General features: G+C 46.0%; 2 protein-coding genes and 1 long non-coding RNA gene across 3 annotated transcripts in view; 2 read left to right on the forward strand and 1 right to left on the reverse strand.

Moving 5' to 3' along the window:
* Positions 1 to 18,262: 18,262 nt before the first annotated feature.
* Positions 18,263 to 43,140, forward strand: TMEM86A (transmembrane protein 86A). The gene is made up of 3 exons (XM_074841917.1): positions 18,263 to 18,466; positions 36,583 to 36,847; positions 41,090 to 43,140. The coding sequence occupies exons 1-3, from the start codon at positions 18,446 to 18,448 to the stop codon at positions 41,515 to 41,517; spliced, it is 714 nt and encodes a 237-aa protein (XP_074698018.1). The 5' UTR covers positions 18,263 to 18,445; the 3' UTR covers positions 41,518 to 43,140.
* LOC141930708 (uncharacterized) lies at positions 20,501 to 21,679 on the forward strand. Its single transcript, XR_012625386.1, has 2 exons — positions 20,501 to 20,543; positions 21,000 to 21,679. It is a non-coding gene; the product is annotated as an uncharacterized LOC141930708 (long non-coding RNA).
* A 9,108-nt stretch (positions 43,141 to 52,248) lies between the features above and the next one.
* IGSF22 (immunoglobulin superfamily member 22) overlaps positions 52,249 to 70,962 on the reverse strand; it is a 20,741-nt gene continuing 2,027 nt past the window's right edge. The window contains 23 exon segments of the mRNA XM_074841871.1: positions 52,249 to 52,310; positions 53,190 to 53,341; positions 53,535 to 53,602; positions 54,915 to 54,973; positions 55,529 to 55,752; positions 55,754 to 55,817; positions 56,714 to 56,815; positions 57,862 to 57,977; positions 59,438 to 59,524; positions 59,526 to 59,718; positions 61,613 to 61,632; positions 61,634 to 61,696; positions 61,698 to 61,737; positions 62,839 to 63,017; positions 63,959 to 64,212; positions 64,214 to 64,269; positions 64,569 to 64,748; positions 65,950 to 66,183; positions 66,730 to 66,767; positions 66,769 to 66,847; positions 68,622 to 68,834; positions 68,837 to 68,896; positions 69,230 to 69,478. Of these exon segments, the coding sequence (XP_074697972.1) occupies positions 52,249 to 52,310; positions 53,190 to 53,341; positions 53,535 to 53,602; positions 54,915 to 54,973; positions 55,529 to 55,752; positions 55,754 to 55,817; positions 56,714 to 56,815; positions 57,862 to 57,977; positions 59,438 to 59,524; positions 59,526 to 59,718; positions 61,613 to 61,632; positions 61,634 to 61,696; positions 61,698 to 61,737; positions 62,839 to 63,017; positions 63,959 to 64,212; positions 64,214 to 64,269; positions 64,569 to 64,748; positions 65,950 to 66,183; positions 66,730 to 66,767; positions 66,769 to 66,847; positions 68,622 to 68,834; positions 68,837 to 68,896; positions 69,230 to 69,478 (2,792 nt within the window).

Here is a 70,962-nt window from a genome sequence, read left to right on the forward strand (position 1 = left end):
GAACAATGCTAAGCAACCAGATGTAAAAAGACTGGAGCAATAAGAAAGTATATTTGTTTTTTGCTGTTTAAACACGATTTACCAGCTGGGAAATTGTCTTGCAGGTTATATTGCAGTTCCATTAAACTAATCCAGAGCACAAACACATCACACGATGTGGTCTTACAAACACACCTCACGCAAATACCCCTGCGTGCAGGAAGTGATATGGCAGGAATGGCTTAGGCGACAGTTGCTGGAGACACAGATGGGAATGAAGGGCTGTCTAGGAGGAATAGGATATTATGTCAAATATGTCACATCTAGATAAGGTTACATTTTCCCCATATGTGAAGGATCTCCATCTACCTGTTAGCAGCTTCTCTTAGATCTTGTGGGATCACTGGTGCACTGGCAGAGCCAGGGTCAGAGCTGGGATGAAGAGAGATATGAGAAAAGTGCCAGGAAAGAGGGGCTGAAGAGAGGACTTCAGCCAGTCACTTGGAGTATTGCATGAATGCCAAATTTGTGCCATAAGCAAAAAATTAAGACCCTAAATACAGGCAGCTAAAAAACTAAAGCCCTGCTGTGGTGGATCATGACAGATACTGCATTGCTCACTTCTGGAGTTGCAGAGCCTGGCAATTCTCACAATATTTGTCCTGCCATATGTCGGACTGTCAGACAATGTTGCCCCGTTGGCCTTCCCTCCATCAGCCAAGAAATTTCAGCCTCTCCCCCAGTGATGAGGAAGATGGGGACTGTCAGAGAGCAAGGAAGCACAGGCTACCTTCTGCACTGCTGTTGATTTTACTGCTGAATTTACTTGGATAAGTAATTTAGATAGGCACCACTTGAAAAAACTGAGAGAAGACCATTAATGGCAGAGATCTCCATTGCATTCCTACCCAACTGGCTGGCATCCTTCCAGCTTATAAATGCTGCCTTTCCTTGCACAAACCCAAACCCTTTATGCTTTTCCTACGAAAGCCTCTTCTTTTCCTGGTCTGAGAAAGAGAACATACCAAGCAGAGCAGTATAAATTGCTTCATTAGGTGGGATAATGTCACCCAGACCTTCACTTCCACCTCAGGGTGGGGGGAACTCCTGGCGTTCCTCCCCTGCTCCAGCACGGTCCCCCTCTCACAGGACAGTCCTCCACGAGTCACTCCCACAGGCATGTGGGTCACCCCCACATGTTCCAGTCCTCCCAGCACCGAGCTACAACAGCGGGGCCTTCTTCCCACAGGGTCCCGGCCTCCTTTGGGCACAGTCACCTGTCCTGGCTTGGGGCCCCTCACGGGCCGTGAATCGGCCTCTGCTCCCCCGGTGACCCCCGTGGTGGCAGGGGGGCCGCCCTGCCCTCTCACCACGGGGTACAGGGGGGTCTGCTTTGGCACACCTCCCCCCCACCTCCTCCTTCCTTCCACTGACCTCGGTGTTCGCACAGATGTTCTCCTCACAACTTCTCCTCACGATTCCCACCACTCCTCCCAGGTTCTCCTTCTTAAATAAGGTATCACAGAGGCGCAGCTAATTGGCCCAGCCTTGGTGCAAAGGCGAGTCTGACTTGGAGCCGGGGGAACTTGGAGAAGCTTCTTACAGGGGACCATCGCTGTAGCCCCCTCCCCTGGTACCAAAAACCCCCGCCACTCACTCAAGCCAGGACATCTGTCTTGATTTTAGAGGCTGCTATTTTAATAACTTTGTAGTTGAAATCAATGCCATGCAACACTGAAAAAGCTGAAATCCTAGCTTTCCCAAAAGAAAACATTTCCTCACCCATCCCTATGGGACAGGGCACCATTCAGCCCTGTGTCTGTTCAGCAGCTCAGGATGCCTCTTGGACATGCTATTTTCATCTTATCTCCTTCCCCATGTTACTCTGGCCATGGTAATTCACAACTACAGCAGGTTTACATGCCTCCAAATACACGAATCTGCCTAAGTATAGGGACTTCAAAGAGCTGAGGTATAGGGGAATGTGATGGTTAAACACTGTTGTATGTATTACGTTATTGCGGTCTATTTTTAGCAGCTGTGGTTGCTGTGTATTGCAACCCTAAGTCACAAAAATGAAACTGAAAAACTAATTAGTTGGATCTGCAGACTGGCCAGAAAGGAATTCTGTCTCAATATTTATAGAACAAATAAACATAAACAACTGTAAAAATGTTTTTTTCTTCTCTTTAGTTAAACATAAACCTCCTCTGCTGCTGATCTTTTGGCTGTATAGTAAACATCCTGGCATCTGTGCTGTGAATACTTGTTGCTGGGATTCTGTGTTTTTTTAGGTCAGCACCACAAAAATTTCATGGCTATTACCAAGTGCAAGGGCTGACTGCCAGGTTTTGCACCTATTCTTTTAGGCCTGAACCTTTTTTTTCACTTAAATAAGTTTTACTGTAGTGTACCTGTGCTGAAATGGGTTGCTTGAGCATAGTTGTTCCTGATTTGCATCAGTGGAAGTCAGAAGAGCATCAGCCCATTCATGCTCTGTTTTCTTGGTCAGTTTGAAGGAAAAATCAACCTAAATTGACATATTTCTCTAGTTGGTGGAGTGATGTGGTTCCTTGTATCACGCAGGTTGCTTCGTTAGCTTTGTTCTCTGCTGTCTGTGAAGGCAGAGGGGCTTTTCCACGTTTGCTGTTTGATTTTATGTTTTCTCACGCCCAATCTGACTGCCTTTGCTTTTCAGTTATTGTTTCTCAAAATGGCTCCAACAACCCTCTTCTGCTCTCTCAGAGGAAAGGCACAATTGCATTATTGTACTGAGTGAATGCATTTTCTCATACATGTAGCTGAATGGGAGATTATTTAAATATCTTAAACACTCTCCTAATTGGAGTAATGACATGCTAGGAATGAGAGTGCGAGGAGAATTTATATTCAGACTCCTGAATTTCAGTGAATGAGTAATCAACACTCCACCACTTCCTACAAGGTTAAACAATTTTTTAAGCAAATGGTTACTGTAAAAACACCATTTGATTGCATTAAAACAAACAAACAAATGGAAACCCAGGAATGGGTGTTTCTGGTGATCTTTAGATCATGTGAAAGCTTTGTGGACCCCTCAGCAAAGGAGAAACTGACTTGAAATGCTGATGGCTGGCTGGTGCCTCGGCTGCCCCACCAGCCTCTGCCTCATGCCTGTCCCAGCTGTCCTGTCTCTCCTCACCTTGTGCTATCCTGAAAGCCCATGCTCGGAGCCAGATTGGGGGGGGTGGGGTGTGTGTGTGATTTGAGTTAAAAAATAACCCAGCAAAATATGTTTGCTTGTTTCTGCGTGTGCATGTTAGAAAGCGGGCTCAGTTCCCCCGTGTGATTCATGGAAAGGCTGTACCAAGGTCTGAGCTGGCACGAGGGCAGGCAGGAGCAAGGGGGGAAATGGAGCAACCCCAGGAGCTGGCAAGGAAAATATCACACACTGATATTACTGCCAAATATTGTATTTTCTGAAGCCACTGCCTGAGACCAGAGCAGTCGAATTAGTGCCTATAGTCTGTACCTTGGCAAGGCTGTCCCGTCTTTACTTACAGCCTTATTCTTATGAAAAAGGTTGGGCATTCTCTTGGTCAGTTTATTGCTATAAAGTCAATTATATGCAGTTAGTCAAAAGTCAGTGTGTAGTGGTCTAATCTAATCTAATAATTTTTACATACAAAATCTCATTTTCCTGTCATCATACTCACAATAATTGCATCAACACTTCTGATCATTTAGCTAAAAAAGCCTTTAAGCAGTTCTGAGTGATTAAGCTTTGTTGCCACTATTCTCTTTTGCATCCTCCAGTACTATGTTTTTCTTTTTATTGTTTCTTCCCTGCAGATTGTTTCTGTGAATAATTTCATTGGGCTTGATCTGAAGCCCATGGAGGTGAATGCATAGACTTCATTAACTTGAATAGGCTGCAGATCAGACCTCCTGTAAATGCTTTACTAGGCACAGGTCAAGGACCTGAAATGAAGAACACCTGTTTTACTGCATGTTTCTATTGTTATTTCAGCTAGCTTCATCAAACTAGTGATACTGGTGCAGAAATGCAAACTCTTGTAGGCACAGCACCGGAAGGTAAAAGTCTATACTACATTGATTACAGCAGCGCTTAGAAATGCCAACCACAGCACAGGTTGCACTGTGCCTCACTCATGCACCCAACAAGAGACAGATGGTAGAGACAGAGCTGGTTTAAATCCAGACAATGTAAGTGCAAGTTTAGTGTCTGTCCCCCTCCCCGCTCCCAGCAATGCCTCTCGTTCTGCTGAGGTGCAACAGCACATGTACCTGTACAAGTGAAATATTCTCTAGTCATTTCCTTGTCTGATAATGTTAGAGGAGGCAGAACATTAATCCAAAAGGAAGGGCTGACTTTTGGGTAGTTCTGTCAACCCCAGTGCTGTTTGCCTGCACAGCAGCAATTATGGACTCTGCCATTGACAGCAATGAGTAAGTCTCTCCAGTATTTCCCTGGTAAGAAGACTCTTTGCAAGAGATCATGTGTACATGTCTCAGGGCTCAAAGTTTCCTAATCCTTTTGCCATTCCACTTTTCAGCATTATTAGATGCACTGTGATATCCAGCAGGATATCCAGGAGACGCTTGAGCTGAAAGGACTTTTGCTGCCCAGTTTATATGGTCCTGCTAGAAAGCAGCCATCTGTGACTAAGTGTAGTAAAAACATAAAAATTCCAGCTCAAGCTGAAGTAAATCCTTGTTACCATTGATTACTCAAACCAAAACATTAGTGTTAGTGCACCTTCCCTGCTGGAAAGTATACCATGCTCTCATGTAACTACAAAGTTAGCTTTAACTGCTAAAAGAGCGGTATTTTTTCACAGCAGCAGCATGAACACACATGAGTTATCATGAGATAAAAAGCAGGCACTTATCAATGTACCCTGAAGTCAGCAGTTCTGGACAGACATACAAGCTGATCTCAGCATGTTTACTTCACAGAAAAACCACATTGTCATCTTCTGACTGTTTCCACCTCAGGAAAACAAATGAACATTAACCATCCAGAAGTTTTAAAAACTAAAAAAGCTTTAAAAAAATTTAAAACCTATTTTTAACAATGAAGATAAGTTTCCAATCTCTTCTTTAAGCTTCTCAAACGTTTGTAATTTGCTTCTTGATCTAAATCCAGATTCAGTTATTTATGCTGGATTTATTGTCCAAGTGGCTTTGGCCACTTGCTGACCCTGTCTCAGAGGCTACATGAACTCTGGTGACAAGCAGAGCTTCCTCTGTGCCAAACAGGAAAAGTTTGAAACTATTTATCTGATGTGACAATACTGATAATAGTGCAGAGAAGCACTTTGGACTTCTCCTAAAGGGTATGCTGATCTTCATTATCTTCTATTTGCATTTCTTTTTGCCCTGTGGAAGAAAGATTAGGTGAAAGCCAACTTAGCTCTGTGCTTAACTGCAAGGACACATTCTTTACTTGATCAATAAGAGTGACTCTGGAGTGCAGTCTAACATGCTTTCTGAATAACTGTCTCAGACTTCAGTTTCTAAATGCTGCCTAACTCTCAGCTGCCAAAGTGGGGATTTTTGAATGACTTGCCTCCTACAGCTGGTTAGTAATAGGGACAGGAATTTGTAGGCACCATCCAGATCTTCCCTGGTAAAATAATTTTTCTTCTTTAGCTAAAAATCTTCAATAGTCTAAATAAAAATTCTAGTTTAACCATCTCAGTCTTGCAGAAGGTGAGGCACAGGATAAACAAAAGGGCAGCTGAGATCACACAGATTGGCTATGGTCCAGTGAGCAAGGTACAACTGTTGTATTCTTTCCTAAAATAAAAAGTGCTTGTTAAAAAGCAATCTTTTGGTGAGGCAGTCAGAGGCAGCCACTCCAAGAAGGGAACCACCTGTAACCAGATTTTTGTTTCTCAGGGCCTGAAATTGTTTTCCAAAAATGTCAGTTAACATCAGCTTTACCTACTTCTGATCTTATTTCTCATGTTCCTCTGTATTTCACCCACAGGCAAGTGTCTGAAGCTTGGACATTTTTAAGGGATACCTCTGGAGAAGCTGAAAAAATTCCCAAATAAGCTTAAAATATTTCCATACTTGAACAACAAAAAATAATGATTGAATTACCCCACATCCCCGTGTTCCCAGGACAGAGCCTTTATGGGGGCAAATGGGAGCTTGCTGTCCTTCCTCTACCTGATGCCCCAGGACCGTGAGGTGGGTCGGGAGGCAGCTTAGCAGCTGTGTGCTGGCCTGGTGCTACTGAACTGCTGCTTAACCTAAAATCTCCTCTTGCCTTCACTCTCTGCTCTTGGCAGCTGTGGTAAAGCCTCAGTGCACCAGGTGGAAAGGACTGGCACCAGTGCCAGTGTCTCCTCTTCCCATCAGGAGACTCATGCCCTCTATTTGCAGCATTTGTCCTTCCTGTGCAGATGTGGGAACCGCAAACGCTAAAGGACTTTGAAGTCTAATGGCTTGGTAGCATACTGAAATGTTAAAAAACCCACTAAGGGTGGCAGGGGAAAATCATTGTCTTCGAGGCTATCACAGATATTTATGGTAAAGAAATGCTGGCCCAAATTCAAGGCTATGCCTTCCAGCTTAGCAACTTAAAGCAGGTGAAGCACAGGGGCAGTGTGGCTGAAAAAGGAGCCCCTCCTGAGTATGTGTACTGCAGCATCTAGGACATTCATAGACAAAAAGGTGTTATTCCAGGTAAGAGGGCAATGCTAGTAGCTATCCTAAGCTACTCTCCCGTCTCTCCTTTCCTGAAATGTTGGCACACTGGTAGTTTCTGAGAGGAGCTGGACATGGATCCTGCTTTGCTTCTCTTTTCTGAACATGCTTCTGATTAGAATGAGCAACGAGTGTCATCATGAATGGCTGCATGGGTCCATGTCTGTCTGCATTTGCTTGTTGAAAACTGCCATCATGCTGTTCTGGCTGGAGGAGACTGGAGCAACCATGCTGGGAGCAGAAGTTCCCAGGCTGAGGCATGGCGTGACCAGCAATGCTGAACTGCACTTCTGGCAAAGTGCCCACAGCCTGAGAGCATGCCCAGGAAAAGAGAAAACCCTAGGGGAGAGAAAGCAAAATAGACCAAAAATAAATGCGAGCAGAAGGGGCCTGCAAAGGCTCCCTTACATGGGCTGGTAGCTGCTGGATCATGCCTTTGGTCTAAGGGTTTCTGGGGGCACCTGGGGCTCAGAAGGCCCTTTCCACCACTGACTTTGTCCTCTCCAGCAGTCCCTGACCATGTCAGACAGGTTCCCGCCTGCCCTGGAGAGTGCATTGGCCTTGGACAAGGGGCAGCCTCCAACATTCGGGCTGGGAATCGCCTCTGTGCTCTGGAGCAGGGTCTGCACCATAACGCTGCACGAGCGGGCACCTCGTTGCAATGGCACCTCCCACGTGGACTTGCTCACAGTTCTCCCTGGGCTTCTTGCAGGTTCTTTGCAGACCTGGGGGCTCCATGGCAAGATGCTGACACAGCAAGTGGGAAGGGATGGTGAAAAGGCTTGAGATGTCCAAGCAATTCAGCATGGCCACATGATAACAGAGCAGCATTAAGTTTGTTGGAAAAAGCAAGCCCAGCTGCTTACTTCTACTGTTTTTACTGGATCAGTACTGTATGGGGCTGTAATGTTTCTGTTCCTCCATTTCTTTGTCCTAAACATGAATTTATTGTTTCAGGACATGATGAGGGAGTGGGGTTTGGGTGCTGAGATTTCAGAGAGAGAAGGAAACACGGTGCCTTGTCTTTCCAGCTCTTTATAATTACTTGGCTTTCTGGGTCTTCCCTGGGGGAGTCTTCACTTCCTTCTGCCAATTGTATATGGAAATTAATTACTCTGATTCACATCCTGGACCCTGGCACCTGCTAATTAGGTGTCTGTAAGGGCTGCAAGTGGGGTATACCCTATGTAGGGCTTCCTGAACTCATCCCAGAAAGATAGTTAAGTGAGGATTTCCTCTAGTGCCAAAGTTCACTCAAAAACCTCCCTCTCCTCTCCACCTTAGGCTGCTCACTGCCCCCCTCTTGGACTTCTCCAGCCCTCAGTGCTTTCTTAGTAATTCAGCAGAGCCCCACAGAGAGTTAGATGGGCACAATGATGAAATCAAGGAAAGGTGCAGGAATGGCAGGGACAGAAGTGCCGGTCCTCACTGAGCCACTGCAAAGGGTTTTTAGGTTCCAGTGATCCTAGAGAGCTGAAAATACAGGTTGCAAGTGCTTTGCAATTCCTGGGAGATGGTGTTAGTATCAAGATTCAGGTGTGATTCTCTAATGCTGGGCAGTGATGCATAAATACTGACCATTAAAATGAGGGCTGTGCCACTAGATCCAGTCTGGGACTAGCATCCACATGCAGGTGTGATTTTTGCAGTGAGAGGCCTAAAACACCTTTTTTTTATTTTTCTCATGGCTGGCTCACTGAAGCCAAGTATGTCCTATCCAGAGCACTATAAACACAGCTAAGTCTGAACTCTAGGCTCCGAGACAAAGTAATTTTCAATAAGGACCTTTTTATAGCACACACATGGATAGAAAAATGCTTTTGGTTACCCTCATCTCTGCTGGGTTTGAATTAGACTGTGAAAGGCCCGACAGTCAGGTGTGCCAAGCACATACACAGGGAAGCCCCCCCCCACTGTTATCCTGTTCCTTCCATAACCGCACAGTAGTGCTTGTTCTCATATCTAAGCTTTGGCAAGACTGTAGAGAACAATTTAAAGAAATGTCTCCTGAAGTTGTTTAACACTCTGTTACAGAGGCTCTCAAATAAACAACCAACCACCAAAAATAAAAAAATTATTATTAATACAACTAGCTCTCTGTAAATTACAGGTTAAAATGTCTGTGAGAGGAGAACAGAACAACTTTCTAGGGTTTAACAGCAACCCAAAACACATAACAAGGAACTCTATAGGGTTTAACGGCAACCTAAAACACAGAACAAAGCACCACTCCCTAGGGTTTAACAGCAACCCAAAACACTTTATCACTCACCTGATAAGTGAGGGCTCTCAACCTCGAGGACCTGCTCAGGGCAGCGTCCCAACACAAGGCCCCTCGAGGAGTTTCCTTGGACAGCATCCTGACCCAAGGGGAGAGTCCTTACCCGCAGCATGCTGCTCCAGGGGATGAGCTCAAAATGGCTGCCTAAAGGGAGGAGCTCAAAATGGCTGCCTAAAGGGAGGAGCTCAAAATGGCTGCCTGAGGGGAGGAGCTCAAAATGGCTCCCCAGGGGACTCCATTTATACCTAGGCCGAATCTGACCTGTGCTCAGTGGCGCCTCCCATTGTCCAAAGGCCCCAATTACTGTGAGGCCCTGAGAACAAAGGCAGCCAGGAGCTGCCACACCTCAGCAGCCAAGAAGCTCTGTTTTCATGGGGCAGATGCACCTGCCACACACTCTCAGATGAACCTGTCTGAGCTGTAGGCAATTTTATTGCATACCCTGCGGCTGTCCCTGGTGGGCCACGTAAGGGCAGGAGGGACAGACCACACTGTGTTACTTTGACACTGGTTTTGGTTCCTCTCGAGCTATTTTGGGGGTCTTTCCTGCTGACTTTACAGCTCTTATGGTTTCTGCCCATATCTGTGGAAAAATCAGCTGCTGATTCAGATGTGGCTCTCTCACGAAGGGGAACCTGAGTTTGGGTTTTGAGGAGGCAGGCCAGCCTCCAGGAGCCTTCCCCTGTTCCCAGAGGAGCCCTAGAGCCAGGGATGAAGACAAAGCACAAGTTTTGGTTTCAATTCACTTTTTTAAACTAGTGCCTTTTCAAAAACTAGTTTCCATAGTGACAGGGAACTGTGGCACCATTGTGAAGGTCCAAAAAGCCCCGGCCGGGTATTAGCCAGAAATTCAGCAGTGCGGCCAGCTCCAGAGCAGCCTGCCCCCAGCCCCTGCGGCGTTCACAGCAGGGTTCTGCTTCTGATGCCTTCCCTGCCCACCAGCCACACTTTTAGCTGCCTGTGGGCTGTACTACCCCAAGCACTACAGCTTTGTTCAATTGCAGGTAAAAGGACGTATTTCCAATAAAGGAATATGCTTTGGTTGGGTTTAGCTGTCTTCAAGCTTACTTTGCTATAAAGGGAAAAGCCAGATTTGAAGACAGCTTTCATCCATTGTTTCCTGATGCAGACTGGTGTGAAAAATATGAAATGTGCTCATGGTCATCCAGCAAATCAGCAGAGGAGCCTGGCTAAAAGCTCAGGTCCCATCTAATTCTTATTTACTAGAATGCGCTGCCTCCCACCTTCCCTCTTGCTGTCTCTCATATGGGGTACTTCCACCCATGCGTATAATCCAGACCTCCCAAAAGGACCTAGGAAATCTCACACAATCATATCATTCTTCTGGTCCTTGCCATAACACATAAGAAGCATGCCAGAGCAGCTCAGAACATGCGCCAGGTTTGGCTCAACGCCGGGTGGTGGAGGTTTGCAAGTGACAGACGTCACCACTTATTCAAAGTGCTCGTTTGCCCTCATTCTTTGTTATCTGCTGGATTATGTTGCAGTCTGTAGTATGCAAAGAAATACAACCACAGCACTCTTACAGGTCAAGTCTCAGCTAAAATTACAGGTACATGTCAAGTGCTTATGTTACTTGTAGCTTTTAGGTAATGTGCATTATGCATGTGTAAGAGGTAGAGAAAAGTGTGCTTGTGCTCTTTGTACAGATCTCAGGAACCCTTTCAGTAGGTCTGGCACTTACATCTTTCCTCAGGAACACCCAAGGCCATGGACATCAGTGAGGGTCTCTGTGGTCTGTGGTTCCATTCGGTGTGCGTACCAGCAGGCCCAGCCAACCAGAGGGGACAAGGACACCTGTCCGAGGGCACAGGGACATGATGGCCCCAACACGTACTGCTGTGCATGCAGTGATTTCTAAACAGAAGGGAGCTGTGGCAGGGAGCCGGCACCAGCCCGGCTCAGAGCATACACTGGCCACCTCCTCCAGCCCCAAACCAAGCACTATCCTTTCCAGTTTTATGACAAACCAACATTTTTCTTAAATATTTTACAATCATTATTCCTTTCCTACTCCTCCTATTTTTGCCTGCGTATCCATGCGACACTTTCAGAGCTGAGATCATACGCAGGAAAACAGAGTGAGATTGGTAACAAACACAGTTTTTGTCAGAGAGGAATGTTTTGCATGTTGTTTCCTGTTAAACCGTTGAAAATGGTATACCCAAACAAAAAATTGTCCTTCTGGTGCAAGATTTTAACTCAAATGAACAAGGCCATGTTCTATAGGAAAGAAAGCAGAAAGAGACGCATATTTAGACCAGTTCTTACAACAGTATTTCCAATGTAAGGGTAGATGTACAGCACCAGACTAAGGGTTCGTCTACCCTAAGGCTGACAGCAGAGCCCCAGAAGAGGCCAAGAAGCTAGACATATTTGCTTTGTATATTCCCAGCCTCCAGCAACCAGCAGCCCAGGGATTTAGTAAGACGGAGGTGAAACTGTGTATATATTGCCAGGACAAGCTGAATAAAATAAAAAATATGTATGTTTTGAAAATTAATCATTAGTAGTCACCAAAACTCAGGAAGTGCACCACTCTGACTGTCTTATGATTGCGAGTGAAGGCACTGTCTCAGGGAGGTATTTCCTGCAAGAGCTGAAATTTTCCCTTGCTTCCTCGAGACCTTCAAGTGACCCTACTGAATTGTTAAAATTCCATTAGAAAGTGGCTGCTGGGAACATGTGCAATAAATAGCTGCTAAGATCAATGGCAGTCTTGCTGATTTAAAATCAATGTATTGCTTGCTGACGGTGCTGGCAGCGTTTTCCTCTGGGAATAAACAGTGGTAAAAAACTTTATCTGAACTCATTAGTGACTCAGATGGATTTTAGGGTAATTCAGAAAATGCCTTTTGCCCACAGACAAGACTTCGAGCTGATCAGTGACTTTGGATACTGCATTTTATGGTGGGCTACTGGAAAATACCATAGAACAGACCAGAACTTCTGAAAATGCTCTCTGAAAGATAGGCACTTAAGGTACCTAGACCACCCATCAAAAGCTACCGGTCACTTTCGGAATCCTGAGATGAACAACATCAGGTTACTATGGCTCTAATAGCCACCATGCACCTTTTCCAGGCCAATTCCTTGCTCCCTTCCCAGTTTCTGGCTGGCCCTCATCCCATCTGACACCATGCATTCATGATGGGCATAAGCCCACCGAAACCTAAAATGCCACCAAAAGTTGGTCTTATCCACCAGTCACCAGCACTTAGCTTTGGGTTGGGCTGGGATCCTTTCCCTCTTCTTCCTTAAAGCTTCTTCCCCATCATGAGTAAAATTTTTCTGCCAGATGCTCAGCTAGATTGCTTTAATGAAAATAGACATTAAATCATTTACCCTACCCATATTCTGTTTTGTAATCTAACCATTTAATTGTGTCATGTTCTTTCCCTACAAATCATCTGATGATGTTTCCTAGGAAAAGCCTTCACCTCTTTTTGTGCATGTTGTAACACTCCAGCTATTACCACTTCCTGGTTGTAGAGAACTGTATCACTAAATCACCAGTGAAGTGATCACTAGATAAATCAGAGCTCTTTTTGGTGGGTTTCTAACCTGGGAAATGGGGCATCTGGGTGAGGAACAGAAATTGTAACCACATCAGAACTTTTATTTGAGGTAGGCTGTTCTGGATTTTTTTAGTTTATTTAAGAGCTTCTATCGAACCTTTCTCAATTTCTTTTAACTTGTTACATGTTACATGCAATAGCTTTAAAGGATAGTTCAGAGATATGAAACTGTTGGGTAACAAATAAGAGGAGTTGGAAGCCACTGCGCAGCTAGAAAGCTACAATCTAATCGCTATCATTGAAACATGGTGGGACCAATCGCACAGCTGGCACCCTGCAGTTGATGGCTATAAATTGTTCAGAAGGGACAGGCAAGGATGGAGGGGCAGGGAGGTTTCCCTCCGTGTAAGAAAATGGATTGACTGCACAGAACTGTCTTTGGAAAACCAGCGATGAACAGGCTGAGAGCTTATGAATAAAAATCAGAGGCCAAGCCAACAAAGGAAATCTTGTGGCTGGTGTTTACTTCAGGCCACCCGAGCAAGGGGAGCCTGTTGATGAAGCGTTCTTATTTCAACTACTGGAAACATTGTGCTCACATGCTGTGATCCTGCTGGGGCACTCCGATCACCCTGGTATCTGCTGGAAAAATGGCACAGCAAGCTGTAAGCAATCCAGTTGACTCTTGGAGTGCCTCCAGAATAATTTCTTAATCCAGGTGATAGACAGCCCTACCAGAGGAGAAGAGTTACTAGATCTGTTGCTTGCCAACACAGATGAAATAGAGATGACAGGAGTGGTGGCAGCCTGGGCTGCAGTGATCATGCCCTGGTGGAATTCAGAGTCTTGAGGGATATGACCAAATGAAGAGTAGTGTCAGGACCCTGAATTATAGGATAGCAAACCAATATAAACCAATCACAAACAAGCAAAGTCCTATAATGGACCTGCACTATGGATCCTGCTTAGCTATACACATGCTCATCTCTAGAAATACTAACTTTTCCATATACATGTATGCACACACATACGGCATTTATTAAGCTGAAACAGCAAACTGATTTTATGCCTGGGAAGAAAACCTTCAAATACAAAGCCTATAAATAGATGATGTGTTGCCTTTCTGGCTCAGTAAATAGCCTGAGAAAGTGCTCTCAGGAGGTGTGAATTTGCAGTGTCCTCCCTTTATTTCACTGAGACGTTAATTCTGCAGTCTAAATGTAATCCTTTATTATCATTATGGGAATTGCCATCATGAGGGAATTCTGAATTTCTCTAGGCATCAGGAAATAAATCTGTATAGAAAGGAAACAGCCCAGTATGTCCTTATGTGCAGGGGAAAACACTGGATGAGGAGTATCAGGAACTAGTGCAATGACCACTACACAAACCACAAATGGGCCTAAATAGAGTTGGATGTGACAAAACAGAAAGCCACATTGGATGTATCCTGCAGTGGCTGACATGAACACTGCTGTCCCAGGATCGGGGTCCACTGTGCTCAGAGCAGCCAGCAAGGAGATGACTCAGGAGCATCTCACACAGATGAGTCTCAAATAAGACTTTTCCAGCACTTAATGACACACTTGTTTCTGGTTCCTCAGTAGTTTAATTTCCAGGCACTTTTGTATTAATAGTAAATCTGAAAGTGCAAAACAAAGCATGTGCCTCCATGGCCCATTGGCAGAGCCCGTTCCAGTAGAGTGAGAGCAGATGGGGGTCCCCTCATTCCAGAGGCACCTAAGAAATGTTTTGCTGCTCTTCCAGCCATTGCTGGAGGAGGGAAAACCTTCCTGAATAATAAACAGCTGGAAAACATAGAGCTTTATGGTTGTCCCATCATTTTCCTATAAACACCCATATATTCTGTTTCACATAAATATCCATGGACCCTCGCACTGCAAAGGCAATCACTTTTTGGAAGAAAGTGTCTTTTTTGGACATGTTTGAACTGCGTTTCACAACGTAGAGTTCTGAGTCTTCCTGCCGCACTGGGCTTCAGGGGAGGACCCAGCTAGAAGGGACTGGTGGAATCCATGAACTGACATTTCCCCAACAGGAGAATAAACCAGTGGAGAATAAATACAGAGAGGGGAAGAAAAAGGCTCAAGCTATTATTGAAATGTATGGCGGTTAATTTTAAAAAGAAACAATACACCCGCATGAGCCATGGAGCTATGGCACAAACACAGAGCCACGGTGCTATGTGCAGTTAGATTAGACAATATGGGATCCTTCAGAAAAAAACTGGCTGTGTAGCAGCCTTACTGAAGATGGGACTTCTCTTGGTTTCTTTTTCTTTCCTGCACACACCACAAACATGGCCCAGCAGAAGCATTTTCAAGCACAAACACACACAGAAGTACTGAATGCTATTTTGCTGTACCCAACCCCCATAAATTTATGTTCATGTAATTACTGCTCTCTGTTTGCCTACTGATAGCGAGTTAAAAATACCACACACACCCCAAATTAGAACTATTTTCTATTTTTTGTTAAATCCCTGCAGTTGATATAGAACAAAATGTTGTGATGAGCCACATGAGATCTCTCTTGCCTGCACTAGTCAAGACAGGAGACTGCAACACCACGAGCAACACCACCACCCCCCCCACCCCCAAAAGCATGGCATGCACAGACCAAGACAAATTTGACATCGATCCTGTATTCCTGTATTCCCTTTGTTTGCTTCATCTGTTGCTTGGTGTTTCTACAGTGGGAATGGATTTGTTCCAGGACCTGTTCTATCAGAGCTTGCATCTAGATAAAATGTAAAATATCTCTGCTCTATCCAAATTTCTAATTTATACTCCAAGGTGCCCCTAACTTAGATTAAATGTAAAATATTTCTGATATTTAGATAAAATGTAGATAAAATGTAATTTAGATAAAATGTAAAATTAAATGTAAAACATCATGTTCTATTCAAATTCATAATTATACTCTGAGGTATCCCTCACAAGTAATTACTTATCATTGATGTAGTGCTTATTTTGACAGTGGAAAAATGGGCATCATTCCATGAATAATCTTGTGAGTCACATGAAATTAATCTAGTATTAAACAAACAACAAAAAAAAATTTTCACCTTATATTGAGGTTGTAAAATCTTTGTCATAGGAGCCATCTCTTTATTACATACAAATACTGTATTTGTCATTAGGGCTTCTGAATCTCTATTTTCAAAGGTTTGTGGAAGGAACTATCTGGAAATCACAAAAGGTCAACCAGCTCCGAAGCAAAACTAATGAGATTTTGTTCCCCAGTGCCTGTTTGAGATGGAAAAGTCGGGACATGCACAGAGTTTCCCCTTCACTTGTGATAAGTTTATTTGAGCTAGTAACATGGCATGAAAACCCACCCCGAAGTGTTAACATATTTTGAATGTTTGCATCAATGACACAGAGAAATAACTCATTTGCGAGACCAGGCGAAGCTTCAGCTGGTAACCAGTGAAGACAGGTACTGCATTAGAGAAAAAGAACGAATGCAAAGCTGCATTCATCCTACTATCGTCTCCCACTTTTGGAGCAGCAGAGACAATACCAGAATGCAAACATGACCCTACCCATTGCACTGCCTGGCTCGTGACTTAAAGGGCAGGATAAACAGATGAAGAGTTTGGCTAAGGACCAAGGAGCAGATTTTTTTTTTTGAGGTATTTAAATGCCAAGACATAATCAGGCTCCCAGGAGGATTTTCAAAAGCAATTAGGAATACAAGTTCTGAGAGTCCATTGGTCCTTCTGAAAATCCTGTATAGTATCAAATTAACTGCATCCTTGGATATCTAAATACCTCTGTTTCCTTGTGTTGCTTCTGCTAGGGACGGTCCCCCTTCATTTCAGATGGGTAAAGCCTTTATTGTGAAAAGCTGTGAAATTTCTTCCCATTCTCTCATTCACCTAGCTCTCCCCAAAAAGGGAAATCTTATACTTCTCTTCTTGCTTAACAACATTACTGCCCTATGAACTATTTTAACTGAAATTGTAAGACCCGCGCGGGTCTTTGCTGCACAGAGAACAGTTTGCTTTGATCTGATTGAGGTTTACTCGCCACAGATTTCACTGCAATGCCTCTCTGATCTGATAGTGCAGATTTGCAGTTTCTTTTTTCGGGTAGAAATCCCTCTCTGATTGGTAAATGATGCAAAGGTTGCAGTGTCCATCCCAGTCCCATCGGATGGTGATGGGCCAAATGCTGCCCTCTCTCTATTTACACATCTCTTGATATAAATCGGGTTGCCTGTGTGGGATCTTGGGACTGCTGTTTGTATACATTTCGACCTCAGAAACACGGTACCAATCTATTGCACACAGACTGCAAAAGAATTGCAGAGATATGTTTTTAATTTATAGAAGAAAATGTTCCCTTGATGTGATAAATACTGAATGTGACTTTTGCTCAGGCTGCAAATAGCAGATTACTTAATCATCTGCTATTTAAGTACCTGTTTGTTTTGTTATGAAGTGAAACTTTTGAGCAAGATCGTATTACATGTAAAGTGGCTTCCTGCATCCTTAAACATTAATCCTCAAGTAAAAACAGGTTGAAGGTAGTCCCAGGGTCACGTTAATAAGCCTGAGCTGCCGCGTCCCACTCTCTAGTATCCCCCATTACACGTCCCTCACCCTGTCTTTGTGCCAACACTAACGTTTTTGCAGCCTCTGGATGACCTCGGCAGGAGGAATGGGGATGGGGAGGTGAGCTGGGAGGGACCGCTCCGGGGGGGCACAGCGGCCCTCAGCAGGCGCTGGGAGCAGGGACAGGGCCAGCCGCGCAGGGCCAGCGGCTGCCCAGCACCTGCGGGTCTTAAGCTGGAGGCGATGGAAGGTGTGAAGGGGGCAGCTGTGAACTGAGGGAAGCCCCTGGAAAGGGAAAAATGGGGAAACGCGTGAGGAGTCAACGTGAGCGGAAAGGGTGGAAGGCCACGGGGGCCTCGCAAGGAATGGGGCTGCGAAAGGGAAGGGCAGGAGTGGGAGAGCGGCGGGCAGGACGGCACGGGAAGGCAAAGGGGGGGAAGGCTGGGGCTGTGCGGGCACGGGCCGGCGGCCAGGCGTGCCGGGGGGACCCCGGGCAGAGCGAGGATGCGGCTGTGCTGCCCACCCCCCCTCCCCGTGCCTGGCACCGGCAGCTCCGGGCGGTGCCAGGCAAAGGACGCGGGATCGGCCTGTCCGGGACCGGCCGCCGGGGCGCTGCCGGTGCGGGGCGTTTCCCGAGGGGCGGGCGGCAGCCCCGGCCGCTGGCACCCCCCGGCACGCAGGGAAGCCCTTTTGCTCAACGGGCCGACGCGTTTCTCGGCCGAGAGCGAGCGGCCGGAGCCCGCTCGCGGGAGGGAGCCCCGCCGCCTGTCCCCGGGCCCGGCAACGGGCTGCAACCGGGGCTCGCAAGAACCAGCGCGACCGCGGCGCCGGCCCCCGGGACCCCGCGTGCCGCGGACCCGCTGCGGCCGCCCCCGGGGAGGGGACGCGGCGCAGGACCCGGCACTGCCGGCTGCCGGGCGGGCGCCTCGGCGGGAGGGGGACGGCGCCGCTGACGCCGCCGCCGAGGGCCGAACGAACCGCGCACTCCGCCCGGCAGCGGGCCCGGGGTGCGCCTGCCTGCGCTGCCCGCCCTGCCTGCGCTGCCCGCCCCGGGGGCGGGGCCGCGGCCGCCCCCCTCCCTCTCCCCGCAGCGCATTCGCCGCGGGGGCCCCCTCTTCGGTGACGCCACCGCTGTCTAAAAAAGCGCCCCGGCAGGCAGGCAGGGCAGCGGGCCGGGCAGCGGGCCGGCGGCAGGGCGGCAGCAGCGGCAGCAGCAGCAGCAGCAGCAGCAGCAGCAGCGGCGGCGGCGGTGGCGGCGGTGGCGGCAGTAGCAGCAGCGGCAGCAGCGGCAGCAGCGGCGGCAGCAGCGGCGGCAGCAGCAGGACGCGCCCCGCCGCCGCCGACATGGTGTCCCCCGTCACCGTGGTGAGTGCGGGCCGCGCGGCGGGCGGGGGGAGCGGGACCGGCGCCCCCTCCCACGGCCGCCCGTCAGGCCGCCCCCCCCCCCCCCTTCGCCGGTGCCCCCCGGGGCGTGGGGGCGTGAGGCAGCGGCCGTTGGCGGAGCCCCCCCCGCCCCCGCCGGTGCCGGCGCGCCAGGCGCTGCTCCCGCGTCGCGCCGGCCCGGGTGCCGCTCCCGCTCGTCCTCCTCCTCCTGTCATCTGTGTTGTGGAACACTATCTCTCACACCTCTGCTGCCCGTAGAACGCACCCGGCTCGGCGCGGCGCCGCTCCAGCTGCCCTGGCCTTGCGCCGCGGCAGCGCCCGGGAGCATCCTCCTGCCCCCGGGAGCATCCTCCTGCCCCCGCGGCCTCCCTGCCCTCGCCGGCACCTCTGCCGGCGCACCCAGAGCTGGCTGTGCTGCCCAGGGGACGGCCTGGCCTGAGGCTTGTGTCGGCCACCGCGTCGGGCAGACGTTTCCCTAGGCTGGGCGACCTCCCACTGAGACCTCGTCGCCCCCGACAAGCCCGTCTGGCACTTCCACCTTCCAACGACGTGAGACGGGGATGGTGTCTCCTGCCTGTCTCATGGGGGAGTCACGATGCTTAATTAACGTAACCGGCAATCAGGTAGCGCCTCAGGGCTGTCCAGTGACAGCATGTAGCAGGTGACGTGTGTAGCAGCGCAGCTGGACTGATGGAGCAAAGCTGGGGACTGAAGTAGCCGCGGCTCACGCCAGCAATGCCAGATCCTGGCCCTGCGGGTGAAGGAAGGGTGTTTCTATGCCGAAAGAAGTCAAAATGCTTTCAGCCAGAACAGCAGAGAAGCTGTGCTGTTAGACATGGTGCTTTGCATGTTCCTCTTTCTAGAAAGCGAGGGATTTGTCTGAATACACCTGCAGGCTAATGCGTGCTGTAAGAATAGCTGCCTGTTGGTCGGAAAGTTGTCTGGTGCTTCGCTGCGGCACTGAACATCTATTGCTGGTATCCTGGTTCCCTGTGGATCTGTTATCATCCTGTTTTGAAATATTTTGGTTAATGGCCAGTCCATTGCGTTCTCTCTCACAGGTAGAAATCCCGTCCTTTCCCTGTTCTTAACTCACAAAGCCAGGGTTCAAAACATTTAAATTGCTTTGCCAGTTCTGCACAGCAGCCTGTATTGTCTGGTACTGAGATGAATTTTCCCCCAGTTATTAACATGTACCTGGTAAATTCATCAGCAGCCTGGGGGTGACTTTTATCTTCAGAGACAGAGGGAAGTAGCTTGTAAATTATACCATTGTAGTGCCAAACCCTTTTGTTTGTTTTTTTTTTTTAAGCTAAATTCATCCTTAAGTAATGCTTTTGGTTACGGTGAATTGTGTACATGTACCTTGGAAGTAAAATCTCATGCTGGGACAATAGTGGAATGGCTCAAAAACTGGCAGAGTTTGTTTCACAATTCACAGGACGCAGTACTTGGCCATTAAGGCCAGTGAATCAGGGTGGTCTTGCAGAGTATATTTCAAGCAAGCTTTGAGAGGAGGCAAATGACTAAAGCACGAGTCTGTGATGGGGAGTGTGTACATAGTTCAGACCAGAAGGCTTTACCTACACTGGAAGTCACACTTTAGGAAGGTAACTTGGGAAGGAAAGTGAAAAAAACCCCTGCTTTCTTCTTTTGCCCTTCTGACATGTAACAAAGCACGTTTCTGCTCTGGCTTCATCCCTGACATACTGACTCTTTGCTTCACCAAAGGCAACTAATGCAGGTGTGAAGCTGCCGAGAGCTGGAGGGACAATGAGACCGGGAGCTGCGACCAGAGCCGCAGCTGTTTGCCGTGGCTGTAGAGGTGGGAGAGGAGGGCGCCTGATCATCCAAAGAGCTCATAAAAAAAGAGCTGCAAGCCTTCAGTCTGCTAAGGAGCAGACACATCACCTTCAGTGGGTTTTCACATCGCCGTCCCTCCGAAGGAGCGCCCTGTGCTTGCTGCTCCTGCGTCGGCTGTGCCGCGGTCCACGAAGGGCAGGCTGGAACAGGAGCGTGGCGTGGTCCTTGCACAGCTGCCAGCTGGAGCTGCACGGGGGTGAGAAGCAGGGTGGCTGTAGAGCTGGCGGGCTCCCTCCAGCAAGTCGCTTGCTGAAGGGGACAGCGGTTGGCAGTCGGTCTGACCACAGCCAGGGCTACCCTTGGAGCCCAGGCCCTATCTCTGTACTGCACTGCCTTTTGCTGCACAGATAGACCAGGTGTTTGGAGCCAGCACGGCTATTGCTGCTGTGACATACGATGGTGATGCTTTCTGTGGGGGCAGCACCTGAGGCATAACCAAATTGGCCAGAGGAATTGATTTGTCTACAGTGTATGTCCTCTCCCAGTACACTGCAGCATCAACCTCCATGGGGAGGACACTAGAAGAGCACAACCGAGAGTGACATGATTTTGCTTCCCGTTTTCAAAGCAATTAGTACATAACTGCAGCAGATGGCCCTGACTACTTGCATGCAACCTGGTCTCCTGTGTCTCCTCCTCTTTCCTTCTTTAGGACACTCTTGTAGCAAGAGTGAGAAACCCCGAGCTCCAGGTCTGCTGTACAACTGATAGCTGGAAGAAACCACGCAAGGAGGCACAGACCATGGAGAGGAAGCTAGGGAGTAGACGGCGGCTAGGACTGCTTGTTCGCGCTGGCTGCCAGGTGTGCATCATGGCCCGGGGGGGCTGGCGTGCATTGTGCAGAGCTAGGCAGGCTGTTCTCTCTGGTGCTGCACAATTCAGATCTGCTGGGGGGAGCATGCCCACGAGTCTGTGGCCAAAATACCTTTTAATGTATTGTGCCAGGTCCTCAGCTGGGATAAAGTTTTTGGATCCCGCTGATGCCAAAGTCTAGACTTGCATGGCGCTGGGCTGTGGCAGAGAAGATGCATTTGTCTGCCAGTCCTGTTCCAGCTGGTGAGCAATGCTCACTCTGTTGGAAGTCACCTTGGAGGGAAGCTTTCACTGCTTACTCTGCTAGGCAAGCAGGAGCATCCTGCTTAAAAATTGTTCTTCTTGATACTGCTCTGATTAAGAGCTGTTTTTTCTGCATAAAGCTGTGTGGGCTGAGAGCCTGTGGTTGGAGAGCAGTGTTAATAAAAGATGCATTTGCTTTGTGGATATGTGAGGTTTAATTCCCTTCATGTTCAGTCATCACTGGTCCCATCTTAATAAAAGTCGTTTTTGAGATTACCTCATTAGTGATTTTTGTCCTGTTGGGTTGTTTTTTTTTCCTCTATTGGTTAAGCAGTTTTTAGTGTGAGCTTGTGGGAGATATCCCTTGCCCTAAGGACCTTTCTGCCCAGCAGGCACCATGATTGCCAGGGCCACAAGTGTGCAGATGAGCCTGGAGACACACAGTCATTCTGCCATTTACATAATGCTCCTTCCTCAGAGGGACCCTATTTTTCCCCTAAAGTTAGGGCTAAACTTAGTTTAGGGCTTCACACCACCTTGAGGAGAACAGCGCATGGGAAATAAAAAGCCATTGATTGGCTGAGAATCAGTCTCTTTTGGGGGGCAGTTATAGATGATATTGGGGTGACTCTGAGCAAGATGAACTAAGGGCTCTCGTCCCTACAACATCCCCTCTGCACCTGACTTTTACTTGGCCTAGCACAGTCCTATGTGTGGAAGGGAGGTGAAACTCTGTAATTGGGATGGATTTTTACCCTGAAAGCTTATTTCAACAATCCCCATCCCTTCCCTTTTGTCCTCTGATGTATTTGCATCTTTAAACAGAGGTAGCTGGGTTGGGGAAGAATATATTGTTTTGGCTGCATCAGGCAAGTCGAGCCCTTGGCCCGTCCCCCCTAGGTGGGAAGCAGCCAGCAGCCCTCCTGGCAGCCCTTGTCGACCCCCTGCGTAGGTGCAGGATGTCACTTGGGGGGAGTTTAAAGGTCACTTACAAAAAATGGGTAAAAAACCTGAAAGGTATGATCTGGAAAGGCATTCATCAGTAACAGATATTGAATAGGGCTGAAGAATTGGGTGTGTATCATTTGAGATTCTGAAGAGGGACCAAACCACACTGATCCAGATGAATATAGAAACCTGATGTAAATCACGTTGCTTAGAGACTCCGTGCTATGGGCAATTGTAGCAGTAGTAGGTCTAAGCATAGTTTCAAAGGTTTATTATTAGAAACCGTTCTCCATAATCCTCAAACTGCTGTTGAAAACAAGAAAACCAGATCGCACTTTGAACTATTTCAGCCTTTGCTTCTTAAATAGAGGATGTATTATTTCTGCATTAATGAATGAAATGTTAGCAACCACCTAAGTCAGAAGTAAGTCTTACGGTAGAGAGGTTAAATTTACTTGTTCTCTTTGCTTATACGCAACATTTGTGCTTTCATTGTAATTTTCCCCATTACGTAAATCCATCATAAATTGTGATTTTATTACGCAGGAGGCTTGTAAACATGCACATTTATATACCACATAGACAATTATGGAAATATGGCACTTGTATAAAAACCAAGGCAATTTAAATGAATTATAGAAAAGATTTCTAAACATCTGAACTCAGTGAAGTGAAGGAGGGAATCATCACCTTAGGTAAGCTTAGCAGGATCTTAGTAACATTTACGTCAGTCACACCTTTTGGGAGAAGCCTAAAAGCTTTGGTCCTACTGAGCAAAAACCTGTGCTGATTATGCCAGCTAGAGCCCAGGCAGAGTGTTACATGCCACGTTTTATTTTTTCAGACTGAACTTGCACATTCTTGCTATGACACTGACATTCTTTGCTGTAGCTGTTGCTATGAGAGGGTGGGCTTAAATATGGGTAACTGAAATTGGAGGCTACAAAGTGCGGGCTTCTCTCATGCCCTTCCCAGTCCCAGTGTGGTTGCATTAAGCAGTTAGTGACAATCGCTGCTGCAGGCAGTGCTGTAGATTAAAGGCTTCATTAACTCAAGTATATCACTCAAGTCACATGTGTCTGTTGTTCAAAGTGTGCTTTGCGCATTGAGATTATGGGTCCAGTTCAGAAGCCTGTACGTAATTCCTCTGAATGGACAGAGATGCATTTCTTCTGTTCTCCTGTTCAAGTATCTATATCCAAAATACACTGAGTGCGACAGCAGAGCCAAAGTTATCTTTCTCTGTGGGTAACTGCATAGTACTGAGGAAGTAATAACTCCAGTGAAATTAGACTCTTAGAAAAAGATGGCATCTGGAACCTGTCTTCTGCTAGCATGTGGAAACTCTTGAACAGGGAAAAGATTATTAGTTATGTAACTCCCTTCCCTCCCAGAGGCCTAAGTGGCTATTATATTAACACAATTTTTCTACTGCCCTTCATGTCACACAGTGCCCAATAGATTCGTCATTGCAGTAGAGATGTAGTTTTTGCTTACTGCAGCATGCCCAAAATGAAGGTGATGGTTATTGCTTCTTCTGGGCTGCTTGTGCCCTTCCTACATCCATTTCTGATACTGCCATAATCTAAATAGCATTTAAGCTAATGACAGGTTTCTGTATGACAAGTGTGTCAGTCAAGAGCATCCCTCCATGTAATGCTGAACGTGAACAAATATCCAGGTGACATGGAGCAGAAAACTGTCTAGGAGATTAGATGCCCCCAGAGCTGAAAGGCTGTAGATGGGCTGGGTGAGAGCTTTCCTGGAAGATTACAATAGTGCTGGGGTGGGAAGGATTTCAGACCCCTGCAGAGAGCCCAGGGGCTCACACCAAAGCCTCTGACCCAGAATTGCACAGGGCTCCAGTTTCTCCCTGGGTAAGTGCAACTTGTGTCTCTTCTTGTGTTAATTTAGTGTTGTGGGCTGACTCTTGTGTTGCAAATCTGCCTGTTAATGAGGACGGTGGCTGTTTTGATTCACCTTGTTGTGAGCTTATGGAAATGCCTTGCTTCTACCAGCAGGCTACACCTCCTCCCAAAAAAGAATTCCTGTACATTACTGCAAAACAGGTACTTTCCAAGACGGAGGGGAGAGGAGACAAGCCATGTTTATGAATTGGCCTTAGGACTTTTGTCAAGTTTGAATGGTGAAGTTTCATTTCATGCCCCTCATCAGACACCAGCTTTGGAGACAGATATGGCACTAGTTGGCATCAGGCATTAAATATCCGAATATGTATCAAAATGAGTGCATTTCTGCTGGTTGCAATTAGCCTCTGACTGAATTGTTGCTTGAGATTGAGGGTAAGATTGACATTAAGCCAGCTGCATATTTTTCGGCACATACTAGACACACTGGGCAGATCCTCAGCCTTACGTGAGTCATTTTGTCTCACATAGCTTCAGCAGAACTGGGCTTGTGCCAGCTGAGACCATAGCTCAGCTGCCATATCCCTATCTGCTTGTGTCTTCTGGTTTTGTTACGGCATAACTCAGAGCCAGCCAGGGTGTTTGGATAGCAGTCCCGCCTTGTTCTCCGTTGCAAGAGGAACTAGGCAAGTTGCATGGCTTTTCCCTGCAACCCGTATATAAAAGGAGCGTGATGACAAGTTTATCACTTAATTGATGTTTGTGAAGTTTCCACTTGGCTAATGTCCCCTGCATCTGTGCATACATCTATGTGCTAATGTCCTGTTGCACCCTCAATATAAAGGGCATAACACTGGTAAGCAGCTGCACACTCATTTGTGAGCATGGTCTGCGTTTGTATATGCAGCCTGAATACAGCAGGGGTTTTGCAAGTGAAACTCTTGATATATCAGTGTGAATCCTGGGAGTCTGTGGGTTAGAGTCTGTGCAGATTAGTGTTTGCACCTTCCCACTGCACATCTGTTGGCTGGGAAAGTCCAGTTTATCTTCATGTCATTTGTGTCTGATACTGACTTGCCTAGGTCACAACATCTTGGCACAAGGATAGAGATTGGAAATAAAAAACTGTGACTCCACTGTCATACTTTGACCTTACATCCTCCTGTCTCTTAAAGCATATTGGTTCCATCATAACATGGGGAGAGCTGCTGCTTTTTCATAAGGTACCAGAGTGGCACCTCTCTAAATACACATCTTTACTGGGGTACATTGCTATTTTTCCCTCTAATTTTCTTTAACATCAGTGTTTTGCAAGCTTTCAGCCTGCAGGACATGATACACAGGCAGAGTTTTTAATTCAGCTTTCCATTAGGCACAAGACAAGCTGAACTGTCCCTCCATGGTTTCCCAGCACAGCCCTGTTTGCTTTTGCCAGACTTGGCTGATCTTATTGCAGCCCCTTGTGAGGATTTGTACAGCGTGAGTCTCTTGTGTAGAGCTGCCAGCTTTCCCAGCCACTGGGAGCCTTCCCCTCTCTCAGTTCTGCTTTCCCGTTGCTTTGGAAAAGCCTTACCTGCCAGATGTGCACGAATCTGTTGTGTGAGCCAGAAAGCTGAGCTGCAGAAGTGTCTTTTGGGTGCTGGAGGTGGTTTCACTCTTGGCACGTTTCTGGGAATGGCTGGTAGGGCTGGTATAGCCTGTCATGTGTCACCTGCCTTCTCTGCTACACTAATGGCTCTTCGACTGTTACTGTGAAGGGCTGTGACAGCACCAATGCCTGCAACACTCTCCAGACCTGCATTAATTCCCCACAGGTTGTAGGTAAAATGAGGTCTTCTCAGCTGAAGAAGCTGCTTTTGGATGGAAGGGCCTCCCTTTCCTCCCAGATATCAATCCCTACCGGCACGTGGCAGGGTAGAGCTTTGCCAAGTGCCTGTTTCCCCCGAGCACCCATTCTTCTCTGCATCCCCTCTTGCTGTGGCCATGCCCTCCAACAAGGACATCAGTGTTGCAGTGGGTTGTGGGGTGCAAATAAAGCTGGAAGTGGGAGTGTGAAGGCAAAGAATGGATTTCAGCCCTGGGTACAAAACGCTCTGTGTGCAGACCCCTCATTGCTGTTACCTAGAGGCTCAGCCTGCCCTCCGTGCTGACAAGGAAAGAACTGACAGTTCTCCCTGGGACATTTTATTTTGGGTCTGCACCCATCTCAGAGAGACTGGAGAGAGGCCCCAGTCTTGCCACACAGCTTGTGGGGCAGATGTTTGTGTGGCACTTGTCTGCAGCAATGGGCCTTGCAAGGGCGTGCTGCTTTCTGCTATGCCCCTGTGCCCCACAGCCCGCAGGACTTCCCCAGCTCTCCAAGATAATGCTTACAACAACATGAAACCTAACACTACTTTTTCCTGGGTAACAGAAATCTGCATTCTCTTTCACAGGAGAGTGTGATATAAATAATGACAAGTCTCCTGAGAACGTGTGCTCGTAGCCTGGAAACCATCCCCAGGATGAGCTGCAGAGACTTTTCCATAAGCAGTAGAAATTTTTTATCTGGATTCTAGTGTGACAAGCCAAATAATTGCCCCTTCCCATGATGAGGGGAATTGCCTGGGACAGCCACCGACTGCGTGTTCCGGGGTGCTGGTTGTCTCCTGGAGCTCCCCGTGGCTTCACAGCATCCCCCTGTGGTGCTGGGCAGCATGAGGGGACGCAGCCCCACTCAACCTCGCTCGCCCAGGAAGGGTGCCGTGCCTTTGTGGTGGCACTGCAGCTCTGGTGAGCAAAGTGAAAAGGCAGATCCACTGTGGTACAGGTTTTTAAACATCTGCAAGGGGTTCTTTTGTGAGTGTTACAGCAAAGGAAATGTTCGGAGACATTTGCTTTCTGCTACACAGAAAGGAAGATCTGGAATCCCAGGAGGGAAAAGCAATCTTTGCTCTGAAATAAGATGCTGGCAGTCAAATGCTATTTTTTTGCTTTCATTTTTGAGAACCAGTGGACTATGCTGAAAACATTTGTCTGTGACGGCTCCTTCAGCCCTGCAGAGACATTTGAATTCTTGAGTGGTTTAACATTGTTGGCCACTGGTAATGGTACGCTGCTGACTGTACTCAGAAGGCAATCTCCAAAACTGCTGACAGCTGTAGGATTGCTACAGGTGTGGAGTCAATTACTACCACTGCAGGTTAAAAAAAGGTTGTTAAAATAGCCCTGCTTGTGGTCCTGTGCCAGTCTGGTAGACAGGACAGATGATGCTTGCTAACGGAAAAAAGCAAACCCAACCCAACCAAAACAAGCCCTAGCAAAACAACATACATCTGAGCAGAGTCTTCAGTTCAGGGTGAAATGTGTTTGTCTGTAATTTGATTTTTATGAGTTGCTAAATAAAGGCTTTGCCATCTTGAAGGCTTCCCCGAGGTCCTAGGAAGCCAAGGGCAGATACCCGAGCGACTTTTGAAAGTATTGGCTGATGTAGCGGTATCTCACTTTGCCTGGTATCAGGACTCCCTGCTGATAACAGTCAGTCCTGCATAGAGGAGGCAGGCCCCGGACATGGTGTTGCACAGCTTGTTGACCACAGTTAGCCGAGCTAACCCAATTTCTTCTGTTTGGTAAAGGAGATACCTTTTTGGATGTTATAATTTCCTTACTTGCTGGAGCGAACACCGTGGTCCAGTGTCTCAAGATAGCTTTGGGCAATGTTGTGGTTAAAAAGGCAAGAAGCAAGAGTGGGCTTCTGATGCAACACGTGGCACAGGCAGCGTCCTGATGCAGCGGGGATTATTTCCTTGGCTCCAGAAGTACCTGACTCTGGGTTGTTATGGGACCAGTCCCTCACATTTCTAAGGCCTCCTGCAGGAATCTGTTGAAGGCGATACTGCAGTTTCCTCTTTGTGGCTTTCCCCCACACTATTTTATGTCCCAGGCGTCTGCAGATGCATTTTTAGCTCATGCGTATAGCAGCAGAGAGCTGCAATGTCCAAGAGCTCCCAGGTCACATTGGCTGCTGAGCCAAACTGGCCTCATTAGCTCCGTCAGCATGGTCAGGGTGACTCTCAGCACCCAGTGTTTTTTAATTTCTTCATTAAACAACTGAAGACAAGACAGGACTGCTGTTGTATTCGTACTGCAGCTTTGCTAACACGGGCTTTGCTATATTTCTATGTGAGTGGCAGTTTGGCTCCTCCTGCCTTAACCTGGGAAGGGGCAGAAGTGAAGGCTGCCTGCCACCTTTGTCTCTTACTGCTCGTCTCCCTCCCTGACTACTGCACAAGGATTCATGGTTGTAGCTATTTTGCTGTCCTCTGGAGAAGGCCACAAAGCTTGTCTAATTCCTATCTCTTCTACCTTCTTGAGCCATTTATTTAAATATCCTTCATACGTTGCGTGATCAGTGCAGTTCAGTTCAGTTTCTCCTAAAACCTATCCTAGACAATCCCCTTCAGAAATTTACTCCCATACAACAGATAATAGGGAGGTTTGGTGGTAGATCACAGCGTGGCTAACATAAAGCATTGAGCAGTGTCTGCAGCTAGAGACAGACAGCAGCCTGTGGTGGAGAAGTCGTGCTCGGAGAGCAAACATTGGGAAAAGGACCTTCGCAACAGCCGCGTCTGCAATCTCGCATCGCTGGTATTTCCACGGCACGAGGAGCCTTGCTCACGTGCTCCCCAGCTGGCTTGGTACAAAACGTCCCGTTCTTGACGCTGGCCTGGCGCTGCTCAGCTGGGTGGCCATGCTGTGCCCAGGCGTGCTGCAGGGACGGCAGCGGTGGTCTCCCCTGCTGCTGCAGCAAACATTGCCCTGCTGCCAGGCGTCTGCGGGGAAGCTGCTGCTCCAAATTTCCTCCCTTCTTTCTGCATCTGGGGGGAAGACACTCGTCTGGAAGATTATAACCTTGGTGCTGATAGGTTTTCATCCCTGCCACGGTTAATACGGAGATTGGGTTGAATGTTGATGTGACTGCAAGTCGGGCAGGATTTTGGCTTGGAAATTAAACTTTTTGTTGCGGTTCTCGTTTCTGCGTGCAGCTGTGTGTGGAGCAGCCCAGCCCTGCACAGGGGCCCTCATTCAATGCCAGATGATTAATCCTCACCCACTGCCTGCTCCCCTGTGCCTTCACGAAACGGTGATTTTTCTGATGCCAAGAACTTGTGCAGCAATATATCTGAGTTTACCACCCAAGGACTGTGAGGGCCCGTGCCAAATTTTTAATTGTATTTTTCTGGCAAATAGCCATAGCTTGGTCTTAAGAAAAAGAAGTCAAGTATTTCTAGCTCTCAACTGTGTGTCATTCTGCTGTGGAGAAAAGCTGGGAAATGGGGCTGGAGCTTACTTGGCTTAACTGGGGGGAGGAAGAGGGTACCCAGGCTGATGGGGTAGAGGGAGGGATGAGAGAAGCCAACAAACCAGCCCTGTTTTGCAGGAGGAGTTGAAGAGACCCTGTGGGTGGAATAGCTGCCTTGGACCCACAGCTCCTGCCTCATGTGGCTGAGCTGGGAGGATGGTCCTTTTGCAGGTGGGAAGAGTTCAGGCCGAGCCCTGTTATTCTGGCTTGTACTGAATGATGGAGGCTTTCCTGTCAGACAAAACCATGATTTTTTGATCACTTGTGAACAGGTCTGGCTGGACAGCCAAGCACAAGATGAGTTTCACTGCATTACCCTTGTTGGAGAAATGGAGGCCCTGAATTGTGCTGGGGAGTGCTAGTAGCTGCAACAAAGCACCACAAGGCCTGGTGAAACTCATTGCATTGAAGAAGACAGAGGATTATCATCACATGCATTCTCCCAAAGGCAAATCATGTACCATCTTCTTGGTGATTTATTAGCGATTTTACAATTCCATTTCAGATGGAGCCTCTACGATCTTGCCTTCACGTGAGGGGAGGAGGGTTTATCTATCATTCTGAATTTCCTGCAGCAGGAACAGGAGCCATCTACCTTGGATGCGTGGCCCATGGCATCTCCAACACAAACATAAACCCTCTTATTAATTGCACAAATATGTTGCACAGTATTTCAGGCAGGTTGATTGGCTGGTTCAGTAACTCTTCCCCACGCTCCTTAAACAAGCACTTTTTCTCAGAATTTTATTCAGGAACAACTTGGGGCATTTATGAGCCAGAGCCTTCCTCGACAAAAGACAATCGGTTCTCCCCCAGGAGCATGTTTGCTCCTGCAGGAGAGCAGAGTGGGAGAACAGAGTTGGAGGTGAAGCATTTTGCACTCACCTGCATTCACCAGAGCGTACCGGTTAGGGCTGTCCCAGCCAGCCCTAATATTTCAGCAACCCTCTGGAGTGAAAAGCACCAGTTGGCTGGCCCTTTTACATCTCATCTGGCTCCTCCTCCCTCACCTCTGCAAGCCGCCCAGGAGGGATGCAGAGCTGAGCAGCCTGAGTGGCCGCTGGGACCTTTGCTCTGTGGCCAGGCGAGGCCCACGCCAAGGCTGGTCGTTGTGACAGCCCCTGCGTCCACCCAGGATAGGGAAGATTTAAGTGGTGAATTTGGCTACCAAACAGCTGAATCTGCCCTATTACACACACATCTGCCCCCCTGCCAAAAACTTCCCTTTTATATCAGTTTCAGTGTGTACACGTTCAGAAGGCTTGATGTCACACCATCTAAGCAAAGGTGTGAACGTGCAAGCAAGCCCAGGAGGATGGCGGCTCTGCAGTCAGCTCATGCGGGTTCATGGCCAGGAATTGCCCAGCACTGCTGGGTTCCTCCTTGGTTCAACAAAAGCTGATGTGTCATTTAATTCAGGTGAAAATCGGCTGCCTCTGGCTATGATCTGTGCACACACAGGCTTCTCCTTACGGTCTACTAATTTTGGTTAAGCACAAAGATGGGTTTTCTGTAGGCTCAGGCTGATGGGGAATTGTGCTGGTTCCCCATTGCTCCGTAGATGAGAGCCTGTTGCACGTACTGTGTCTTAACTGTGGTCTATCCCCAGGCTGAAGCAGCCTTCGCTGTGTGACTCAAACTGCACAGAGGATCATTGGTGCCTTGCAAAGAGCCACATATTCTGGGGAATGAGAAACATGAGCCATGGGCTTGCCGTAGCAGCATAATACATGGCAGCAAAGCCACATAAACATTTAGTGGCGCACAACTGGGGGTAAGAGCTATTGTCACAGTAGGGCAGAACCAAGGCAGGATCCGTGATGCAGGATGCCAAAAGCCAGGAGAAACAGCTCAGCTGTGGATACACAAAATGGTACTTGGCCAGCCAAGGCTGCTGGGAGGGATGGGTGCAGGACAATGGCCCAGCTTTTTTTGGCCAGTGCGCACAGTTGTGCTCAAGTGTTGCTCAGTGGAATAGCTGGGGTATTATTTTTAAAACACTTTTCCTGGAAAGCAGCATTTTACAGCCCAGTGGGCATGAGCCATACCTCACAGCAGGTTGGCACACAGCTGGTGTCTGGAAGAGGCTGTATAATTGTTTTCTGTACGGGCTGATTTAGGGGACTTGTGGAGAGAGGAGCATTATTTGATACTCCATGTTGCTTCCTGGGACCAGTGTGAGGCTTAGGAACAGTGAACTTTGTCCAACTTTAGCATTTCAAAGCAACAAGCTTCTGACGTTCTTCTGTACCTCAGGAGCAAGAAGTGGCAGCTGGATCTTCTTCATCCCACTTGGGATGTAGATACAGACAACTGGCTCCAAAATCAGGGCACTGTCTTACAAATGTAGCCATTCCTCTGTGGATGCAGCTTATTCTGGGGTAGAGGAACTAGCTGTAACTTTTTTGGCTCTGTTATGTGCCTGCAGCAGTCAGAACAGGCCGTCCATGCTGCTGAGGAGTAGCATAGATGTTCCCCAGGTCATAGCCCGGAGTGAATATTGGTTTACACATGGGTGAATCATGAGCATCTCCGAGCGCTGCATAGCAGGGAGGTGCAAGAAGAGATCATGCAGCAGGGACCCCTGGGCTCTTGGCGAGTCACCAATAACAAATTTGTGGATACAGCTTAGGAGCTGTTGTATGAAGCTTTTGGTCATGTTTGTGTGCTACATCTTGTATTTTTGACACTGGGAACTTTTTGTCAGTCCTTATTGCCCAGAGTTACTTCTTCAGGTCTGCCACTTCTCCGGTAACTGTGTTTCTTCATCGGCTAGCCTGACCTCTCAACGTGTCTTACACCAATACCAAATCACAACATGGTTGGAATACTTGTGTGATAGTGTCATCTGTCACTGTTGAATAACAGTAACAAGGAAATGAGCAATGTTTCATACTGGAGCAGAATGAGAACAGACAAAACAAGAAGGGATACTGTAAACCTATGAATACCTAGTAGGGAGGTGGATATCTGAGCCCTGAGCCACCAGAGAGCTCCATCCACCAATACCATGTTCTGTTTGAAGACCACAGAATCACAGAATGGTTGAGGTTAGAAGGGATGTCTGGAGATCATCTGGTCCAAAACCTCTTGGTGAGAGCCAGGACACAACTTCCTCCTAGTCTTCTAAGTCCTGGAGGGTTTCATTGGATTTGGTTGGATACAGATAATTTAATAAATTATACGTTTACTGTAATTCCACAAATACAGAGATAGTGGCTTTACAGCAATTTAAACTAATTTTAAAAGACTCTAAGTAACTTAGTAGTCATAGCAGTTGAGAAAATGCCCTGAATTATGCACAGTATAGAAATTCAAAACTTGGAAATATTGCCTTGTCATTGTATTCAGGATCTTTTCTGTACTGCATTTCAGCACAGAGTAAATTAGCAGTGGAAGAAGAAAAGAAGTGGGAAGAGAAATGCAATAGAATTTGTAACAAAAGCCCGGCTTAAAGCCATGTCAATCACATACATGAGCAAAAAGGATCTTGTCACCTGCATCAGGTGCTTCCTTTTCCAACACCACAGCACAGCCCCGTCTCACATTCTGTCTCTGAGACACAGGTGCAAAGGAGATGGGTCGTTTGATGCAATTTATCCTTGCAGCCAAGAAATAATGTTCCCTTCCCTGAGGTACAGGCAAGTCCAGTCATGGATTATGTGCTTGGCTTTCCTGAAGCCACAGCCTCCACTCGTGTTGGTACACAGTTTCCCAATACCAGCCTTGACTTGTTCTCCAGGTGGCAAGTGTCCAAACAGAGGGCCCAGCCTCACCCTCTGGTTACCTCAGTTTTTCCTGGGAGACCTCTCCCAAGTATTTCCAGTGCCACACCATCCCAGCAGGATGTGCTGCCCAGCCCTCTGTCTCAGCAAGTGGTGTCCCTCATGGGGCACTCATTTTGGTCAGAGCTGTGGCAGGGGCTCCACTGAGCTGCAGCATTCAGTAACAGGCAAGGGCATGTTTTGAAAAAACTCATTTGAAGTATACTTGTAGAAAAAGTATAAAGAAATAAAGTGTGTTAATGAGCTTGTAGCCCTTCTAGATATATGAGGTTATTCTTATACAAGGACTCTGTAACACTGTAAATTCCAGGGTTATGGGTGAGTAACTGAGACTGGAATCTGACCCCTTATGCCTAAAAAATTCCTTAATTATTATTATTAGGACAGAAATAATACAAACCATTATTTTAAAATAATGCTGGCTGGGCTTGGAAAATTCACATTCAAATAGTAAGAAATGGTGATTTTAAGTTTACCAAGCAAACAAGTGCATATCTCATATCCAGTAAGGCAAGGTTCCTGGGGAAAATGACAAGTGTAATTAAAACCTGTCTCATCATGCATGCACACAGGGGAGGGCAAGCTGTGATTGTAATGGTAACTGCTCCTAGCAGGTGTTTTTCTTTTAATATGAGGTATTAAATAAAACTTCTTGTGTTTATTAACCCAAATACTCTCCTGTATGCTTCTGACAGTGCCTCTGTGATATGTTGCAAACAAGGCTGAACTTGAACTTTTGCCTTCAGAGGTACAAAACTACCTACCTTAGCTGAGACTGTTACAGGGACCTGGAGCACTGCTGATGCTGCAGATTCTTTCACACTTTATAGCTCTGGAGGTTGATAGTTTTCCGTGCTGAGGATCTCAGGCTCATTGCAGTGTGGTGGGGTCCTCCACAACTGGTGGGGGAGAGGAGGAAACCCTGCCAGAAGCACTGTCATCTGTTGCCTGCAACTGTGAGAGGAGGAATGTGATCAACTGCATTTATAATAAAAAAGAGTCAGAAGGGGAGGAGGAAGACTTGGAGCCGGGCACTGGCTTTGGGTAGTCAGAGGCTGATGTGTCACTTCAGAAGGGCAAGGTGCTGGGTCTGAAGGAGGGGGAAGCTTGGCTCCGCTCTTCCTCCTGCAATACTTCATAGTTCCCAGGCACCCCTAGTCCTGTGAAACTACGTGGGCTTTTATGACTTTTCTTTCAAGTTCATTTGTTATTTGCTGCCAGAATTCTCCCAAGGAATGTAGACAAGAAGTGGTAAATAGTGATTAATTTAGACAACCTAAGTAGAGGACTCATGACAGGCTCCCCATGTAATACAAGAAAGTTAACGGCTTGCTGATGTCCTTTTGTGAGTGAATTGTGAAGCCTGGTTGTTTAATGGAGTGTTTAAAAACTGTGTTGGCAATAGCCTATGAATAATGTATACAGGAATAATGAAATACCTTACTGCTAAGAAACTGCTGATATGCTGGGGAAATTTCCATCAGATGTGAGAACAATTTTGAAAGCACTGTCTTCTTGGGATGCTTTTTATTTATGGTCTTGCTGCTTCAGAGATTGCATTCCCTCTTTTAGATACTGCATGTGAAGATGCCCTCCACTGCCTCTGCCTCTGTCTTTCAGCTTCACCTGACTCCCTTTGCTTGTGTCTGTAACAGTTCCTGAATTTTGATGAATTTAGGCTTTTTTAACTGAGCACCATAAGCACGGAGATATTTGCTGCGCAGCCTTCAACCTGCACCAAGGCACACTGCATCAAAGGAAGATGGATGCTGGTTTTGTGTCATGGCAATGTCCCATGATGCAGGAAGCAGAAATACGGCCAAGTGATTTGGAAAAAAAGACCAATGTTTCTTTTGCAGCTTTTTGGAGCACGGGCTCCTTGCGTGACATAAGCAACCTCAGAGTGTCACACATGGATGTTCAGATTATGGTGGACTTTGCAGTGTGAACCCAGCTCTGATGCCTCTAAATTTTTCCCCATGTCCTCCTCCAGTCCTTAAAACCTCTGTGTGCTTAGGCCATGAGTAGTGGGAAGTTGTTGTGATACTAAGCAACTAAATTTTGCTTGACCAGAGAAATGAGAAGACTGAGAGTGAACCCCTGCTTGCAGGGGAGCTCTGGAGGTTGCATAGCCTTAGCTGCAGGAGGAAACAGGCCTTCTAGAAGACCCCAGGACACAGCTCAGGCAGGCACGTGAGACAATCACAGTCTCTTCCTTTTCTCCTTGTTTTGGCCCTCAGCTGCACTCCAGGAGAAAATAAAATCATAGCTTTGTTTCTCATACAGGGTTATCCCCACCTGCACTAAAATGCAGAAGTATGACAGGAGTACAGGTGAACACAATACGTATCTTATCACTGTCCAGGGTGGTCTGAGCTAAGTGTGTGTTAAGAGAAGACTCAGCTTGTGGAGTCTGTAGCTCTGCACCCTTCCCCTGCTGTGGCTTTGTTTGTTACGAGTAGCCTAGTGTGCACGCTGCTTTTTTGTGTCTGGATTTATACAGTAGAGCCCTGAGTCAAAACATTTCCTTCAATATAGGCAGTATATTATTAGTGTAATGCTAGAACAAAGCAACACCTGATTGATGTTCATATTAGTCAGCTGAGGAAGTGACATCCTCACTTGGGAGATTGATGTGATGGGTTTTGAAGTCATGTGGTGATGCCAACAGCAAGCTCCAGGCACGAGGCTACAGGACAGGAGAGGGAATGGGTTAGAAGAGAGGTTGTATCCTCAGGGTGACCTGCAACTGGCCAAGCAAGAGGATTCGCCAAAATGCGAGGGAAGATTTGCACTTTTATTGGCTTGTTTGCTGCTGGGATATTCCTAGGGAGTGCAGTATTTTTGCAGCTGCAGGAAGGGAGGTGTATAAAAGGGGTTAGTCTAAACATAAGATAGGTGGTAAGGACCACCAGAGGAGTTTGACTGATGGCCTAAATGTTTTCAGTAGAACAAATAAAGAGAAAAGGTATCTAAAACTTCCCCCATCTCCACCACCCAAACCCCATCTTACCAGCCAAGAAGTGTTTTCAGCAGAGCGGATCACAAAGGTCTAGGCTGAGGATCATGGTCAAGTTCAACTAGTCTTTCTCAGGGTACAAATGCTGCTATCTGACAGTATACATGAAAGAGCAGCTTTCAAAAGGAAGGAGACAGTTCTGTTATGCAGTTTATTCCACTGATGCTTCTGATGATCCTATTAATTTCTCTTTTTTTAATGTTTGTTTCTTTTAGGTGAAGAGTGAAGGCCCCAAACTGGTGCCCTTCTTTAAAGCCACTTGTGTCTATTTTGTCCTCTGGCTGCCAACTTCCAGCCCCTCCTGGTTCAGTGCCCTCATCAAATGTCTGCCCATCTTCTGCCTGTGGGTTTTCCTTCTGGCACATGGAATTAACTTCTTAGTGTCACACCGGAGCGCCAGCCGCATCCTAGCGGGACTCATATTCTCGGCAGTGGGAGACGCCTTTCTCATCTGGCAGGAGCAGGGCTACTTCATTCATGGTGAGTGCGGTGTCAGTCCTAAAGGGATGCCACAGTGTCTGGCTGTTACCCTCTTATTGAGTAATGAGTTGCTGGGCCACGTGTTTTGTTTATTCATGTACAGCGTCAGCCCTGGGCAGTGGGAAGCACTCATCCCTTGACTAAAATCCATCATGGTTAGAGGAGTCACACCATGGATGAGTCTTTCTCTTGAGCTTCTCTTTGAGGTTAGAGAGGTAATTGGGGCAGGTTTGGTTTCCTGGGACGTGCTTACAGCATCTCAGCTGGCTGGAGCTGGGAAGTTGGCATGAGCAGAATCCCTGGGGAAGAGAAGGAAATGATCATGGCACTCAGCAGCTCCCATGAAGCTATGGGAATTATCTATCTCCTACCTCTCTGTAGGCAGATCTGTCAGCCTTTCGCTACAAGGATCAGAAATAGGACACATGATACAAAGGTCCTCAGTGGAGAGCAGGTGGAGAGGACCTTTATGTTTTGATAGACAAGGCTGTAGCCTGGGGGAGGTTAGAAACCAAAGCATCAGAAATATTGTCCTACTTGCAGGTTCATCAGTGTGAATCATGCAGCCTGTTGTACAAGTCATGTCTGTTTTGCAAGACACATAAATGATGGGGAATCAAGGACAAACCTTACCACAATGGCCTGTCTTCTCTACAGAAAGATCCACACCTCTCAGAGCAACACAGGCTTGTTTTATTTTGCTAGTTTGCAGACTAGAACATAATGATTTAGATTAATCATTTAAAGCCACGTTGAACCTGCCTGCAGCAACACTCTTCCTGGCCTTGGCCTGTCACAAGAAATCAGCAGCAATTGAGTCCTTCACTAAACTGACTGGTGGGGTTTCTGAAGTTAATTTAACCAGCACAGGGATCTCGCTTAACACCCACCATTAACTGGCTGCTGTGACTGTCCCACTGGAAAATGTGATGAGACGAGGGAAATTTTATGACTTGTGCTGTTGTCAGCTCTGAAAGTCAAAGGCTTATTTTTTTTCCCCTCTCATGAGGTCAGTATCTAGTTTTATTCTGGGATTCCCACAAGCCCTCATGAGAGGGAAGTGTGTGCAATGCCAGATATGAAAGGCCAAATGCTCTGAATCTGGTTTTAATCCTCCTTCCCAGGAGCTTATCCCAATCTCATTAAAAGTTCATGTCAAAATTTTTACTGATTTTGGTGGGATTTAGATTAGGCTCTGAGGATTGGATCTGTCTGGCTGAACCTTGGGCATGTTGCTGAGGAGCTCCAGCTTCCTCTTGGGGTGCTGTCCCCTCTGTGCTGAGTGTTGGCCTTCCCACCGATGGGCCTCCTCCTAACAGGGGTACCTGGCTCAGTGCAGGTTGCCTCAGCCCAACTGCTTGTGCTTCTGTTTTGCTTCCTCAAGTTGCTCCTTGAGCTGTGGCTTGGAAAACGTTCAAGGCCTGATTCTCACCATGACCGTTTTCGTACATGGACTGTTCCGAATTCCGAGCTTCTCCATTCCCATGTAGCTGGGATATCTCTGAGTTCCCTCTCCAAATTAACACTAGAGGAAGGTCAACCAGTCACAGCAGCTCAGTATCTGGTTAATGTGTTTTAAACTGCAAATAAATTGGATTTTTGACCCTAGTCTCACAACTGAGAAGTGTTGCTTTGTGGATTTAGACACATTTTTCTTCTCAAGGAGAAGAAAAGCTCTCTTGGAGCATTTTGAAAATCTCAGCCTTCATTCTGGCTGTCTCCTGCCTGCCTCAGTCCATGCTAATCCAAGCTGCCATCTTCCATAGTGAAGTGTTAACATTTGTGTTTCAGCTGTTAACAGATAAAGTGCACCACCCTACTTCATCCTTCACCTCTCCTGCAAAACGTATTTTCTCCACTTTAAAACTCAGCAGGCTGCTGTTGTTGACAGCTGACAATATTCAACCCTTTGACATCATCGTTTGTGGGAATTGAAAATTTCAGGAGAATAAGAGGAAATACTAGATAAAAATGTATTTTCTGTTCAATTTCTACAGCTTTTGGGCTGAAAAAAGGGTTGGGAACTGGGCTGATTTGAATAGCTTTTGAGTCAATGAGTTTATAAAAGGACATTTGTTCATTACTTTATAGGGAATTAGGAGCCTGGGAACCTACTCCTGGCACACTTGACTTTTTTCATTTTTGCTGTTTCAGTTCACTAAGAACACACTATTTTCTGACTAGTGTCTTACTGCATGTAGAAGATCCTTTACAGTGTTAACATCCACTTCCTTTGATAGCAGGCAGTTAGAAACAATTTATGCATTTGGTGAAGAAGACAGGGACTAACAAAAAGGCCTTATTGCCAGCCTGAGGGGAAACTCCAGGGGCTGGGAGGGGGAAGGAAACCCGGGGGAAGGAAGCGGACAGGGAGGAGAAGGGCTGATCTGCCTGATGTGGTTGGGAGGACCAAGCCAAAGGCTGAGAAATGCAAGAGAAATGCACCCCCCTCCCTGTGCAGCCGTCACAGGTCTCCCCAGTTCCTGGCTTGATTTGTGGGTGTTGAATGAGCAAACGTGGGAGCTGACTCCCTTGTTTATGACCAGCCTCACCACATATCACAAAGCTCCTCCTGCCTTTGTGGGATTCTGCTTGGCTGCTGCATCCTGTCCTCCTCTCCCCCTCCTCCTCCTCGTTGTCAGCTGCCTGCGTGAAGGACAACACATTCTTCAGCTCCCTGTCCAAGAACTCTCCATATAATGCCACTGAAGGAAAAACCACTCCTCACTGCTAGGGCAAAGTAATCTTCTTCTCCTTACTGCCCCCAGGGCTTGAACCTTTCTTGCACTATAACACTACAGACAGCTCTTGTCCTAAATCCCTCCTTGGTTTCCTCAGTGCTGTGCCCATGGTGTGTAATAGCTCTGTGAAACATCCATTTCTCGTTGCCCTCCTTTGCACTTCTCTTCCTTCCCCTTCATGCTGTCCATTTTGTCTGGCCTTACCTTGCAGACCAGCCCCCTCCCTCCTGTGGGTTCCCCTCTCATCCCACCATGGCTGAGCTTTCAGTGGATGTCTGATCTTGTCCACCCCAAAGGCAGGGAGACACTTCCCCTTCTTTGAGCTGTCTCAACACAAGAGTATTAGGATGAAGAAATATCTGCCAGCAGCAGGTTTTAGTGACTGCCCTTTACACCACAGCATCATGCTTTAAATGTAAACAAGTGTCCTGCTGGAGGACTCAGCTTCCCAGATCCTTTTCTCCATTTCATGCTTCAGAGCTGCATGAAAACTTCCAGCTACTCTAATAACCTTGCCAGGATGAAGTGGGACAGCCTGCAGCTGCACCATGTGTGGGGCTGAGAACTGGAGGATCAGAGGAGCTGGACTCCGTTTGGCGCCCATTATCTACAACTCGCATGACAGCTAGTAGTTAGCAGCTGTACCAGTACATTGTGACATTTTTTGTCAAATGGATTAGTTGCAAGTGAGTAACGCATGGGCAGTACCTTCCAACACCCACATCTGGCATTTCTCAGGGGTGTTGCACTTCAAAGGGAAGCTGGCATTTTATTTTCACTGATTGATTCCAGCTAAGGTTCATCTGAATCTTGCAATAGCCATAAAATTGTTGGCAAATCACGTTGGTGCAGTCCCTGAAATATGCCAGCTGCTTCTTTCCAGCTTGGGTTTCTCCTAGCTATGGGCAGAGATGGAGTAGAAGCCAGATTTAGTCCCTGAGTGCCTTGGGGTTTGTGGCTAAATACGGTCAGGCTTTGTGTCTGGGTTTGGAGGGATTGGCATCTTTTTTCAGATTTTGTTCCTACAGTGCTCTGATTCCAGCCTTCCTGTTCCACACGTGACCTATGAGCAAAACACTTCGGATAGTTAGAGGGGATGATCTTTGGTGTGCCTTGCACCCACCCTTCTGTCCAAAGCAGGAGAGGAGGAACCACCTGAAAAACAAGCTTTGTTCCTTCTGCAGCTGCTCACTTCACCTGGCCTCCCAGCAAAAAGGCCTGTATCACCGCAGAGTTGTACTGGGCTGCAGTTGCAGATGCGCTGGGGCTTTTTCTTAGGGCGGGAGCTTGGTGCTAAGGCTGATCTCCTATGCATGGATTTTTATCCCAAGGGGTCAGTATGGTTCCCACTGGAAGTGTGAAGGGGTGTAACACTGCAAGGGCATCTAAGCCTGTGCTTATCACGGTATATTTAAAACCCAATATAGCCATGTTTTCTTCTGCTACCAACTGCCAGTCACTGCTGAAAGGTCACACTCGCCGTGTCAATGCCTCTTTCCAGGTCTGCTGATGTTCGCCATCACACACATCCTGTACTCTTCAGCCTTCGGCATGAAGCCTTTGGACCTCAAAGCCGGCTTGTTGATGGGCCTTGTTTCCAGTTCCTGTTATGCCTTCCTGTACTCCTACCTCTCAGGCCCATTCACCTACCTGGTAGCTGTCTACATCGCCTTGATTGGCTTCATGGGCTGGCGAGCAGTTGCTGGCATGCAGCTGTGCAACGACCTCTGGACATGGACCAAGCTCTCAGCCTGCATCGGCGCGATGCTGTTCATGGTGTCGGATCTGACCATTGCACTTAACAAGTTCTGCTTTCCTGTGCCCTACTCGCGCTTCATCATCATGGCTACTTACTATGCAGCCCAAATGCTTATTGCACTGTCAGCTGTAGAAAGCAGAGATGAAGAGGACTTCAGAAAGAGGAGCTAGGTGGAGTGCCAATAGCCTGTGAACAACGTGGGTTATATCTCAGGTGCTGTAGCTGCATTCACCCCTGAGAGAGATCTCCATTTCTCTAGGCACATTGGTGATGTTGATTTTGCTTCTTTGAAGCATTACCTTTGGGGCTTTTTTTTTTCAATGGCTTTCTCTGAATACAGCTTACTTCAGTGTGGAGTCCACATCAGAAAGCTTAGACTGTCCCTGCAGTAGCTCATTCAACTTTTCCTCCTTGGAAGTGCTGTACTACTGCATTTTACTTGTTAGTCTTGAAACTGATGCTGAATGTCTGGGAAGAGGAGGGCTGATGGAAAGGAGGTTTGGCCATGCACTGTGCTAAAAGACTTGCTTTCAATAGTAGGCAGACAGGCACAGATCTCTGCTAAAGTCATAGGTAAAAATGTATTTAACTGACATTAGTCTTTTCTTGTGCATTACAAACTCAGTATGTAAACTGGAGCTATTGCCTCTGCTGAAAGGAAGCCTGGAGGTAGAGTAAAAACAGCATATCCAGATGAAGGCTGAGCTTTGGAGTCAACAGCAGCATGTGGGGCAGCCCCCAGCAGAACCAGAATGAAAGCAAAACACCAAGCAGAGAGCAGAGCAAAGGGTGCGCTGACATGCAGTGCTGTGTGCTTTGATCGCTGCTCCAGGGTAGGCCTGTAGGTGCAAGTCAGCATTGCTGCGTGTGGCAGAACGAGGAGTTTGGTGGGATTTCGGGGGCATCCAGGTAGCCAGGCCAGTGTGTTCCCCCCCTGCCATGCGTGTGCAGTTCCATAGTGTCTGCAGCCACCGGTGACAGCTGAGATGTAATGGGCACATGAGGAACTTTGATTTTTACAGCAGGACTCTGAGCATGTGTCTTACTACTCTATGCCCTAATTGTTCTTAGTATAGCAGACAGGAATCTAACCTTTATGCCTTTCTTCCCCAGTATCCTAAAAAATAATATTCCATATACTCATCCAGCTTTACAGTACTGCTGCTTGAATTATCTTTCTCAAACCTTCGCGTGAGCATTTCCTGTGATCAAGGCCCCGATGGTGGATGTAGATTGTTGTTGTGTTTTGCCAGCTGGTCATAAATGATCAGCTTTGCACCATTTGTTTTTGGTAAGCCCCTTTTCAGCAGAGCTTCCTGAAAAGCACTGTCCTGTGTGTTCAGAGTGCCTGCTGCTTCCTTCTCAAACTCACATGAACGCAGTGAGAATTGCGCCATCAGGGCTAGGAAAGCCTGTTTAATTCTGATCCAAATTCTTTGGTTGGTTTGTCAGCCCATCTGCTGAAGCAAGATTACTTCTGACTTCAGACTCTCTTAAAAAGATATAGGAAAAGGTTGCCCTGAATTTTAATCCAAGTTAATTTGTGATCATATGTATATTTTTCCCTCTTATTTAGGTTATCTAACAGTAAGCTCTGTTTCTGTTTGAAACTCTCTCGAATGTGCTTTTTCCTTCTCTCTGTCCTAGGGCCGCTCCCATGGGCTGAGATTCTCCCCCAATGGCTCGTTGCAAGACACGAATGCACTCAGGTGTGCAAAGGAAGCTTGCTGAGGCTTCCCACACTTCAAACCTGCAGCCAAACAGGGACAACCAGAGCAGACTGCACAGCTCGAATCCATGCATGCCCCAGCAGCCCCTTGCAGATGCTGCCATGGGCAGAGGGAGCAGGAGAGGCAGCCCTTCAGACCAGCTGAAAATCACCACAGTCTCCATACCTAGCATGCCCAGACCATTCCAGGCAAAAGCCTGGCACAGAGTCCCTGGCACAGTCGGCAGAGGAGGAATTCCTCTTTGCGAGGAGTGTGGCAGGGTCAGGGGGCAGCTGAGGAAACCCTACCAACCCTGCTAGCTTTTCCCTTGGTGCTGAGAGGTGCTAAGTGGGTCTCCTGCTCCTCCCCAGCCTCACGTGGTGGGACTGGGTGGGGAATAAGCCCCACGACTTCTGCATTAGTGCAAATGCAGCCAGTATTACAAAAATCTGGGTTAACCATCCTGACCCCGTGGAGTCATCTGCTGCTTTTCAGAGATCAGAAAGGTCAGCTGCATTATTGAGAGGGAAAGCATTGTAAATAGCACAGCCCCATGTAATCTCTTCCCTTTAATGCTCTTGTGTAATATTGTCAGTATTCATTCACTTGTGCACCAGGGCCTGCCTGGAGTAAACTGCTAAGGGGATTTAGAGCCATAAACATCTTCATTCATCAGCATTGCTTATATCCTGGCTGCAGCCTGAACCCTGCAGTGCAGCTCTCTGCGGATGTCACCTGCTGTTACTCAGCTTGACTGTTTGCAAATCTCTTCCTGCAACAGATTGATCCAGCTAAGAGGAAATCTAAGCATTTGGGGTGAACTCCACTGTTCTCCCAGCATGTGAGCAAACAGCACATTTCTGTCTGATTTACATCTTGTCATGGGTCGGTCCAGCACTCAGTCCTTAGCTGGCAGTTCTTCAGAGAGCCCCTCACACCCTGAGCTTCCCTTTAAATGCGTGTGTGATAAAGTAAGCTTTATTTAAGTTAGAATTTTGATTATCTCTTCTTCCCCTCTAGAAATGAGTAGTGTTCAATTTCCTGAAGATGGCCAAGTTGCTTTTCTGTGTCCTTTTTCCTCTTGGCTTGCTCTGTTACCCTGCTCCACCATCAGCCACTGGATACTTGCAGAAAAGGATCTTTAAAGTGTTACTGGAGGCCTGTCCTCTCCTCTCCACCGGCCATCAGAAGTGCAGTTTCTGGTGGCAGAGGTCTCTGAGTGGCTCTAGCTGGGACAGCAGAAACAGCTGCAGCTGTTCTCCCTCACTGTCCCCTCACCTGAAGTGGCTGGTTGGGACACATCCTGGTCAGCCACGCTGGCTCCGTCCCAGTGCTGCAGCAGCTTCAGCCTTCCCAGGAGCATGCAGCAGAGCCCTCAGCATACAAAGTCAGGGAGAGTCCTGGCTGGCTTGGAGGTTCACCAGCGAAGGCTCTCAATCTTCAAAATCTCTCTCCTGCTCTGCATTCCTCCTTTTAATAAGACCATTCTCCTGGAGGCCCTTCCCTGCTGGGAAGAGACCAGCTGGTGTGGACACTGATTTGACACAATTTTGAGTTTCATAAACCCTGAGAAACACTAAGCAGTTGCTGAAAGTCTGTTAAATACATTTTCTTGGGATTAAAACTGTTCCCTCAACCCCAGCGAGGGTAATCTTCACTTTGAAAGGGAGCAAACAAGAAGTGGGAATGACGTGACTGTCTGTGGCACTACCTTTGTAGACCTTCACGTTGTCTCTGCATTGTAAAACTCTTAAGGTTTGATCCATTCTTCTCCTTTTCAGGAGTACAGTCTTTGAGAAACACCCAGTCTTTGGCCCAGGGACATTACAGAGGGAATGAAGCACCCCAGTTTAAGAATTACTCTAACATGACTTTTAAGTAGATTGCTGAAGGTTTCATGTTGTAATCAGTGGAGGTAATTTATATATTTTTACGCAAGTATATAAAATTCCCAGGACCAATTTTGCAGAATTTTTAGTGGCTCTTCAAAGTTTTCCAGTCCCGTAGTTTGACATAACACCTGTATGTTTTCAGCTTGTTATCATGGTAATTTTGAGAGCTGTTCTGGAAGAAGCAGATCAAAGCAAACAGCAACTGTAAAGCTCAGTGGCAGGTGTCTCTTTCTCTTTGCTTGGTTTCTGGATACAGGCAGGGGCTCTTTTAAGCAGAGGCATCATAACTACATTCCTGGAAGAGGATGGGAAGTTGCTGACTTCTCATGACAGAAGTCCTCCTGGGTACTTCTCCTGCCTTTTATCCACGCTTGCTCCTTTTGTGGCCTTGGGTAAGTCACTTAAATTTTCTGGGGCCAGGTCCTCATCTGGTGTGAAAAGGCACAAGTGTATGAGGGCCAGTGCTATGCCAAGTTACAACAGCATGGGGCCAGGCCCTCACCCCATTTCTAAAATGGGGATATTAGCACTTACCTACCTCGCAAGGATGCTGTGAGGATTAGTGCTCATACAGCGCTTTGAAGATGTAAAGTGCTACATAAGTCCCAAGTATTATCCTACCGTAGTGTTAAAAATGCTTTTAGGGATCTGCAGGACTTCTCTTAAAGCACAGAATGTGTGACTGCCTTTTCAATTTGCATCAGGTGGAAAGCAAATGCAAAATATTTATTCATACAGGATGGGCTCAGCTGCACTTGAACTCTGAGTAGTGTTTAGCTTAGAAGTCTGAACTCTAATTTCAGTTTTGCAAATGGTTTTTACTTCTTCTAAAAGTCTCAACCAAATTCCTAGACATGAACCTTGCATCCAGATTTTGCAGTCTGGTCATCCCTGACTGTTAGCTACAATAAACCTAATCCAGCCAAAACACAGTGCTCTCGCAGTCTGCTATGGCTATTGAAATGACTGGAACAGAAAATTGAACTCATTCTGTTCAACTTTCATTCTGCAGAAGGTCAGCTAGGTTTCATGGGACAACTTGCAAGGGATTTTTAAATTCTGTGATTGTAAGTTTTACTGGCTTTAAAATCAGCAGAGAGGGAAGGCCTAGATGGAATCAATAAGATTGGCACATCCTTCTTCAATTACTTCCTTTTCACCTGAATCAAAGAAATAGCAGGTTCTGTAGCAAAGGAGGTGCTTGTACTACCAGTCCTAGGGCCCAGAACAAAAGCTGATCTAAAAATACAGCTCTAAACCATCACCATGTTCTCAACTAGTATAAAAATGACACTGTTCAATGATTTCAAATCTGGACCACAGCTAGAAACTACTTATTTCTGGTAGAACTAGCTGCCGTACAAACACAAATGAAGGCAGGGAATTACACACCAAGGAATGTGAGCTGTGGACATGTGAAATGGACCATAATTTTGAAGCAGCTGCAGTAAAATCTTATCTTAATATGAACTCAGAAGCAAACACAATGCAAATTTTTATGGTTTCTTTAAAATGTTTGATGGGTTTTAGTTTTCTTAGTTCAGAGGAAATTTTCTTAATATTATTTTATTTTTGCTCTTATTGTAAAGAATAAAAATGTACAATTCTAGATAGACTACAAATGAAAAAAGGTGGCCAGTTGGCAGGACTGCCAAAACTTCTGTGGCTTGTACTGTTTCTGTGGTGACACTATGCTGCTGTAGGATGAGCTACTGGAGCGGTGTGACGGCTCAACAGTGAGGCTGAAGCACAAGGCCAGTCTCATGTAAGAGGGATGCAGGGGCTGAGCCACCGAGACTGCAGTGGGAGCATGACTGGGCCGACTCGGATCAGTCAAAAACCAGAGAATCAGGAAATTAAAAAAAACTTTTCCTGACATATAAAAAGCAAGAAATCAAAGCCAGCCTGTTGGGCGATGGTGCTGAATCAGTAGACGTGTATCTAGACCTTGCTTGGGCAGGCTCCTGCTGGACCAGGCCTTGCTCCTAATTCACCTGGGGAGGCTTGCTCCATACAGGGCTAGCAGGGTCAGGCCAGCAGAACCTGCTGCTTTGTTAAATAAAACTGCAAACCAAACAAAAAACCCAACCAAACAAGGAAGGCAAAAGTAAACGCCGTTGTGTAAGCGGTAGTTCTGCCTGGCTGAGACCACAGACTGGCTGGTCTGTCCTGAACACTAATCTCCATGTCTTGTACCAGTGCGAGCCTCTCGCTCCAGCCCCTCTCCCACGCATTCCAGGCAGAGTGCACTGAAGGATGGGGCTGAGGCAGCTGCTCTCCCCCGGGGAGCCAAGCATTTTGCCACGTCTGAAAGTCTCTAGCACTTACTTCCTCTACCGTGATTGTAAAGGTCACCACATGCAGTACGGCCACTTGATCTGGGATCTTTTCTTAACACATTTTAATGCTGATTTTACTATTTTAGTTCTTTGTTTGGAATGTATTTTTTTCTCATTTCTTCTGTGTGTTAACAGCAATTAAAAATATTAATTTACTGGGTATTTTTAATGTGCAGATACAATGTCTTCTTGCTCATTTTGTTCCTGTGACAGTTTCAGCATGAAGCATGTAGCCAACTGACCCTCTGTGTCAGGCAGTTTTGTGCCACTGTTATGCCCATCAGTCATGTGGCTCTGCCCTGGAGCTACCCAGTGCCCCACTGAAGCCGACTGACACTGTCACAGCCAGCTACAGTATTCCTGTCTGGGGAACCCTGAAACACAGCCCCGTGCACCCCACAATGCCCATCCAACACAAACCAACCAGGCACCACTGTGATGATGGCACCTGGCTCGTGGTACAACACATCCTGGGATGTGGAGCCCTGAAGCATGCTCGCCCCTTGCTGCTACAGCCAGTCCCACAGACAATGGCCATTTGTCCACCCTTCCAGGGAGAAGGCAGTTTTCTGCAAAGGATTGCTCTGGGAAGACTGCTCGCTGCCCAGAAATCCCAGACAAATGGCCAAGTCTCTCTTTGCCCCCGCCCCAGCAAAGTTTCCAGGAGATAAAAGTAAGATAGTATGGACATTTTTCTCTGGTTGGGTATCTAATGCCAGTTTGTTCAGCTGTTTGATGCAGTGGCACAGATACTTGGTTTCATTAATCCTGAACCAGGCCATCTGTCACCCGTGGAACAGGTTTCAAGGATTTATAGCATGGAAACACAGCGTGTACAACTGCTCCCAGTCCATTAAATGGATCTACTCACAGGCTTAACAGAGACTCCTTCATACGTCCCTTCTGCAGTAGAGTGGTTCCTGATGTGAGAAAGAATCAGTACCAGGCAGAAATACTACCGAACTCTTGTCAAAGCAGCCTAAAGGGGTTAACAGCAGGCAAAAGTGGGTGTTTCTTTCCTTTTTCTTTAATTTGGTCTTTTACAATTCCTTTCAAAAACTAAGAGGCCTGCTGGGAGGAGCATCCTGTTTCCTCATACCTCCTTCCTAGCTCCAGATGGAACAAAGGTGGCAAAATACTCTCAGAGTGTGTGTGTGGCTGTGGCTGGTTGCTGCTATGCTTTTATGCCACAACTGGCTCCTGGAAGAATTCACTCTAAATGAAAAGAGCCAGCACCAATGTATATGTATGCGTATTTATCTGTCAATCTGTTGATCCTTCAATGGTTCAGATATTCTGCAATTCCTTATCTAGTCTTGGCCATCAGCAGTGAAGTTCCTGGACCCTCCTGGATCTCAAGTTTTAGCTTCTACAGCCAGTTTTTTCACAAAGTGACTCCCTCATTTGCAAAGCTGCAGACTGTATTCACTTTCTTGGTATTGCCTGCAAGGATTTAAGTACTTAAGATTTATGGCTGACTGTGTTTATATACAATCTGACATAATGAAGCCTAGATCATTATGGAGGTCCTGCTGGGCTATATGGGGACATGAAGACTGAACCCAAGTTTCCTCTTGAACTCAGAAGCAGGATTCTCATTAACCAGTGTGGAAGCAACCTGATATATAGGAGAACTGCAATCTTTGGCTCCTTTTATTACCATTAAGATACATTAGCAGGTGGTATTAGAAATATCACCTTTAACATGAACCTGGCTGTCTGAAACCACTTAGAAGGAAGGAAGATTGAAACATCAGAAGTGTCCCTGCTGAGCAGAAGCCCCACTTGACCACCTGGTTTATCCGACCATTACAGAAGCCAAGGGCAGTTCCATTTTGAGCCACACAAACATAGACAAACTACACAGCCACAGCTATGCTGTTTTGCATGCTGGACCAGGCACAGCTAGTGCCACTAATTATATCTTGCGTTTTGACTTCTGCAAACTTCCTGTTACTGTGTCCAGGAGGTTTTTATTATCTTTTTCTTAAGAAAGATGATAAAGAGTAAGTGCCATAATTATTGCAACCAACCCTGTGTTTTGAGTGCAAGTGTCACAAAGTTCTGGCTAAAAAGCTTTATACAGCTTTATAAAGCTTTCCACTGTATAAAGGAAAAAGTTGTCTGGTCACAGTTTTTGTAGGAAGTAAACAGTTCAAATTTAGGGAGTTCTCATTTTCATTCTCATTTCCCCTTGTTCAGTTCATCACTGTTCTGAATAATTCACTTTGGGTCTAACAGGCTTTGTGTTCTCTGCAACCTGCAGCCTCCCAGCCCAGAAATTATATTCACCTCTTCTGAGCTACAACAGCAGGAAAGATGCTGCTGTGTGTCATAGAGGTGGAGCAATGCCCTATTTGGTTTTGCAAATATTAAGAAAAAGGCTAAAACTGAAAACGTGGCTAAGCAGAAGAATGCAAGTGTCCTTCCTTAAAGAAGGGAACAGAAGAGCATACATGTATTGGGTTTGCGTGGCAAGGTTTTGGTATGGGGGGGCTGCAGGGGTGGCTTCTGTGAGAAGCTGCTGGGAGCTTCCCCCATGTCTGATGGAGCCAACACCAGCCGGCTCCAAGTCAGACCCGACGCTGGCCAAGGCCGAGCCCATCAGTGACGGTGGTAGTGCCTCTGGGATAACGTATTTAACAAGGGGAAAAAAGCCCCCCAAAACTGTACAACTTCAGCCGGAGAGAGGAGTGAGACTACGTGAGATAAACAACTCTGCAGACACCAAGGTCCGTGCAGAAGGAGGGGGAGGAGGTGCCCAGGGCTGGAGCAGAGATTCCCCTGCAGCCCCTCGTGCAGCCCATGGTGAGTCAGGCTGTGCCCTGCACCCAGGGAGGCCCACAGGGGGGCAGAGACCCACCTGCAGCCCATGGGGGACCCCACGCCAGAGCAGGGGATGACCGAAGGAGGCTGTGACCCTGTGGGAAGCCTATGCTGGAGCAGGGGATGCCTGAAGGAGGCTGTGACCCCGTGGGAAGCCCACGCTGGAGCAGGGGATGCCTGAAGGAGGCTGTGACCCCATGGGAAGCCCACGCTGGAGCAGGCTCCTGGCAGAAGCTGTGGCCCTGTGGAGAGAGGAGCCCATGCTGGAGCAGGTTTGCTGTCAGGACTTGTGACCCCAGGGAGGGACCCACACTGGAGCAGTTTGTGAAGAGCTGCAGCCTGTGGGAAGGACTCAGGTTGGAGAAGTTCATGGAGGACTGTCTCCTGTGGGAGGGACCCCACGCTGGAGCAGGGGAAGAGTGTGAGGAGTCCTTGCCTGAGGAGGAAGGAGTGGCAGAGACAACGTGTGATGAACTGACCACAACCCCCATCCCCTGCCCCCCTGTGCCACTTGGGGGAAGGAAGTTGAGAAAATTGGGAGTGAAGTTAAGCCCAGGAAGAAGGGAGGGGTAGGGGGAAAGTGTTTTAAGATGTAGGTTTTATTTCTCATTACGCTACTCTGATTTCATTGCTAATAAATTAAACTAATTTCCCCAAGTTGAGTCTGTTTTGCCCGTGATGGTAATTGGTGAGTGATCTCTCCCTGTCTTTATCTCGACCCACAAGACTTTTGTTATATCTTCTCTCCCCTGTCCAGCTGAGGAGAGGAGTGATAGAGTGGCTTTGGTGGGCACTGGGCATCCAGCCAGGGCCAGCCCACCACAATACATTTAAAGGAGTGGAGACAGGTATTTGAGAACAGGTTTAGCTCCTATGGAATCAGCATAGAAATCAGCAGCTGAGAATCCTGCACAGCTATTCGAATCAGCAGATTTGCTCATCCCTTAGATCACTCCGTACTCCTTTCCCTTAGGACAGCCTGTCACCAGGTAAAGACCATTGAGAGTCTCTAAAAAAAATCCCTAAAGAAAGTCTTCCAAGTCCTGGTCTGAAGAAGCTCCTGGCCTAATGAGGAGTGCTTTTACATGAGGTATGATGTCCTCTAGCCTACAGTACCTGACTCCAGGCAGTAACTACCCCTCTTCCAGAACTAAAATTAGTAAGAATATAGCTCCTGAGATGTAGAATAAACCTGCATTTAAGCTCAGTTTGAAGTGAAGTGAATTCCCTATCTCCTGGTCAGTTTTACAGTCTCTGACTTCTGCTTTCCCACCTCACTCAGCTGCACACACACACAAACACCTCCCTCACCGCCCCCCCCCACTCCCCAAGAGACTGCCCAGGTCAAGGTAAGGATGAGCCTTGGGAGGCCTCAGATATAGGCTCTCATTAAGGAATCTGAATGTAAATGAGCACCTCAGGAATGCAGTGGTTTCACAAGCCTTGTTCCTTAGCCAGCTCTGCTTGTGAACAGGCTGCTTTGAATAACTTTGAAGAGGTATGTTCCTATTGTAGCAGTCTTTACCACAACAAGCTCTGTGTGGGAAGGCAGCAGGCAAGTGTCACCCAGCGATCAGATCTCTGAGGGGATAGAAATCTGTTCTTGTGCTCCTCAGGCCTGGGCCTGCCTGCCCTCCCCAGTCTAGGTGAGCTGTGATGCCAGGCTTCCTCTTGCATCAGCCTGGCTGGCAGTGATGGGAAACCTCCCGCTGATTTTAGGGACTAGGAAACTGTCCTCCAGCTATGGCTTGAAACTGTAGCTTCAGGGAGTGTATCAGGGAGCGTGGGAAGTGGGAGACCCAATAACACCAGGAATTTTAAAAAAATGGTGAAGAATTGCTTTCAGTCTTTTAGGCGGGCAGTGGCTGGCTTCAGTGAGAGAAGTGTTGCATGTATCCTACACTCAAACACAAATGAGCTTCCTTGAAAATCAGAACAGCAAGCCCAGCGTGCACATCCTTTCCCTCCCCTGACCCACAGTGAGCTACTTCTGCATTAGCAGAGAGAACACAAACCCTGGGGGGGTGGGGGGGCTCAGCAGTTGTCAGCAGGCTGTCCGGAAGCTGATCACAGACAAAAATAACCTTAAAAGATCTTTCCAAATATAGTCCCTCATTATTGGTGCTGTATCAGTTTCAGGTTGTGCCTGTTCCCTTTAAAAGAACACCAACAGGTCCTGAGGCACCAGGGCCTTTATCTAGAAGGGGACAATGGAGGAAACATACTTTAAGGTCATGACAGACAAAAGGATGAAGAATTCTTGCTCTCAAATATTTAACCTTGAAGGGTCCCTAGTTAATCAATCATAAGCAGGGTGAGCTTACCAGGGCCTGATGAAACAAACGCACAGGACACAGCTGTTTCAAGGCACTGCTGTACATATTGTAAGACCACTCTGCAGCTTGCTTTCAGCATGGAGAAAAAATGGGGAGAGAGGGATATGAAATGTCTGATTTTCTTCCTTTCCGTGTCTTGCAAATTTTTACTAGCTTTCATACAATGTTGGCAAAATCCTGCCATTTCATAAAGGAAGAGAACAAATTTACCCAGTGCAGTGTCTGTGGTATCAGCAAAAAAAGCACAAAGCTGTTGTCAGAATGCATCAGTTGATTGCTTGGAGATGCAAATATGCCACAGGTGCAGGGCAAGCCTGGTTAGGGACTGAGAAATGGCCACAATTGCTTTTGAGCCATCTAGGAAATTCATGAGACCTGCTAGCCAAAATATGCCATTTCAAGGGATCCAATACTGCCTTCAAGCAACTGAAGACAAATCTCGCTAACTTCAGAGGAAGACAAAGTCAGAGTTAGGCTGTTTTTTGGATGTGAAGGTAAGTTCTTACAATGTGGCCCTTGCAACTCCAGCTGCAGTATCTAGAGTCTGAGCAATCTCTTCCTCTGTGGACAAGGAGAGCCAAACTGGCCCAGAGAAGTGTGATCCACAGTGCCAGTCCCAATAAGTGCACTTGCCCTGGAAAATAGCAGGGTGTGAACTACACTTAGACATGAAATCTGTGGTTAATCAACCTGGAGGGAATCACCCCCAACAAATCACAGGTGCTACCAATCTGACTTACCACAGATGATCAGCTTGGAGCTGCAAGTTGTAGAGATCGTAAGCAGACAGGTGCTACTTGTTGAGTTGAACCACAACTTAGACTTGGATGTGAAGCTAATATTGCCCTTGTACAGGGTCACTGTTGGGTGGGGGTTACTGATGAAAGCACAGCTCATGCACAGTCATTGCCATGACTCATATTCTTGGATTGGGTGATGAAACAGGAACCATAGTCCTTCCTGGGATACTCATCTTGAAGTCAAAACACTCTGCTGAGTGGGCTGCTTTGCACTGCACTGTCTGTTGCACATGCAAACATGTAGACACAGAGCTGGCACCATCAAGACAGAGAGTCTTCTCCTACATGAGTACAATCCAAAGAGCTCGGGTATGACATTTCATGGCCTGGGCCTTCTTTTCCACCAGGGAAAACTAAGGGAGGAGGATGAATGAACAATACACCACATTACACTCAGTGTCTGACCGGCATACCTATCTCAACATGTAAACAAATACAAACTGAAAAGCAAGAGAGGAAGGAATCAGAAATCTCATTCTCCCATTAATCTGCTATGCAACTGTAAGCAAGCAATTAATTTCTTTGTTTCTTGGTCTGTAAATAAGGTCTCAGGTTTTTGCTCCATGGGGATATATCGATGCCTTCTCTCACTAATGCCATTAAATTGTAAAGTGCTTTTGGATATTTGGCTCCCAAGGCACTTTAGAAATGCATGATTAAATTACACTCAATTATAAACCAAAGCAGGTGATCTTGTAAAGGAAGGAATATTGTTCTGCTGGTGTTGCTCTGAGGCATTAATAGTCTACAGAATGCTCTAGGGGAAATCAAGGGGAACTACATGTGCAATTTAATCACCAGTGTCTGCTGTAAATCTTCCATTTTCAGCCTGTATTTAAACACATTTCTTGAAATCTTTATTATCTCCTTTTGCACTGGCATGGGGTCCCATCAGGTAAATCCCCTGGCTCTTAAATGTAGCACTGTATGGCAAAATTCTCTTATGAGACCTCCTTCTCAGAAAACAGCTTATCTCCTCCTTATCCTTCAGAGTTTTTCTACCATCTCTCAGGTTTGTGCAAATAAACCTTGTGACTTGCCATTTATAATGAAGAATAGGAAATCTGTTAACATCTGCTCGTGTCCTGCTGTCCTGCCTGAAGACAGGCAGGCTGCTATCAAGGGAATGTTCAAGGGAATGCACTGCAAGGCACAACCAACCTCGCTTTCCTCCATTTATTTTCCTCCTTTTATACTTGCTTACACAACCAGAAGTTACTGAAGCTATTTCAGACTCTGTAAAATCCAGGCCTAGAGTACTTCCACACAAGAACACAACTACAGCCACATAACTGGAAGTGCTCTTTCTCAGCTGCACACGCAGCTGAAGTAACATACCTATGGCCTAGTTATACTGATCAAGGAAGGCTGATTGTTAAATACAAATACACAATCTGACACCTGATTACTCCTTTTAGTGTACTACTAATTCTGTTATTTTCGTGTATTGCTCATTACTCTTAATGGAATTACGTCCTGTAGCAGCATATAGATAGGTTTCTGAAGAAATACATGCATAGTCTGGTAATATATGTTAATATATAGTTTGTTTTATATTACTATATTACAAGAGGCATAGGCCAAGCAAAAAGATTTGGTGTGGATCTCACTATTCAGGGTAACTGCATTCTGCTTTGCCCCAGACCGGGCAGAAGGATCACTTACCATTTTGATTTGAGCTGGTGCATGTTCAGCTAATAAGACACCCTTACTACTGATTAGGCCTGAGCAGGGAGCAATTGAACAAAGGAGAAGGTGTTTACCTGATGGGATGACCTCTGAGTGTTTAATTTAATGTGCTTTTAGGGACTTTCTATAGCTTCTGGTTCAGAAAGACTGTCACACAGTCTTCTACATGTGGCAGACTTTTTTTGCTTTTCATCTAGGAAATAAATCCCAGTCAGGCCGGAAATATGCTACAAGTCAAATGACTTATAATGCCCATCTTCTGTTGTGTCAAGACATGATAATATCACTCTCCTTGCACATAGATAGCCCCTACTGTTTTAAATTTTAATTTAAACAGTATCTGTATGAACTGCTACGTAATGTGCTACACATACATGTAGTAAAGGGAAGCCTGGTCCTGAAGAGATTGCCAACAAACGGATGGGATAGGACAGGAGTTATTCTTGTGCCTATTCCCTGGGTGGGGACCTGAGGTGCAGAAAGGGTTAGTGATATACCCAAGGCCACAAAGGGAGGCTCAGCTTAGTCCACAGACTTGTGTACAAGAACACTCATTTTCCTCCAGCACTGTCTTGAATTTTTATGCTTACCTCTGTCTTTGGAGATGTACCACTGCTCCTATGAATCCAGAGGGTCAGTGTCCCCAGTGTCATTGCAGGCAATGACTCAGTAGAAGTATTTCCTCCCTGGGAGCAGCCCTGTGACAGTGTACTGATTGCTGTAGACTTTCTCTGCAGCTGTGAACAACATGGCAGTAGTCACATCACATTTCAGGACAGCATAATCAGTCTGCTAGTCGTCTTCTACATCTGAGATTTAGGGTCACAGTGTTTGGGACTTCTTCAGCCAGCTGCAGATTAGTGGGTGGTCAGGGGAAATCTAAGAATTAATGAGCACATTTAAGTATTGGTCTCTTCTGTTTGGGACTGTCCCTCTGTCCTTTTCTAGGGCAAAAATTTTTCACTTCAACTCCTCTCCTCCCAGCCAAAGTCCCTCTGTGTCTAGGAAAGTACTTCTTTCCTTAATTTCTTCTACCTTGAGCAACCTGAACATGAATTTGCCCTGTGCGTGTAATTCCCTTCTGATGAAAAAATGAGGCTGTTAGTTTTAAAAAGCACTCTTAAGAGATGACAGTTACAAAATGCACTGCAAAGGTCCTTAACCCCCAGCAGATCATTACAGTAATAGCAGCCTCTCTAAGGAGCAAGCCAGCCTGCCTCCACTTGGCTGTCACAGACCCACTTGCAATGGAACTGATATCACCAGACTTCTGAGGGGACAGACAGCTGTGTTAGTGCTATTGTAGGGATTTGCCCAATCAAATAACGGCATGAAAAACAAGACAGCATTTGGGGATGTCTGGAGCAGTAACTGCTTCACCCTTTCCCAGAGGAACAGAGTGTGCAAAGCCCTAGCAGTACCTTCCTCATCCCTCACCTCTGAACCATGCTGCTCCCCTGCTTGGCTCAGCTAACTGGCTCTGAGCTAGTATGAAAGTGGGACTTGGGAAACACAGTGACAAGAGGTAGGAAAATCCCTTCTGACCAGGGAGACTTTCTCCTTTTGACTGTAAACATAACATTTTGTACCTCTCCTGTGGCATTTTTTGGATAAGAGGTGTGTATGATTGGGATTGTTTGTTTTTTTCAAGAAAAAAACAACCTTCTCAACTCTAGTACTGATGCAGAAATTGTGTGACATTTCTGTCGGCAGAGGAATACCTCCTGTTGATACCCAGAGGTGACCAAGATGCTCAAGTTTGCTCTATACTGTACCTGCAACTTGCATTTGAATTCCGTAAAGGGCTTCTCCGTAACTGTTCTTGAGGATGATCTGGTACAGGTCAGAAACAAATTGCTTGGTGCTGTGGATAAGGACTGGGAATGGTTCTTGCCCTCCCTCTTGTTGATATGCCTTCTTTTTGACACGTCACTGGTGATGGTGGGGAGCCCTGGCCAAGACAAACGTGCAGATATAATGTTCTGCTTCCTGACTTGGGTGGCAACAGAAACAAATCATGTCTGAGCACAGAAGGGGTATCTGTGTCTACAGGGGCCACTTTTATATGATCAGCCTGATAGAAAACTATCTCAAGGACAACAATCCTAGAGATTTGTTCAAGCTGTAAAGGCAACAGCAGGCTTTGTCCCCAGCAAAGTGCATAGAGCTGGCTTGGCTTGTGAAATGCCACATAAACCTTATGCTGCAGTTCATTACTTTGATCATCTTGAAAGCTGAGGGAAAATAGCTGCTGTGATACAGATAAGTTTGTATAATTTAGACCGAGAGAGACATTCTTACACTGGGGCTGATTCTGCAAGGTACTTCAGAGCCTCAGCTTGTGCAGTAGTCTAGGCTTAAAAAAAAAGGAAAGCACAGAAACTGCCCTTAGCCTCTACAGAAATGAGCTCAACATCCATGTTAATAGAAATTGTACCTCAGAAAGGACAGTGCTGGGACCTCAAGCATTGTCTTTACAACCCGATCACTCCCCTAGGTCACTCAAGGTTTAATCAAGAATGATTTCACTTCAGTTAGCACGAACTGTAGTTGCATGCTTGAAAAATTCTACTTCTTGTGATGAATCAGAGAGGTTCCCCAATGTTTTATGGTTTGCTGAACACTGTTGTGCCAGCTGCAGAGGGCTGGATTGTGCAGCTGACAAACCTGCGTGCACAGAAGTCCCTCTACCTTACCACCACCAGGAGGCTTATAAAGACTAGCCATAAAAACTAGTGAGCAGTTATGCAGGACTTGATGAACCTAAAGCACTGCATGAGTTTTCTCTAACAGTCAACTTCTTTTAAACCAAAGTGACAGCTCATGTGATAAAGGCCAAAGGACAACTACCACCTCCATAGCCCTGCAGTTGTATTTCACTGGATGCCCAAGAAAACTCTAATTGCAGGATTTCTCCTCTGACAGGACACAACACAGAATCTCAGAGGGAAAGTTGTATGAATGCATGGTGCTGTCCCAGAACAAACCACCGTGTGGCTCTTCAGCCTCACAGTCAGATCAAACCTAGGGGGGGGGGGATAAAAGAAAAACAGACAGAGAGAAATTTAAAAATTAAGAGTGAGAGACTGCACAGAAAAGTAAAGCCATTCTTCAGTCTGTTGAGTCATGCCTGGAGACTGGAAGAAGAAGCCTTCAAACTGTTTCAGCAGAAGGCAGTTAGTGTAAGGGTTGCAATGTTGACAGCTCTTTTCCTGTACCACCAGAAGAGAAACATTAATGCCTCAGTGATCAACAGCTTAGTGATGAGCACCTATTCAGGACAATTTCAGGTGAGGCAGGTGGAACAGGAACACTTAAAAATAGTTCATGTAAAAAGTGAATAGGAACAAAGAAAAAGAAGAGGCAGCTTTAATGCCTCAGATTGTTTTACTGTCCACCTCCTGCACGCATAATTTTGTATAATGCCCTTTTCTTACAGGACTTCTCATACTCTTCAGTACAGTACTGCATGTTGCCATTCCACACCAAAGAAGTCTGGAGTCTGCAGCCTCTCTGGGATTTTTTGGTGTTTTGCTATTTGGAGATGTGGTAACAAAGCCATGCTGCATGGATGGGCTGTGTAGTTACAAAGTGAAGACTGAGAAGAGAAGGAACCATTTTTTGTATCGGTCACCTGGATGTTGCTTTCTGAAACTTCCTCAGTCAAGCCTGAATGTCCTTCTACTCTATAGGAATCAGCACTACATAACATGACTCATGAATCATGCATCTTTTCTTGCTGGCATTACTGCTACTGAGGGCAGTCAGCAGCATGCTTTGTTACCTGGGAGTATCTTGACATTAAAATTTTGGATTTCCTAATTAATAATTAAGCAATCTAAGTCCTAAATGATAAACATTCAAATACTTTGCTACCTCAGATAGTAAGCTCTCTAGGGAGGTCATACCCTCATTCTTAAGACATAATTACTGTCTTTGAAGCATGATTGACCTCTGATAATATCATTTCAACCTTAGCGTGCTGGCACCTCACTGTTCATCCCTTTCAAATCAAGCGCCTGAAAGAACTACAATCCTGCCTCAGTAGCACATATTTACAACAAACTGGTGTTTTAAACACCATGATTTGCTGTAGTACCTACCCTCCTAACCCATACTCAAACTATAGTATCCATGACAGGAATCATAGAATCTTCCAACAGTGACCTCTGTAATTACATGTGAGATGTGATGTGAGAGGTCAGACAGTGGAAGAAACACCCACCATTATACCTGACATTCAGGGGACAGCTCAGCAAGAAAGATGGCAGAATGATTTTAATTTGGCTCAAGGACTGCACAGTTTGTGCTGCCCTCCATTTCCCCTCAGCACCTCTGAAAACTCAGCAAAAAGAAGCAGAGCTGTGATGCTAAATGTTCTTTTGTGCAAGATTAATTTGATAACACTTTACAAAACGTGGTATATGTTAAAAACAAAAGAAAGCAACAGCTGTTAGATAGGAGTTCCAGCTGGACAGATACTGCAGGTCTTACCTGAAGGTGGCATTGCTAGAATTCCTTCCTGTAACTCCACTGCTTCTCCCATACCAGCTTCATTCACAGCTCGGGTTCAGAAGTAGTATTTGTCTCTCCTGCAAGCCTCCCACAGTGTAAACGGTACTAGAGGTAGGCATTATGGTGCGTTTTGTCCATTCCTTGGTGTCCCCAGTTCACATGTCTAGTATGTATCCTGACAGCACATCTCCCTGGTCTGGCTCCTGCCAGGCTAATGAAGTGCTGGAGTTGGAAAAATCCACCACCTTCAGCAGTCCCGGAGGCTCTGTGACAGCAGGAGAGCTGTGACACATGACTGTACCTGCAGGCCTGCGCTTGCATATGTGAATACAGAGCTGTTCCTATTTCAAGATGCCAAACCTGCAAGGTTTTAGGGTAAAAGGAGACTTAATAAACACAGAGCAAATTCTGTCCAACAAAACAATGCAGTTCCTAACATGGCACATACATGTAGACCCCGTTCCAAGGTTGGCTGTTTAAGAAAAATCCTCACAACGTTTGACATGGGACCATCCGAATTCAGCTTGGAAAAAGCACCTTCTATGAGCACTGACCAGCACTCATTCTCCACACGTGTTTGGGAGAGGTGGCTATCATTAAAGATTTGCTTCTGTCTCTTCCTAGCTGACTGGTGAGCTCTGCAGTACATTTCCTACAACGTGCCTTGTATGGCAACAAGGCAACAAAGTGGCTTGTGTCTCTTCTTGTTTAATAAATCTCTCTTACAGTCCTGTGTAAAGTGGTCAGGTGCTATCTGGACTGCTTGGATTAGTGAATTTGCTTATTGGCTTGCAAGATCCTGTTAATGTTCTTCAAGTTTATTTGCCAAAGATTATAGTACCCCTAACTAATAGTAATTTTTGAAAATACAGATCTTGCTTTTTGCTCTTTAGTCCAACTGGAAGCAGTCTAGTTAGATCTCCATAATATGTAAGAAAATCAAAGGACATAATATTAAAAATCTGTATGTTTTTAATCAAATGAATAGGGAGTTGTGTATCCAAATCCACATCCTGCTCTGAAAGTCTCAGCTAAAATGCAACGACCCACCCCCCTGCCTCCCCAAACCAAAAAAGTCAACCAGTGCAGCATGCCGTGACAAATTTGATGCGAATGGCTTTTATACAGAACACTCATATAAGCACACAAGGGTCATAAGGAATATGGTGTATATGGACAGTACATATTTGCCTAGGCCTCATGTGAAATAATGCAAGTCTTCAAATAGGAGAAGAATCATAGCTTCGGGCTTTAAATTGGTTTTGTGTTGTCTTCTGATGTAAAGCAACATGAATGCTTTCCTATCTGAGTAAGTGTTTAACCTCAAGGCTCTTGTCTACTACATAGAATTCTCTCACTTTTAGCTATACCGCCTTCCACACTTGGCCAGTTTATTTTCTAAATTATGTGTAGCTACTAAGGCCCACTCCTGTACCTATTACAAGATTCCATCGATAGTTTAAGATATTTATGGATGGCCTCTGACAGCCTTTTTGGTTTTGGTCATATAGAGTAAGAATTCTCTATAACTGGCACAAAGTAAAATCTGCCCATTTCAGCATTTCTGAGGCTACTGTAATCCTTTGGAGTTTGTCTGTGATTTTGATCAGTTCAGAATTAGGCATGGAATCTTTACTACTAAAAATCCAGTATTAAAATAAAAGAATGTAAGCAACTTTCACGAATTCCACAAGAGTTTTCTCTTCTTTTAAAAGGGCTGATGAGGGACTGATGAAAGGAGCATAGTAACATGTATGAGAAATTATTTTCTTTGCTATATATTGGGGCCTTTGGCAACCTATATGTGTACATTAAGTACTAAAGGTATCTACACCTCAGAGCACCTTTATCATGTTGATCTCTGCTGTTTGCATATACTCAATTACCCCCAGGTGGGAATCTCTTACTGTGTCCTTATCTTAATAGTGATGCATTTTAAGTGAATAATATCACACTTTCAGGCACTTAAAATATAATTACATTTATAGCCAACAGTATTAAGGCCTTCCTTAATCTTTAGTTAAGCTGGAAACATAATGCAGTCCATTACATTGAGCCAGACTGGAACTGCCACACTCCGTTAAACTCATAAATGCATAGAACTGGTCATCACATACATGTTTAGGAAAACTAGACATTAAACAGTGAAAGAAACATACTGATGGGATCCTTTGCAACGAGAGGTTGAGGGCATGCTGAGAAGTCCAGGGCCTACATGGTTCACAGCCATCACACGGAACTCCTTCTATATCCTCCAGAAAACCATCCATTTTGAACCTGGTACCTAGAGACACACATGTTGCAATCACACAACTCTCTAATCACCCATAAAAGTGTTCCCAAGTTGTCACTAAATTTTTTTTTTCAGTTGCTTTTGGACTGAGATAAACCAAAAAGAAACTTCAGCTCACAGACTGCTGTAGAACAATATACATTTCAGGGGTTCAGGGAACCCCTTAACTAGGTCTAACCTTACTTCTCCAGTGGTCTGCTCCCTTTTCATCTCTCCCTAAGGAGGAGATGGAATTTTGATGCATATAATAAGAGAAAAAATGCATAATTTGCATTTCTGCTAGATTATGGTATATAGCCTGGTATAATACATGCTGGGAGAAATATCTTCATGTCTTGTTCTACTGACTTCAGTGGGATTTCCCATGATATAACGAACTCAATAGAGTGGCCAAGCCTTCCACAATCTAGCCTTCAAGCAAGGTGAATCCTCCATTCAATTTTGAAAAAAACCTCAGGAATTGAATAATTTGCCTTAAGAAATGTTTCTATTATTTACCATGAGTAATGTTGGTGCTGTAAGCATATTTTTGGATAGAGTCAATGATTGTAACTTAATTAATATGGAAGTCCAACATTTTGAATGAGACAGAGGAAAGACTCCAAAAAAGAACCAAAATATTAACAGAAGAGGAAAAGCAAAAGTCTCGTTAGTCAGATGCTGCTGCTGATAGGAACACTCCCATGTGTCATACAAGCTGTGCTAAGCATGGATCATATGGTTGCTATCTGATGGATACAACAAAATCAGTCACTTGTTTAATTCAGTTCTGGCCTAAGTCAGGGAAAAGCAGTCAAATGTAGGTAGGGAGAAATGTAAAATATAGATGCTTGAAACTAGGCACCCAAATCCATAGGTGTGACTTTCAGAGGTGTTGAGTGTTCTGCCCTCTCACTGTTGCTCATGGGTATCAAGCCATTTCTATTGAGGGCTGAAAATATCACTTTGAACAGCATATGTCAAAATGTGTATCTTGGTAGATGTCATGATGAAATTTTCCTTGATTAATCAATACTTCATCAGGTGTTTTTTGCATTCAAAGCTTATCTGACTTTCCTTCAGCCTACACAAAACAGATAATCTTGCTCTGACCTTGGACTGGCTCCTTGGTGATTAGGACACAAAGATTGATGCCCTTCTTCCTTTTTTCTATGACAGAACCTTGCACTGGGAAGCCTCCATCCTGGGCTGGGGAGTTCCAGGTGATGGTGACAGCTTCTTTACTGATATCTACAACTTCAGGCTGGGGCACCTGTCTTGGAGGCCCTACACAGAAGAAAATCAAATTAGCACAGTACAATCATAATTCATTGACTTCAAAGCATGTGTATGTGTTATACACGTGTGTATAAATATATATGTATGTATGTATAGCAAGAAGTCAAGGAGGGTAATTTGTATGTTTATTCGTGGCCAAAACCTTTTTCTACAGACTTGTTCTTTGCCATCTACTTCCCTTTGTCATTTTGAATGTTGAAACATTTCAATTCTTGCACTTATTCTGAAATGAGCTCTTTCTGCGATGACATAACAGAGCAGCTCAGAAATGCCTTCCATAATCCATAGGAAGTTCAGACAAAAATGCACAGTTTTAGATGAAAAATGATATCTATTACTTCAAGTTGGTAATTTTCTTCCTGAAATGTTTCAATAGGCCAGACTTGATGTTTGCACTGTATCTTCTGTGATGGTCTTGGGGAAAGGGGACTTCAAATCTCCTTTCATTGGGGATCCCAATCCGTAAAGGAAAAATAGGAACAAGAGGTACCTGAACTATAATTCCCAGAAGATAGTTCAGCAGTATTTTCTAACCAACTTAGTTTTTGGTTGACATATTTTCTTTTTTGGCCACAAAACAAAATGGTTTTAAGCATTCCCTTTTAAATTATCTTCTCTCCTCCCCCACAATATTTTGCAGAGAAAGCCACTTTTCATTTCTGCCGTATCGCACTAAGCTTACGTAACCGACACCAGAACAGTGTGCTAGTCAGTCCTCTCTTGTGGCCAGTCCATGTCAAGGGGTTTCTGAGTTCACAAACACTTGCAGTAAAAGGACCTGAGTATTTGTTTGTTCCTGGTTATCAGCCAAAGCACAAAGTAGCTTCTAAGCTCTGTCCTTTGAGTTTCAGGGGACAGTGTTCTTTTGGGGACTGGCAAGGAGGAGGAGGACAAAAATGATGGGAAGTGGGACTGTGAAACCACATTAAAAGCAGGTTCTCCAGCAAAAATTTCTTCTGTTTCTAGGGGCTCGATGAGGCCCTCAGAATTGATGGCATGTATTTTGAATTAGGTTTTCCCTTCCTCCACCTTCTCCATAGCAAATGTAGCGTAGTTGCTCTCCACTACCCCTACTTTGATCCGTGAATTTTTTTCTCCAACCATCCTTCTCTTGATGACAAAGTGAGTCACCTGCTTTCCTCCATTGCTTTTGGGTGCTTTCTCTCTCATTTTACATTTTCCCTGTGTGTTGCAGGAACTCTGCTTTCCCCTGTGGAGGTTCTGGTTTGTCTGCAGTGTGAGCAGCTGACCAGAGTGACAGGGAGGGCTATTATTTAGAGGGTCATATCCACTCATGGTGTAAACCAGTGTAGATTACAGCAAAACTAAACTGACTAGAATCACTTGATTTGATAACTCAGAGTCTGCCTCACTGCAATATTTTAAAAGAGAAAGTCTGAATTACAGTGTCTGTAACCAAACATATCTACCAGTGATTGTCCTCGTATAAAATGATTAATTTAGGACCTACCAAAAAAGTTGAAGTAAGGATTGTCAGAAGCTGAGCCACAGTGAATTTTCAGGTTTTGATGTAATGCAGTCACCGGTTTTCTCCATCAACACTTTTTCTTCCTCTGCCGCCTCAATACCATCTTTGAACCATGTGACTTTAGGCATTGGCTTTGCCTTGAAAGGCACCTTGATGCTTGCTGTATGCTTAGTCTTCACAGTAACGCTGTGTGCAGCAAAAAGCTCGAGGACAGATTCTTCAATAACAGGAGAATCTGGAAGAACAGAAGACATTTGAAAACTGCAGCTACAAATATAGCTTGACATCTTTCCCGTGTCTGCAAGTTCCCAGAAAAGGTGGTCCAAAGCAGGGCCCTTCATACACTCCTTCATGTTTTTACTGTAAGAATTCTGTATTTTGTGAAAGACTTCGGGGACATTCAAAATCTTCAGCGTGTTTTGATTCAGTTAATTTAGTTCTGTTTCTTGTACAGGGAGCTGGCTGCTCTCCTTTAGTTGTTCAGCTCAGCAGAAAAAGAGGGACCTCTGGGAAATAGCAAGCCCCAAAGCTCCTCACGTCCCTAGGGCCTGGAGATTTGATTCCAGGCAGTTTCTTGGTTTTGCAAGGCACAAGAAGGAGCCCTTTGTGCTGTTCTTCCCTAGGCCACACTACGACATATATCTATGATCATGATAAAGACAGCAGAATCAAATTTAGGTACTGCTTGTAAAGAAAATGCTTGCTCAATTGTTACAGAGTAATATGGGAAAATGATAAGGATGTCCTGCACACAATAAAAAAAATAACTAGGTTCCTAAAGATATTTGGTGGGTTTCCTTTTGTCACACAACATGTATATTTAGAAATCATTATCTCCTGCTGAAAGTCGTAAAAAGGCATTAAAAAAAAATATTTTTGAATGCAGGAAAACCAACCCTCCCTATACCAAAGCTTTGCTGTGGATGGGTTTTTACTGCAACACAGGTGTGATAAATATTCAGTGTTGCAGGCACAGCACCTCTACTGGTGTGTCTGCCCTGCTGTCGGGGCAGCGGTACCTACCCACCTTGCCTTGATGCAGCGGACAGGGAGGTTTAGCTCCACGCTGCAGACGCGTCTGAAAGTCCATCTGGCGCCATCTGGCTGCCAAGAGCTGAGTAATACACATATTTATATATTTCTATATATAATGTCAGAAAAGGTGTTTTTCTTGTTGCTCATGACAACGTTTGAAGTAAAGGCTCAGGCCAAAATTCTTGATCACTGATTTATAAACAGAGAAACCTAAGCTTAGTCACTTACTGTTCAATTTTCTCCCCTCAGGGAACACAGCAGAAAGAAGAGGTTTTGCTCATCCACATAGATAAGCCTGTAAATGGTACAGGCCCAGGTGAGGAGACCTGGTGAAGCAGTGGTTCTGCAAGTGTTTGTGTACACCTGGTAAAGAGCAGTAAGTAAGAAGATGGGGTGGCTACCGCCAATGGCAACTGTTGCTCCGCTCTCTGCCCCCTTGGCACAGAACGCCCATCTCCCTTCACACTCCTCTCCCATTCTGTCAGTGATGAGTTTGCAGATGACTCCCTGCTTCACTATCCAGATCCTTTTCATGTCCTTAATCTGCCAAGAAGATTGAGGCAGGAAACAACCCCCATTGCAACAAACACCATCTCCAACCCTGTCTCTGAATCCCCTGATCAGAGTTTCCTGCTCTGAAATGACCAAGCGGTCAGGATTTCTAGCTCCTACTCTGGTACAATGCTCTGTGATCTATGGACAAAATGAATTCAGTGTTATGTGGACAGAGTGATCTCTTGCAGCTGCCTAGATGAGCCACATGGCATGTAACAAAGGGTGTGTATCAGCATGCAAAGGATACATTTACTGATTACTCTGAAAATCAGAGACTGGGAGAGAGAGAAGGGTGAGTAGTGAGAAGCCAACCTTGTGGGAAAGAATGCGAATCTACAGGCTGAGAAAACGGTTTAGCAAACATGAAAGCATCTTTACAGAAGACTGGGAAGGAAAATTTTGAAAAAGCTAAGATCCAGAGCCAAAACTTAGTAAGACTGAGACTGTACTACACTGGGAAAGATTAGATCTGTTCTTGTCTGATCTGTCCGTCTGTTTGTGCTTAGTCAGAAGCCCTTTACCAACACCTGGCCAAGTCCCACAGTAGCTATTTGGAGAAAACTTCCCACTAGGGTTTTGCAGTCTTTCATTATACTGATGATACCATGGGCATTTTATCTATTTGCCACCCTTGAGCCATATTCCTTCCACCTTCACATCATTCACAGCATTGGGCGGGATCCCCAATTAGAGCATGAACGTCACACACACACACACACACACTCTTCATGATTGCAAATGTCTCTGGAAGAAATCCCGGTGGAGGCATGTGAACAGAAAAACTGTGCAGAATGATTGTCAACTGAGCACTTCAAACACAAAGGAAGTATTTAACGGCAGGGAGACCTCCTAACAAAATGGACAGGCCCTCAGGATGAAAGCAGTTTAGTAAACTGGACATCTTGGGAAGAAAGGGGGATGGAGAAAGGCTGTTCCTAAGTAGTTTTTGCTCTTCTTTATGTGTGTTCACTGAAGGGAATACAGCTATAGGAATCCAAAAGCTGAAGCAGAAAACAGCCTCTTGGCACTGCTCCAGACCCTTAGCTGGTCCAGAGGAACTGTCAAACCAGCCAAACACTTCCTCTACTGCCTACATAATATTTGTATCCAAACCTGAACTCCACATGGGGAATGTGAATCTGTAACTAAGGCACCAGACTGCAATTCCAGCATGCACAAGGAGTCAGAGGCAGCTCAGCCACGGCTTTCCACGTTACCTGTGCCACAGAAGTGGTTCCTGTCCCAGAGGAGTGGTCAGAGGAGACCCCTGCCCCACACTGTCCCTTCAGGCCACCCTGACTCCAGCCCACAGAGGGCACTCACACAGGCCTGGCACCCATCCTCCAGCAGCCAGGGCTTCCCTGCCCACCATCAGCCACTCTCAACCCTGGCCACAGAATCCTCACCTGGCTGCACACCTGGGAAGCCCAGGGTTGGGGACGCCATTGAGAAACTGCTCCCTTCTGGCCTGTTTTGGGAAAACAAAATGAGAAATACATGGCCAAAATGGAACTAATGGAGTGGCCTCCACCCGTCTGTACACCAGGACAGGGTTTGTGGGGCATCATCTGACACAGAAAATGCCGGACTATTAGGAAGAGACCAGCCCCACAGAGACACCTGTCAGGGGTGGGCACTACTGCAGATCAATCTTCCACATGAGAAAAATCTGTCTGACCTCACAGCTGAGCCTCTTTTGGCCCCTGAAGTCTCCTTCTTACTATGCTACCAGCTGAATACTCAGTTGTTCCTGAACCTGTGAAGGATGCACTAATATAATTTTATCCTCCTTCCATGCAGTTCATTTTAAAATGGTCTTAAAATGCTGTACTTTATATGGAAGGCACCTGGGCATATCTCAAAGCTGGTCCACATCTAACAGAAGTCATCTCAAATACTAACAGCCACTAAAATCCATACCCTAAGCTTGAAATTCTTCTCCGGCCTAATCTGAGAGCATGTAGCTAAGCTTTCCAATTTTTCCTCCTGCTCTTAGCCTTGTGTCTTTCTGTAAGGATCACAGACTTAAGTTTACAGCATTAATAATGCTACTGCAAAATTAATTCACAAAAGTGATATTACATATTTACCAGCCTCATGTTGTGCTGCTGGTCCTCAGCAGACTGCAGTCAAATGTCCCATGGGTTGCTTTAAAGAATCAGGATAAGAATTCATTAGGACAACCCTGATTAAAATAAAAAACATGCTACGCTTTTTACTAGGCTGGTTTAGGTGACACATGCAAGGACTTAAATGGAAGATATACTGCTTTATGTTTCTACCGCTTTATACAGCAAAGGGAAATCCTTAATTATTACCTTCATGATACCAAGAGGGGGCACAGACTAGTGGCTTATTCTATGTTAAATAATAAATAGACTGCAGAGCAGTGTTATTTCTCATCAGTTTCCTAGCTGTTATAGCAAAGCAGCACTGTTCCTCGGCAGAGTTCACCGAAGAACAGTGTAAAGACTACTATTCCTCCTCCTCCTCCCTCTCTTGAGCTATTCACACTTACCTGCCACAGTTATGCTGGCACTGCTGCACTGCTCATTAGGGTCCCTGCCTACCATCGCTGTGCAATCTCCTGAGTCACTCAGCTCAGCAGCATTAATGAGAAGCTCTCTGCTCTTCCCTTCACGCTTCGTGGTGTACTTAGGAGACCCCTCAATCACGTGTCCATTCTTCATCCCCTTCAGGGTGACATCTTCAGAAGTCAGCACATACTTTGGCAGGCTTTTGTTTTCTTTTTCACTTGGGTGTTCTTAAGATTGACAAACTGAATTGGAACCCCTGGGAAAGGGGAAAGGGTTGACAAGCAAAAATGGCACATACCAGCAAGCACCTTACAAATCAAAACAAGTGGCTTTGCCTTTGCAGGATAGAACGTGGACTCCTCTGCAGGAGAGATTCCAGGCTTGGGACTTCACTTCCAGTGTGAAAAGGAGGTCTTGATGCTCCTCTGCTTGCCCATCCACAGACTAGCTTTACGAGACTGCAGCTCCCAGTCTTCTCAGCCCAGGTTCTGGGGTTTTGTGTTTTAGCTTTATGATTTTTCAGCTCAAACCCTGCTATCTTGCGTTTGAACCACCCACTGCCCAAAGAGGCTTACTTTGCATTACTTATGATCAATGAAGAGCAGAGTGTTCTGCACTAGATCTCCAGTCTGAACATTGAGTTCTTTAAAGTCACTGGACTGAATGCCTTTTGTTTTCACAGTGTGGGCCAATCTATCATCAGATGTGATAATTTCATACTTGACATGCTGCTTCAACTCTTTCCCATTGAATTTCTAGGTGAAGTTTTGCATTTTCTTTGGCAGGTGGATTTCAAACGCTGCTGTCTGTCATTCAGTCACTTTCAGTGGTTTCAGTTCTGTCAGGAGTTAGGGGCCCACCTGTGAAAATATCAAAAAGACAAACATTCATTCTTTTATTTTTAGTTCCTGATCTCTAATTTCCTACACTAAATAGCAAGACGTCAGTGAAGTCATTTTGATTTCTTTCTTGAGTGGCAGCAAAAAGATCAATTCATTCCTTCAGCTTCAGTAGAAATTAAGCTAACTATGGTTCATAATGTTCAGCAAAAGTTGCATGTAATCCTACAAAGCTGATTACCAACAGACACACTGCTTTTCTGTTCAGTTCTTCTGTCTTAGCTCTGCTTTTTTTCCTCTCCTTTATTGTAGGTCATTGAAAAGTACATGGTTTCAGGCAACTGCAGATAACATCTACCAGCATACCTAGAACCATTTGGCAAACTTAAGGAGGACTGACATCTTCCTGCCTTATCTGTCAAGAGCGCTGCAGTGCCGGGCACAGGATCACTATTTGGTTTAAGGTAATTACCATGCTACCAAACAGCATGTGCCTAAGTCCTGCTAAGGCCTTTATCAAAAAGGTAAGTAGTATACTTAAAAAATGGTACTTATGGCAAAGCTTATCTTTAAGAGATGGTCCTACTGCAATAAAAGGTAAGGCAGGTGGGCAGCATCGCTTTTACTCAGCATTGATTTAAAGAAAGTTTGCTGAATATAATGTGGTTGGTTTTCTTTCAAATAGCAGGCACACATTTGGCTGCTTGTAGGAAGCATATGCAGATGAAAAAAGATCGTTCTCATTATGCCCAGGCCCATCCACTCACTCCCAAGCCCTGTAACATTGAGCAAGTTCACTTCCACCAAAAGGACAGTGCCAAGGTGCATTTTATCATTCCCATCTTTTCCACTAAAACTGGTCCAAATTCAGTAGTGACTCACACCTCTGCCACACTGACGTCAGTGGAGAATTTGGCTTATTATGTGTAATAACTAGGCTTCAAACTGAAATCTGCTATCTCATGAAAGGTGTTTTCACATGGCTGCTCTGGTAATTGTGGGTTGGTTTATGACTTGTACAATGTTGGATTTCTGTTTGAGCCTAAAAAGCCCAGTGATTGTTGCAAAGACATGTAAGAAAAGAAAGTAGGTCACAGTTTGGTCCACCAGTTTTGACCCTCAAATGTTTGTCTGCAGATGCTGACACTGTACACAGAACCTCGTGCATCTGAGAACAAAGACTGCCTATCACTCTCAGCATAACAGGGAGTTTCTTGCTGGCCACAAGAGGACTGTAGGTGCCTACATCTTTGCATTCACACTGGTGATGGACAGCAAATAGTTCATACCCATATGATTCTTATCTGTTGAAAATGCAGAATCTCTGAGGGCAGAAATTTTGAGGCCAAATCCAATGCTTCCTCCTCCCTAAAGATCTCTCCCAGCCTTCCCAAAGCCCCAGAAACACACAGAAGTCTTCCCACTGACAGTGATGTAATTTGGATCAGGACCATTCTTGCCTTAAGAGAGCAAAATGAAGCCA

The sequence above is a fragment of the Strix aluco genome, chromosome 16, assembly GCF_031877795.1.
Source record: "Strix aluco isolate bStrAlu1 chromosome 16, bStrAlu1.hap1, whole genome shotgun sequence".
Classification (NCBI taxonomy): Eukaryota; Metazoa; Chordata; class Aves; order Strigiformes; family Strigidae; genus Strix; species Strix aluco.

Coding starts and splice junctions, on each gene's coding strand:
- TMEM86A (XM_074841917.1), top strand. CDS start 18,446: ATGGTGTCCCCCGTCACCGTG. Junction 18,467..36,582: donor TGGTGTCCCCCGTCACCGTG/GTGAGTGCGGGC, acceptor TGTTTCTTTTAG/GTGAAGAGTGAAGGCCCCAA. Junction 36,848..41,089: donor GCAGGGCTACTTCATTCATG/GTGAGTGCGGTG, acceptor GCCTCTTTCCAG/GTCTGCTGATGTTCGCCATC.